Genomic DNA, 72089 nt, shown 5'->3' on the forward strand with positions numbered 1-72089 from the left:
GGTGTGTGAGAAATCTTGGCCTCTGTAACTCTGCAAATCAAATGAAAATGACATTTGGTAACTTTTTACTCATACAGTACATAGACATGGTGGTAACTCTACTGTTATTGTCTCTTTTGAAGCCAGCTCTCCATCGTGCCAAGAATGGATTCAGCTTTGAGTTTTAAAAGCTGCATTTGTGTTCCAGCTCTGACACTAATACTGTGTGTGGTCATGGACACCTCACTTGACTTCTCTGGACCTCCATTCTCTCAACTGCAAAGTGGGGGAATTGGACAGAATTCTCTCTGTGGGTCCCACAGCTCTCAAGCACCAGGTCGTCACGGGAACTTTGCTTCCTCTCTCTGAGCCACGGATTTCTCATGTGCCAAACGAGCTAATTAAGCCCTGGCCCCTTCACACAGTAATGATGAGGACTCACATAGGATGGTTTATGTGGCCACACAGGCAAACCTGGGAGATATTGCGGGTTCAGCTCCAGACCATAGCCGTAAAGCAGATATTGCAATAAAGTGAGTCGCACGAATGTTTTTGTTTCCCGGTGCACATAAAAGTTGTGTTTACACGATACTGCAGTCTATTAAGTGTGCAACAGCATTATATCTAAAATAATGCACATACCTTAATTAAAAAATACTTCAGGTAAAAAATGTCAACCAACACCTGAGCCTTCAGCTAGTTGTAATCTTTTTGCTAGTGGAGGGTTTGAAATATTTCGAGAATTACCACAATGTGACACAGAGACACGAAGTGAGCAAATGTTATCGGAAAAATGGCGCCGATAGACTTGCTCAATGCAGGGTTGACACAAACCTTCAATCTGTTAAAAATGCAGTATCTGCAAAGCACAATAAAACAAGGTATGCCTGTACTTTGTTAAAAGTAAAGTCCTATCAATTATGAAGTGTTACTGTAATGAGGACAAAGAATCTAAAAAACAAAAAAGCGGATATATGTATATGTATAACTGATTCACTTTGCTGTACACCTGAAACTAACACAGCTTTGTAAATCAACTCCAATAAAAATTATAAAATCAAATCTTCGAATTCTAAAAAACAAAAATCCTTGGCTGATCAGTGCGTGTCCTTTAAATGAAAGGGAGGGTTTTAGGGGCTTTTTTGAGAAGTACTCCTCACATCTCTACAGAGCCTTATCTAGACCATCTTTATGTTTGGGGGATTTTTTTTAAAAAATTGTGGTGAGAACATTTAACATAAGATCTACCCTTTTAAGAAAGTTTTAAGTGTATAATGCAATATTGGTAACTACAGGCATGAGGTTAAAGATAATATCTCTAGAATTTATTCATCTGGCATAACTGAAACTTCATGCCCCTTGAGTAGCAACTCTCCATTCCCATCTACCCCCAGCCCCTGGCAACCACCGTTCTACTTCTGCTTCTATAAGTTTGTTCTTTTAGATTACTCGATGTAAGGGGAATCATGCAGTACCTGTCTCTCTGCGACTGGCTTATTTCACTCAGCCTAATGTCCTCCAGATTCATCCATGTTGCCACAAACGGCAGGATTTACTTCCTTTTTAAAGCTGAATAATATTCTGTTGTATGTATACACCACATTTTCTTTGTCCATTCATCCACTGATGGACATTAGGTTGTAGCCACATCTTGGCGACTGTGAATAATACTGCCACGAACATGGGCGTGAGGAGATACTAGAGGGCTCACAAGGAAGCTGGAAGCCATAGATCTGGGAATGAGCAGGAAACATGAATCACAGAAATAGACCCAGAGCAGGTGAGTCCTCTTGGGCCGTCCCCACGGAGATGAATGAAATCTACCTCTCCTGCCCATGTTCTACTCATTCAAGATTCTAAGCCCCGGAGGACGGAGTCTAATTGACCAAACTGAGGATACCTGTGTGCCCCTGACTGTCCTGGCTCAAAGGATCTGGCCTCTTCTGCTTCCGTAAAGGGTTGGCAGGCTCCTGAATTCACTCTCCTGAGAGCACATCCAGCGGGGAGGCTCACGCTCTAAAAGGAAATCAGGATGTGTTAAGAAGGGGAATAAGATTCTGCACAGCCCCTAAATGTGAAATAACCACTGCCCAGAGACTACTTAAATGCTTAAGTAATCACAATGTGTCACTCTCAGATATGACTTCTTTGTTTTACTTTTTGCCATTAAACACGTTTCCCCACCTGATAGGAAACAGGTTATTCGGTGAGACAGACTGGTTTTGTTTCTTTCCTCCATCTCCTGTCTCTTTTCTCCCTCTCCTCCAGCTCACTTCTGTCAGGTAAGATGACAGGAGCAAAGTGAGTCTTAAAGGCTATTCAGAAGTCTCACGTGTCTCTCTGAAGGAGAGAAAAGACTGTGCTCCTCCTGCTGCAACATTCTGGTCAATTACACCCTCCCTCAATCTACCACCCACACACACCCGTACAGACACACACACATGCCCTCCCTCAATCTAACAACTACACACACATACACCCGTGTGTGCACACATACACATACACATATAGAGACATATACATGTGCAGGTACATCACACAGGCATGCGCACACATGCACACATATATAAATACCTGTGCATGTATACACGTGCATGTACATGTGCACAAATACACACACACACACACACACACACTCTCTCTCTCTCTCTCTCCCTCTCTCCTAACCCTCACCTCCCTTCCTCTCAAAGGCCCATTTCCTTCACCTCATCAACAGCTATTCTTTGCCTGCTGATGAAATTTACCCAGCAGTGACTTGGACTTTTTCTTCCCCCCCACTGGGCTGTAGGGGGAGAGAAGCATGCAATTGTGGAAATATTCTCTTCCTGCTCTGTGGCAGCCCCTGACCACTTGACAGGTCAATGACAAGCAACAAAAGACTTTATCCAAATTCTATGAGAATCCATGCGCCTCTCAAAGAACTTAGCCCATGGCTGTTACGAGCAGCGCTGAAATGAATCCTCAGCAGCTCACCAAGACGGCCTCAACCACAAGCCATGCCTACGGAGTAAAACCAACACAGCCCCAAAACGCAAGGAAAGCAAACAAGAGGCTGCAGACAAACTGGTAAGAGCTCTAGCAGAGCTGGCCAACGGCAGTAGAGAACCCGGAGCATCAGGGGAAAATGCCAGGTACCATTGTGACAGCTTAATAGCAGGGAAGGAAGGGTCTCCTGCAACATCTCTGAAGGCTGGATGTCTAAAGAGCTGCAACACCACCAGGAGCGGTTGGTTTCAACAATAGCTTGTAATAACCTGCTTGGCCAAGAGACCTTACACAAGATATTTTTTCCTATATTTTACTATTAGAATTTTCAAGGATACGTAAAAAGTGAAAGAGAGTGAAAACTCATATACCCATGACCTAGACTCTACTATTAATATCTCCTGCTTTAACACATATCTATCCTCCCTTCTCTCTAGTCACCAATCCATTTCATTTTTTGATGCATGCCACTCACAGTGACACACTTCACTTCAGAATTTCAGTATGCATGTCACTAACTAGAGTTCAGTGTTTGTTTATGGTTCATACACAAGATACTTTTGACATAAAAATAAAAGGGGGGGTTAGGGAAAGGGTGAGAGGAATAGGTGAAGCACAGAGAATTTTTAGGGCAGTGAAAATATTCTTTATGACGCTACAATGATGGCTAATGTCCTTATATATTTGTCCAGACCCATAGAATGTGCACCACCAAGAGTGAAGGCTAATGTAAAATATGAATTTTGAGTGATAATAATGTGTCATGTTCATCAGTTGTAACAAATGTGCCACTCTGACAAATGTGCCACTCTGACAAATGTGCCACTCTGACAAATGTGCCACTCTGGTGCGGGATGTTGATGATGGGGGAGGATCTACATGTGTGAGGGCAGAGGAGATATGGGAAATCTCCCTGCCTTACGCTCAATTTTGCTGTGACCTAAAACTGCTCTAAAATATAAGGTCTGGTTTTTAAATTAAATAAATCATTTTAAAATGAAACAAAACCTATGACTTAGCTATGACAGAGGACTAGCAAACTGGCATCCCACAGGCTGAATTCAGCTTGCAGATGTGCTGGTTTTACCTGCCCAGCATCTATCCCCATTTCTCCTGTTACAGAATTCCAAGTTTCCTTTGGATACATGGTCTACCTTATCTCACAGTCCATGTGGTTTGGGAAGAACTGACCCCTTCTTTTGGCTCCATCGCTGGACCCGTGAGCCCCACCCGGCCAATCAGTGCGTTTGGGTCTGTCTTCAGAAATCCAACCCAACTCGTGCGTTGGACTGAGATGGGCACATGAGAAGGGCTGGTCCGACAAGAGCGAAACTTCAATTTTAGCTCAGGTTACTAAGCTGTTAGGATACATCCAGGGATGCTGGAGTCCACCTTTTTATGATGTTGTAAGAGCCTGTATAAGAATGTAGCTAATCCAAAGCAAAGCAGAGCCCATTGGTGGAAAGGGACAAGTACTTTTTGCTCCTGGATCCAGCAAGTCCTAAAGTTCAGCAAACTTCTATATTTTTCAGTTATGAGTTGATACATTCCTTTTTACAATTTAAGCTGGTTTGAGCTTTGTTATATTGATTCCAATCAAAAGATTCCTGATGGATACACAGTAGTGAGCTGATATGGGATTCACGCCCAGGTCTAGGTTCAAGGACCCACTACACACCCCTCAGTGAATTCCTACATTAAGAATTCAAAAGGGAAGGAAACTGACCTTGCCCATGAGGCCATCTGAATCCAGGAACTGCAGGTAACGCCTGAGCGGCAGCAGGGGGTGGTGTTGTAGAGGAGGGGGGATCTGTGCAGGGAGCTACAGGGGGTGTGCAGACTAGGAAAGGCTTCAAGGGTGAGAAGTCTGTAAAAGGGAGGAGGGACCGGCGGACAAGTTACACTCTTATGGGAGGTGGGGGACTGGGCAGGTCCGCACCGTGGGCCTAGGGTGCTCCAAGCGCCCTTTCACCAGCCCTTCCATCCTGAATAATTTCAGTCATAATCACTGTGTGTGTCTCTCTCCCTATCAGTCTGTCTGTCTTTCTGTCTATTCATCTATTCCTTGCCTCCCTGTGTCTCTCTCCACTTCTTTGTCTCTCCCTCACTGTCTCTCTTTTTCTTTTCCTCTCTGTCTCTCCCTCTCTGTCCGGGTGTGTGCCCCTACCCCTCCCCTTCCTCCTCCCCCCACCCACACTCGCTCTCCTATAACTGCTGGGAGGCAGTCCACTCCATCACCATCACCACCAGAGTTCAACACAACATCAGTTCTCACATGTCCAACCTGACAGCCTCATGACTTGTCTTCCCACCCCCATTCTTGTCTCCCTTCCATCAGTCCTCCACCTCTCTGACAAAGCAAATGTTTTAAAATGCAAATCTAAACCTGGCACTCCCCTGCTGAAAACCAGAGGTGAAGACCAAACTCCTCACCACAGGCCACAAGGCCCTTCCCACTCTCCAACCGCAACCGGCTCCATGTACTCTCCAGCTCACTGCACCCCAGTCTCCCTGGTCTTCTGGTTCCTCAAAGAGTCCTTCTCACTCCCACCCCAGGACCTTTGCACTTGCTCTTTTTTCTCCCTGAGATGCTCTCCTCACTCCCAGCCCCGCATCCCTTCCTTAGTTAACTATTATTCATCTTTCACATCTTGTTTCAGGTCTAAGTATTGCTTCCTCAAAGAAGCCTTCCCTGATTGCCAAACCACATCGGATATCACTAGTATGTGGTTTCTCATTCCTATGACTTTTTCTGTAAAGCATTTATCTAAGTTTATAATTATGTGTGTGTGTGTGTGTGTGTGTGTGTGTCTGTCTGTCTGTCTGTGTGTTTATGGTATCAGATGGATTAATTCATGCCTGTCTTTTGCACTTAAGATCCAGGAAAGCAGAGACCAACTTTTTAGAACAACTGTATACCCTGAACTCAGTACAGTGGCTGGCAGACAATTCTAGTTTGTTATAGTCCCCACTTCTCCCTTTTGCCTTCCCAACACTGAATAAAGTGTTAGTTACAATTTATATTATATTTGTGCTACTGTTTTTCTTAAAGAATTATTACTTTATACCACTGTCTCTGTCAAAGGGCAGAGAAATGAAAGCTAGACCAAAAAGGCTAGGTGTCACCAGAAAAATGGGAAATAGCATATTTCCTTATGGAACTGAAGAATGAACAATGGTTCTGCCTCACTCATGTTTATTACCTGCCCAGGCTCATAGGTATTTGAGTTTGCAACCCCCGTCCCTAACATTCTCCATATATTTCTATTATATTTATTTACTCATTCATTTAAGATTTATCGCTGGACACCTACCTGGCACTGTTCTTAGCACTGGGATACGGCAGAGGACAAGACAGATGAAGTCCCAGCCCTAGTGTCACATGGAGCCCACCTTACATTGTGTAACAGTTTTCTGTTGGATACATGTCTCTCCACTAAACTAAGCTCCTCCCAGTGGTTATAGCACAGGCTCTGAAGCCAGACCACCTGGAACCTAATCCCAGCCAGGTGGCCTTGGCAAATTACTAAACTTCTCTGTGCCTTGGTTTTCTCACCTGTGAAATGGGGCTAATAATTGTACCTTCCTTCCAGTGTTATCATGAGGATAAAATGAGTGAAGACATACCTGTTTCATAAGTCCCCAATCAATGTTAACTCTTATTACCCACCTCTGTACCCTAAGCAGGGCCAGGTTCATGGGCGTGCTGTCACACAGGCCCCTCGCTTAGAAGGGCTCCATGTTTGGTTTAATGCTCTGCTGTTACCACTCTGAAATGCTTAATTTTTGAACAAGGGCCCCACAGTTTCATTTTTGCAACAGGCCCTGCAATTATGTAGCCAGTCCTGGTCAACACATGTCAAATGTCCAGTGAAAGTCTGTTGAAAATGAATAAGTATATGAATTTCACCAACCACAGTTGTCAGCTCACATACTCCATTGTCTTACAGAGCCAGTCAAGTGGGTCAGCGCTTGAGCAAAATTAAACAGACTTTGTTGTTGACTCATCATGTCCCTCCCCCAGGACCAAGAACACCCAAGGCCTGACCTTGGACCTTAAAGTTCTTCTCTTCCCACCCATCCATTTCCCAGGAAACCTGGACATTGACAAGCTGCCAAGGCTCTCAATAGAGCAGCAGAGAACCCAGTCAAATTCCCTGTTCTCCAGAACTGCAGTCTGCACTGTCTCTGCTACTCCACACCATTTCTCCGTGCTCAGCATCCCTAGAATGAGGCATACCTGGTTTCCTTCATCCCCATTTTACAGATGGGGAAATGGAGGCTCAGAAACAAGACGTGTTAAGATTCCCCATGCAGCCCAGTCCCTCTGCCCAGTCAAGTCTCTAGTTTTATAAAGAGTCTCTAACTAGAGCCCCAGAATCAAACCACACAAATTATTTTTAAAGTAGCAGCCATATATGATAATGACATGCTAAACCTAGGATTGTGCCCTACCCCAACCCTATCAGCATCCAATGTTCTGACACTCCACAAAGACAAAGATAAACTCATTTTCCCCTGCCTGGCACGCCCTAGGTCAGTTGTGCTGGGACCCTCTATTCTTTCAATGTTTGTTGAGAATCCACAAAATGCAAGCTCTGTGTAGAAGCACAGGCAAGAAACAAACTAAATAATTAAATTGTATATTGTATGTCCATGGTGCTAAGCGTATGGAAAAAAATCAAGCAGGGAAGGGGCAGAGGAAGTGAGCGTTTTGGACAGGGGTTGCGTGAAAATTTCCATTTTAAATAATATTGTCAGGGAAAGCTTCAATGAGAAGGAGACGTATAAGCAAAGACCTGCAGAAGCAGGTTAATTCAGCTTTATGGAGAAAGAGCACTTCAAGCTGAGGAAAGAGCCAGTGCAAAAGCCCTGAGGCATTATCCATGGTTCGCAAGGTAAGGAGATCTCTGGATAGACGGGGAGCTTTGTCAAATCACATACGCCTGCCCCTCCCCAACCCCAGTTTCACATCTCAGTCTAGTTGCCTGTAGACAAATCTAATCTATAGGTTCTTGAACAATTATTTGTCAAGGCTCTATGATGGCACTGTTTTATTTATCAATGCACTGGGGTTCTTTGTTTTGTTTTTGTTTGGGGCAGTCACATTTAAATGGGAGAGTGCACAACAAAATTTCGATATCTAACTTGGCTTGAGATATCAGACCTGGCCTCACTGGGCCCACATGACTGTGTAATAATCTAACAACGATATGTAATGATCTAACAATCCTAGCAGTGATGGGAACTGGACACAGGCCCCTTGTTGGGCAGAAGGGGCAAAGGTCCCCTCCATCTTGGGAGACCTGGAGAGGCTGGGGAAAGCCCACCCAGTCCCCTCCCCCCTGCAATAAATGTTACTGGGGGGCGCTGTCGGGGCGCAGAGTGGGGTCATAGTCTTTTCTGAGCCCATCACATGCTCCTGGGATGACAGCTGCTCAGCCCCACCTCTCCTTGGGATTTCTGCAGAATCTTTAACTCTCTCACATGCACTGCCTTGAGCCCCAGGCGTATCTCCCTTCCCAATTCTCTTGTGGCCCACAGAAGAGCTGCATGGGGAACTCTCCCTCTGGCTACCCTGAGGAGAAGGGGGTGCCCATTCACCCCAATTCTCCAAGATTGCCTAGATCCCACCTGCTTTACCTCTCTTATCCTTCACTCAACCCTCAAACACTAGACCACCCTCAGGTAGCTCCAACGTGAGTCTGAGTGTGTGTTTGGTGTGTCGCATGAGTGTGGTCATTGTGCACGTTGACAAAGATGCCTCTGTGTTCTCACGTGTCTGGATGTGGGATGAGAGGGCTTCCACATGCCCCCTGAGAGTGTGATTGTGTCCCCCTGACTGAGTATCGTGTCTGTGTGAGTGTGGATGAGTGTGTCTGAGTGGCTGCAACATCCCATCCCTGGCAGGAGGGCTCCATGTGGAGGGCTTCTGCAACCCTGCCCATGTCCCATTCAAAGGCACTCAGCTCAGGGACAGTCCACCTCTGGCCAACACACACACTCAGATGAACGCACACTTCCTTTTTTTTTTTTCTGTTTTTTTTCTTTTTTGTTTTCTTAACATCTTTATTGAGTATAATTGCTTTACAATGTTGTGTTTGTTTCTGCTGTATAACAAGCTGAATCAGCTATACATATACATATATCCCCATATCCTCTCCCTCTTGTGTCTCCCTCCCACCCTCCCTAACCCACCTCTCTAGGTGGACACAAAGCACCGCGCTGATCTCCCTGTGCTATGCGGCTGCTTCCCACTAGCTATCTCTTTTATATTCGGTAGTGTATATATGTCCATGCCACTCTCTCACTTCGTCCCAGCTTACCCTTCCCCCTCCCTGTGTCCTCAAGTCCATTCTCTACGTCTGCATCTTTATTCCTCCTGCCCCTAGGTTCATCAGAACCTTTTTTTTTTTTTTTTTTAGATTCCATATATGTGCGTTAGCATATGGTATTTGTTTTTCTCTTTCTGACCTACTTCACTCTGTATGACAGACTCTGGTCCATCCACTTCACCACAAATAACTCAATTTCGTTTCTTTTTATGGCTGAGTAATACTCCATTGTATATATGTGCCACATCTTCTTTATCTATTTATCTGTGGGTGGACACTTAGGTTGCTTCCATGTCCTGGCTATTGTAAATAGTGCCGCAATGAACATTGGGGTACATGATTTCTTGAATTACAGCTTTCTCAGGGTATATGCCCAGTAGTGGGATTGCTGGGTCATATGGTAGTTCTAAGCTCAGCTCCTCTGGTCCAGGAGAACGGACAACCCTAGAGCATCTTCGCTCCTACAGCCTCCTCTTCCCACCCCCTGCCCTGGGTGGAGAATCCTCAATATGGAGATGGACTCGAAGCAGGGGGTGGGGCGCGGGCGCTTGGGGGGAAAAGAAGTGGCTGGGGGGAAGGTTGAGAAAGGCAAACTGAGGACACGCTGGAGGAGTACGGAGCCTTTGCGGGAGAAGCAGGTCCCACCCACACCACGCCCCTCCCATGCGGGGGGGAGATGAGGGTAGTCTGTTCCCACCCAGACTTCCTCTGGTGTTCCCAGGTCTAACTCCATCTCTAATCCAGAAACCGAAGCCGAGAGAGGCAGCTGGGACCCCCTCCTCCCAAGCATCTCCCCCCTCCACCTCCACCGCGTCCAGGCATTGCTGATTGGCTGCGGGGAGCGGCGTCCCAGCCCCCCGGCTCCGAGGCGGGAGCCTAGAGGGTCGGAGGTGGGAGGTGCACAACCGGGCTCCGGGAGCCCCTCCCGAGTCCCTGCGCCCTGCGCCCTGCGCCCTGCGGGAGGGCTGAGCCGGGACTCCAGGCGAGCAGGTGCGGAGGGAGCAGAGGGGACCACGGCCGAGGGTAGAAGCAAGTCCTGCAGGGAGAGGCGCTGCTGCTCCAGCTGCTGCCTCGGCGGCAGCCACCACCGAGCCGGCGTCCAGAGCAGGGCTGGCAGGCCGGGCGCAGCGCTGAGGCGAGCGAGGGGCGCGCTCATGGAGCACACGCACGCCCACCTCGTAGCCAACAGCTCGCTGTCCTGGTCCCCCGGCTGGGCCTGCGGCTTGGGCTTCGTGCCCGTGGTCTACTACAGCCTCTTGTTGTGCCTCGGTTTACCAGGTGAGGGGCGTGGGGGACAGGGAGGGAAGACGGGAGCCCCGAGTGCGGGGTGACCCTGCCCGGGACCCCCAGGCCTAGCCACTCGGAGCGATCCCTGACGCCCCCCTCTGAAAAAGTTTACGCCTTAAGGGCAACTGCGGACATTTCCAGGCTGGGGGAAAGGAAGTTGCGGTGGCCTGGCGGGGACCGTGCGTGTGTGCGTCTCACGAGTGTACGCGGCAGGCGATGGGCAGGGTGTGAGTGGGGTCGGTGTGAGTGCGCGGGATTCGAGCGTGTCTGTGTGTATTTGTGTGCGCGACTGAAGCGGTCGGCGCCCGTGAGGGGGTCCAGAGCGGGCTGTGTGTGTGACCCGACTGCAAGTCCGGACAGATTGTTTCGCGGGGGCCTCCCCTCTCCCGTCGCCCCCAGACTAGGGGCACCTCTGCCCCGCGGCGTGTCGCCGCCTGACCCGAGATGAAGCAGGAACCCCTGATCCTGGACACTCTCTGGCCCCCGGGGGGCGCTGGGATGGAGCGAGGGATGAGCCCCCGCTGCCACCCTGAGGAACGCGTCTCCAGGCCGGCTAGAAAGAGTCGGGGCGGCTCCGGAGCCATGCCCTGGACAGGGCAAGGGTGCAGAGGTACACGCGGGCTGCCGAGGCCGCCACCTCAGGGGGTCACAGTCTCCTTGAGGACATGCCTCACCCCTGGGCTTTGCCTCCTGGTCCACCCACCCTAGGCAGCTCAGAGCTGCTGCACATGTCTGGCTGGTCCCACATCCTAGCCTCCTGTCCAAAGTATAGCCGAGACTTGTCCTGAGTTCCTGAAGAGAGCTGAGCTGTTGGGAGGGGGCTTACTGAGGGGGGAGGGGGGAGTTGGTGCTTGCCATGGTCGCCTGAGGCGGGGGCGGGCTTCCTGAGGCTCCAGCTTGAGAGGGACCTTTCTTCCAGCTAGTCCCTGAGACAGTCTCTGTGGCAGAAAGATTCCTAAAGGTCACTTCCATGCAGATGGGAGAGAGGGACAGAAAGAAAGGAAAAAAAAAAAAAAATCCAATCTATGTAAAGCCTAGAATCGTAGCATCATCAACCCCACTGTCTTTAGCATCCTGGGATCCTGGGAACTTGGGAGCTGGATTTCTGAGAGCCTTGTGAGATTTCCTTTCCAAAACATTCATCTTGGTAGTCATGGACCCTGCTAAGGTTGTTTAAATAAATCCTCCCTCCCAAATTTGGCAGGTTCGAGAAACCATAAGTTTGCTAAGGCTGAGCCTCTCCCCCAGTGAGTGATGGGAATTTTATCACTAACTAATCGCTCTGGCTGCCCTCGCAGAGAGGCTAGCCTGGTTCCCCCCGCTGGGGTGGTGGCATGTGTCCTGTAATTACCTAGAGCTGGAATTGATTTCGGCCCAGTTCCCACCTCCCCATGTTGGCCCCCCTGAGCCTCTCCAGAGCTCTCCTTTGGGGAGTGTTTTTGAGAAGGTTGGTTATTTGCTGAACCGGAGATGTGACAGGGCCCCTTTCTGACTCCTACCCTTCACCCCTCCATCTCCTCTTTGGACTCAAGAGTAACTACTCTCTCAGGCTTTTCTTCTGGAAACCCCTTAAGGGACAGAGCCATAAAGACGAGGAGAGGCTCTAAGGGTCCAGAGCAGGGAAATGAGGATGGGGAGAATGAGGGAAAGCTCAGACCTTCAAACACCTCAAGGTGGGAGTCAAGGTACCACACACCTTTACGGCTTAACTCCTATGCCAGCTAGGACCTTCCTGACCCATTGACATTGGCACCTATTATATGCCAGGCACATGCTCTTCAAGGCTGAGCTCAGGGCTTAGAGACTTAAAAGAGTGGGGGATTGTGATTAGAACTTGAAGGGCATTGATGTGTTCATACATTCAGAGTTATGACCACCTACTGTGTGCCAAGGGCTAAGGACGTGTAAAAAAGGGACTCAGAGACCCCTAAGATGCAGTCTCTGAGGTCAAGGAGCTCATACGTGGAGCTTGTGATGGATGCAGAAGGACCAAACACTCTGGAGAAAATCGATTAGAGAAGCCAGGCTTGCAGGAAGATCATGGGCTTTGTTAATGGCTTGCAAGGTGGTTCAAAAGTGAAATCCTTAAGTCATTCTCTCAAAACCGTAAGGGCAGACAAGTATGTCCTAGTGACTAAGAATGCAGACTGTAGAATGAAGCAGAGCTGGGTATTAATCTGTGAACCTTTCATGTCTCTGTGCCTCAGTTTCCACATCTGTAAAATGGGCATTATGCGAGTACCTACCCCTGAAATTGTGGTGAGAAGTAAAGATGTGGATGGAGGCGAGGGTGCAAGTGAAGCCCACAGCTCAGTGCCTGACACACCACACATTGATTGCTGCTGTGCTGCTGCAGTTGTGGTTATCATGAAGCTGCCTTGGTTATAAGGAGGAGGGGGGTTGCTCAGCCCTGCCTGAGCCAGAGAAGGGACTGGGAAGCATGCTGAGAAGAGCACTCAGCTCAGTGCGGTGCTTCTCTGTCTGAGCTTACTACAGTATTCCCGGCCCTGCCCCTAGCCCCAGCAATTCGCAAACCCTTGCTACCTGGCCTCCGACTGGGAGGCTCAGCTATGCTGGGTGTGAAGTAACAGACCACAGGGCTTGGTAATATTGTTGAAAACTGAGATTTTAATTGAGTCACTTTTCCTGGCAGTGGACTCACCCCAATTCCAAATTCTCGCCATGGCGGTTGGAGAGTGAAAGAGCGATGGGGAATGGCTGTTTGGCAACAGGGGAGCTAGTAACTAGGGGAAAGCCGGGCTGTTTCTTAGCACTTTCAGCCTCTAGATTGAAAGGAAGAGCTTGGGAAAGGCCATGTGGTCCAATCCCCTGCCTCTAGAAATTACCCCAGACAGTCCAATTTAACTGGTCTGGTGTGGGATCCAGAGGGTTCTAATGTGAAGTATAGGCAAAGCTCTGCCACTTAAGAATTCTTATTCTCTGTACCACAATCTTCCCTACCTATAAAATGGTGGTAACGGTAGCACACAGGCAGTGTATATTAAATAAGATAACCTATGTTAAAATGGCTTAGCACAGGGCCTGGACTGTGGACCACACTGGATCTTTCCCTGTATTAAATGCTTATATTATTGCAGTGGATCCCCACCACATCCCTGTGACCTGTACGTGCCCTGAATGCATTTTACAGAAGAGCAAACTGAGATTCAGAGAAGTGGAGGTCTCATCTACGGTCACACAGTCCAGCCAGCGTGCAAACATCTTTCCATTGCATCCTGTGCCTTCATTACTGCCTTCGTTACTACTAGTTCTTTTAACTAACTTCAGTTCTTCGTGCTGTGGGCTCACTGGAGAAAGTCGGTGTCCCAGCTGTTCCTAAAACTCCATCTCTTTCCTCCCCCATTTTAAATAAGCAAAATGTTTCCAACTTTTCAAAACACATACAATAAGCCAACAAAGTAGAGTTGGGGACACTGATTGGGCCACAGCTGGGACAAGACAGTGCAAAGCAAAAGGCAGTGCAAGAGGAAAAGATGAGCCTGAATGCCTGGGGGAAGAGAGTGGGAGGGAGGACGGCTGAGCCCCCCTGATAAGGAAGGAGTAGTGGAAAATTAAACTGAGATTTGAAAGACATTTTTAAAATTTTACCTTCTAAAAGGCACAATGGATGTTAAGGGAGACAAAGTGAAGAAGATGAAGCCTGAAACTGCATGCCACCCAGCAGAAGGGAGCATTTCTACAACTGCCTGCCTGCCTCTGAGGGCTGGTGCAAGATGAAACGAGATGATGAGTCTGTAGCCTGGCAGGTAGTAAGTGCTTTGACATGTGCTAGTTACTGTTGTTGTTAACCACAGGTGGAAGGATGGTGGCTGCTAAGCTGGGCTGAGCCCTCCAGATGTGTTCTCTTTTGCCTGTAAAATCTTTAGAGAAAATGTAGTAAACAGATTAAGAGTACAAAGTCTGGAGCTGGACTTCTGGAGTTTGAGTCTTGGCTTTACTACTTATAAGCTGTGTGACTTTAGGCAAGTGGCTTTAACTCCTCTGTGCCTCAGTTACCCCACCTTTAAAGTGGGGATGATGATAATAATGGTACATACTTCATAGAGTTTCTGTAAGTATTAAATAAGTTAAGCACGTAACACGATGCCTGGCACACAGGGAGCACTCTATAAGTCATTTTTTCACCATTTAAAAATTAGGGAAATCAAGGGAAAATTCCCTACTTGCTTTATGACATCAGCTTTACCCTAATATCAAAACCAGACAAAGACATTACAAGAGGGCTTCCCTGGTGGCGCAGTGGTTGAGAGTCCGCCTGCTCACAGGTTCGTGCCCTGGTCCGGGAAGATCCCACATGCCGCGGAGCAGCTGGGCCCGTGAGCCGTGGCCGCTAAGGCTGCGCGTCCGGAGCCTGTGCTCCGCAACGGGAGAGGCCACAACAGTGAGAGGCCCGCGTACCGCGAAAAAAAAAAAAAAAAAGACATTACAAGAAAACTACCAACCAATAGTTAGTCCTCATGAACATAGTCATAAAAGTCCTCAACAAAATATTAGCAAATCTAATCCAGCAATATATAAAAAGGATAATATGTAAGACCAAATTGGGTTTATCCCAGGAATGCAAGGCTAGTTCAACATTTAAAAATCATTCACCATAGTAACAATGTGATTCACCATATTAACTAAAAAGGAAAATCCATATAATCATTTTAACAGATGCAGAAAAATATTTGACAGAATTCAACATCCATCCATTTGATGAAACCTTATCAAACTAGGAACAGGGAGAGAACTTCTTTAACCTGATAAAGGACATCTATAAATAATCTACAGCTAGCATCACATTTAATGATGAAAGTTGGAATGCTTTCCCCTCAAGATCTGAAACAAGGCAAGGATGTTCTCATCACTCCTATTCAGCATCATACTGGAAGTTTTAGCCAATGCAATACGGCAAGAAAAAGGAAAAAAACCCAGGTATACAGGAAGGAAGAAATTAAATTGTTTCTATTCACAGATGATATAATTACCTTCATAGAAAATCACAAAGACTCCACAATAAAAGTTCCTACAAACAAACTGAGTTCAGCATGTTTGCACACTGTTAATATGCAAAAATTCTATTGTATTTGTACATATTAACAATGAACAATTTGAAATTAAAAATTGGGATTTAAAAAAAATAGATTTCCAGGTTCCCTTAAAAAATCAGAACTGAGGGCTTCCCTGGTGGCGCAGTGGTTAAGAGTCCGCCTGCTGATGCAAGGGACACGGGTTCGTGCCCTGGTCCGGGAAGATCCCACATGCCGCAGAGCGGCTGGGCCCGTGAGCCATGGCCGCTGAGCCTGCACGTCCGGAGCCTGTGCTCCGCAACGGGAGAGGCCACAACAGTGAGAGGCCCGCATACCGCCAAAAAAATAAAAAAAATTAAATAAAAAAAAAATTTAAAAAAAAAAAAAAAATCAGAACTGAAAACATTAAGCTCATGTTCCCAGAAAGTAGCAATTGACTAGAGCTGAGTAATAGGCTGCTTTTCCTATGCAGCTGTGTGTGTGTGTGTGTGTGTGTGTGTGTGTGTGTGTGTGTGGACATACACACACATTAAAAAGGTAATAACATTCATATTATTTGAAAACCTAAAAGTATAAAAAAGGCACACATTGCAAAGTCTCCCTCCCATTCCTTTCCCCTGCTCACCAGTTCCCAAATCCACCCCATCATCACCACCACCACACAAGTAACCACTGCATTAGTATCTTAGTTTCCTATTTATTCTTTCAGAGTTTTTAAGTATATATACAAGCAAATATGAATAGAGGATTTCAACTCTCCCTTTTTTTTACTCTCTCCAAAATGAGCACATTATTCACACCATCCTATATCTTGCTGTTTTTTCGCTTAATATATCACCCAGAACAGTATATACAATGCTTTTTTCATTCTTTAATGAAGCTGCATAGTATTCCATTGTATATTTGTACCATAATTTAGTGGTTGCCCCCTCAAAAGCACACATGCACCCCAGTTCGAAACATTCCCTACATGGTGCACCTAATTCTCCTCTAAAACCTGTCTGGCCCCTCTTAATGCACATTTGGCCTTAGGATCCTTGTTATAACAGTGGGAGAAAGACTACTACATGAGGAATCCTGAATTCCAGGATTGGTTCTGGTAATAAGTCACTGTGAGACATTGGACAAGTCATTCTTGATGGGTCTGTCAAAGGCCCAGGAAAGCTGGGCTCTGCTTGTGTTACTCAGTTGGAGACATGGCCCGTAGATGGGACATAAGTACAGACCAATGAAGTATCTATGCTGGAGGCTGCCTGGGCTGGCCTTGGGTTGGGGTTCAGAACAGTAGCTTTGTAATCCTTGTCTCTGACTAAGAGTTCAATAAATGTTATTAAACTTCTGTGCCCTGCATTGTTTTGTGGCAATTTGAAATAAAACATGCAAAGGCTTCTTTCGTTTTTTTAATTTTTATTTATTATTTATTTATTTATTTTTGGCTGCATCTGGGTCTTTGTTGCTGTGTGCGGGCTCCTCATTGCAGTGGCTTCTTTTATTGAGGAGCACAGGGTCTAGGTGTGCGGGCTTCAGTAGTTGTGGCACGCGGGCTCAGTAGTTGTGGCTCACAGGCTCTAGAGCACAGGCTCAGTAGTCGTGGCGCACAGGCTTAGTTGCTCCGCGGCACGTGGGATCTTCCTGGACCAGGGCTCAAACCCGTGTCTGCTGCATTGGCAGGCAGATTCTTAACCACTGCGCCACCAGGGAAGTGCACAAAGGTTTCTCATAGTCCCTCGCACATTGTAGAAGCTCAACAAATAGTAGTTCACATTGTTTTTATTGCCTAACATGTCAATGTGTTCAAGCCCTGAAGCCACACACTGCTTTATACATGGGTCTTTTCCATAAATGCACAATTCCACTCCAAGTGTACCCACCAGATATGAAGCTCCATGTCCTGGCAAACTAGGAGAGAATGATCCAGTGGATTAATGGATCAATGCCATCATAAGCCTAGGGAATTTGTACCCCTAAGAGAGCTGCCTGTGGTTCAGTGAAACCTCCAGAAATAATATCAGTTCGGAACACGAAATGGTCTTCAGCTAAAGCTAGTGCAGAGAATGACAAGCACCACCAGCAAGATCACCCTGTATGCTGCAGCCGGGATCGCGAACAGAAGTGGAGCAGGGAGGGGAACGCAGATCCTGCCACTGAACCTCCATGTAGATCTGAAATACGTGGACGATGTTTATAGGGGAAGCAGCCCTGCAATGCTAGGGGTTGGGGAGGGCAGGTGTCTTGAATTCAGATACCTGCATGGGGCAGTCAGAGAGTATAAATGAACAAAATGGGCCAGTTTTAAGAACTGCTTCACTTATCCATAGAATTGTGCTTCCTTGCTGTTTTTCCGAAAATAACGTGGCTCTCAGTGATAGAGACGTATGTACCAAAAACACTGCCCTTTCCTCTTAATAATTGCTAGCACTTATGTAGCACTCATTATGTGCTAGAGATTCTTCAAAGCACTTCACATACATTAGCGTATTTAATTCTCACCACAACCCTTTGAGGCATGGATAAATATTATGCCCATTTTCCAGATGAGAACATTGAGACACTTACCCAAGGTCGCATAGCTAGAAAATGACAGAGCAATATTCAGTACCGCTGTCCAGCTTTATTATAAGAAAATGGCAGCACACGTGTAATGACAGCTGACAACTGACAGTCAGGCTGGGTTGAGAGGTGGGGGTGATAGACAATAGGGAGGAGGGGGACCTGCGGGAGTCAGAAAGTGCTGCCACCACTCAGCTTTCCAGCCAGCGGTCCAGTGTTGCCAAATCGTTCCCAAAACTCTAGAAATCCAGATTTTTATTTGAAATGTACCAGTGTTTAAATGTTGGCAACTAACTCACAAATTTTAAAAACACTATGTGAGCCAGCATCACCTGAGCCAAATCAGACATGTCTGCAGGCTTGATACGGCCCACCAGGCTGCCAGTTCTCAAACTCCAGAGTGGGCACATCTTCTAGAAGCACCCAGAGACACCAAGGGGGTAACAGGGGGTGGAGAATAAAAGCAAGAAGCTAAAAGGAGGAGCAAGAAATAACAGAGATGGAGACCCAAAGAAAATGTGGGTAAATCAGAAAAGCCTGCCAACTCAGGAAACCAGGGATGTGGCATAAGCTGGAAGGAAAAGCTCCAAGAAATACCGCACATTTCATGTTGATTATGTTTTGAAACACAAACCTACCATTTGGGGGGATGGGAGTTGCCCTGAGAACCTGACAGCGTGGGCTCAGTGGTCCTCACGCCTGTATTCAGGTTCTAACTTTGTGGCTTCTATTGGTGGGGCTCTGGCAGGTTGCTCAAATCTGTCTGAGCCTCCACGTTTCCGCCTGCAGAAGGAGTGGAACAGTGCCTTTCTCACAGGGCTTATGCTGTGGACAAAATGAGACAGTTCGCGGCTAGCCAGGGCCCAGAGCCCGCCACTCCATGGCTGCTGGTATTTGGTGAGTCCAAACACTTCTGTTTCACAAAATGAGGAAACTGAGACCTCACCCAGAGTCACAGAGCTGGCAATGACAGAGTCTGAACCAGAACGTAGTTTTTCCAAGTCTCGCTTAGTTCACTTTTTGCAAGATCACATGCTAGTGGTCTCTGAAGAGGAAGCAAAGTGATAAGAGTAAAGGAGCAAAAGGCTACAGAATTTCAGAGTGCAGAGTGATCATCTAGATTTGGGTGGTCCGTTGATGTTTTATGCAGGATTATTTTAGGTGGTACAAGGCTGCAGCATTAAATTCCTTTTCAGTTTTCTTAATCCTTTTGATACCATCAAAAGGAGAGTCTCAGCTAGGTGCCAGTGTGTTTTTAACACCTTTACATATGTGCTAAATCTCCCTTTTTAACAGACACAGAGCAGACCTAGGGCTCGGCACCTCAGCAGGCAGCAGTATCTAGCTAGAATTTAATGTCACTCTTGTATTGTCATTGTATTTATTTTTAAGGCTACCTTCTGTTTACAACAGGGAGGTGGGTTTGTTATCCACGATTGTCATATGTCGATGCTGTCCACTGTAGTCACCACCAGCCACATGTGGCTGTTAAGCACTTGACATTTATTTATTTATTTATTTTTTAAATTATTTTTTTATCTATTTATTTATTTTCGGCTGCATTTGTTCTTTGTTACTGCACGCGGGCCTTCTCTAGTTGCGGCAAGCGGGGGCTACTCTTCGTTGCGGTGCGCGGGCTTCTCATTGCGGTGGCTTCTCTCGTTGCAGAGCACAGGCTCTAGGTGTGTGGCCTTCAGCAGTTGTGGCATGTGGGCTTCAGTAGTTGTGGCTCGCGGGCTCTAGAGCACAGGCTCAGTAGTTGTGGCACACGGGCTTAGTTGCTCCGTGACATGTGGGATCTTCCCAGACCAGGGCTCGAACCTGTGTCCCCCGCATTGGCAGGCGGATTCTTAACCACTGCGCCACCAGGGAAGTCCTGCAGTACAACCTGCAGAACTGAGTTTTTTATTTCATTTCATTTTAATTAATTTACAATTAAAATCTGATACTTGACTCACTTATTAGAAAATAACTGTGTGCTTGGAACAAGTTGAGTATGTGAGTCTATTCTTTCAACTGTACATTTTATGACATCTAAACAGAGATCAAGGATTTCCAGTGAAAATTTAGCATCCATAGAGAGATCTGCTGGAAGTGTAAAATACACAGCAGACTTTGGACATTTAGTATGAGAAAAAGTTAAATATCTGGGTAATTTATAGTGTTACATTTTTGGATGAACATGGTTAAATAAAATATATTGTTAAAATTAATGTCGGAACTTCCCTGGTGGTCCAGTGGTAAAGAATCTGCCTTCCAATGCAGGGGACGTGGGTTCAATCCCTGGTTGGGGAACTAAGATCCCACGTGCCGCGGGGCAACCACAACTACTGAGCCCGTGCACCACAACTACTGAGCCCTTGCACCTTAACTAGAGAGCCTGCGTGCTGCAAATTACACAGCCCACACACTCTGGAGCCTGCGTGCCACAACTAGAGAGAGAAAAACCCACATGACACAACTAGAGAGATGCCCACGCACCACAACAAAAAATAAATAAAAATAAAATTAATGTCACCTGGGGCTTCCCTGGTGGCGCAGTGGTTAAGAATCCGCCTGCCGATGCAGGGGACATGGGTTCGTGCCCCGGTCTGGGAAGATCCTACATGCCGCGGAGCGGCTGGGCCTGTGAGCCATGGCCGCTGGGCCTGTGCGTCCGGAGCCTGTGCTCCGCAACGGGAGAGGCCACAACAGTGAGAGGCCCGCGTACCACAAAAAAAAAAAAAAAAATTATTTCACCTGTTTCTTATTGTTTTAAATGAGGCTGCTATAAAATTGAAAGTGCATATGTAGTTCATATTACATTTATATTGGAGAGTAGTATTATATAAAATATAAATTCAAGAAAAAAATGGCAAGCCACTTTAAAACAAGATGTTAAGTAAGTAACAGTACAGGGGACATAAGAACATGGCAAAAGTCACAGCACTGGTGGGCCAGTTACTAAAATCTGGGGAACACTGACCTAGTACAATGCTCTTGATGAAAAAACTGAGGCCCAGAGAGGGCAAGGAAGTTCCCCCAAGGTTTCAGAGCTAATTAGGGGTGACCTTGACCCCAAACCTTCCAGATTCCAAATCAAGTGAGCTTTGGCCATTGCAGGGGGGATAATCCTGCCATCTCTACCCCCACCAAGGGAAACGTAAGGAAGGTAGGGTCAGGGTGTGGGGAGGAAGTGGCTACCCTGGGCCCCGGTGGGCTTCAAAGGGAGGGAACTTCTCTGTACGGACGACCCAGGAGCTTGGTCTTCCTATCAAGTGGAAGCAGAATGACTGGGGCTTCTCTTGAGGAAAGGCATGACCAGCTGAAGTACACTGAGGGGAAGCTAGGGCTTTTAACCCAAAGGTATGTTTTCATTTTGCCCCATGACGAAGAAGGATGAGATGAGAAACCAGAGAGCACAGAATTCAATCCAGAGAGCATCTGCATTCATTGATTCACTTATCCACCCATCCGTCCATCCATCCATCTGACCATGTGCCCGGCAGTGCCAAGTACCAGGCACTGTACTAGGCATATGGCAAACCAAAGAAGACCCCTGCCTTGCCTTTGTGCGCATGTGCACACAACACCACACACCACACACACACACACAAACACACACAACCACACACACAGATGGGGAAGACCAGCATGATCAGAAACCCGAATAAATGTAAACAGTCACCTGAGAAAAGATCGTGAAGGAGAGAGAGGCACATGGAGAGCTCTTTATGGGGGCCTGCCCAAATGGGGAGCCCAAGGATGGGGACCCTCGAAGGGAACAGCTGAAAACTGAGGCAGAGGAAGGGAAGGAAGGAAGGATGAGGGCGACGGGAGCGGGCTGTGCAGCCACCTGTGGCAGGAGGGGAGCTGGTGCCCGCACAGCGGGACAGAAGGGTCACCCGAGTCTGGGGGCCAAAAGGTGGCTGAGGTGGGGGAAGAACGTGGTGTGAGATGAGAGCCAAGGGGGACAGGAAGCCAGAGCTTCATAAAAACCACGCACGTTGACCCTGAGTTGGGACAACATGCTCTGCAGTGTGAGGACTGACGGGTCCACTAGCGACTTCTTTCCTTGCCCATCGTTTGCCATCGATAGAGCTCAGGGAATTGCTTTTCTGCCACAGACATTTCTTACCATTTTCAGCTAAGTGCAGAGCAAACTATCAGCCACATCACTTCAGCTGAGGGCCTCTGCACACGCACGCGCACACACACACAGAGATGCGCACACAGAGATGTGCACGCACAGACACGCACACAGAGATGCGCACACACACACAGAGATGCGCACACACAGACACACACAGAGATGTGCACACACAGACACGCACACAGAGATGCGCACACACACACAGAGATGCGCACACACACACACAGAGATGCGCACACACAGACACGCACACACACAGAGATGCGCACGCACACACACACAGAGATGCGCACACACAGACACACACACACACAGATGCGCACACACAGACACGCACACGCACACACACACAGAGATGCGCACACACACAGATGCGCACGCACAGACACGCACACGCGCACACACACACACACAGATGCGCACACACACACACACACACAGAGATGCGCACACACACACAGAGATGCGCACACACACACAGAGATGCGCATACACAGACACGCACACGCAAACACACAGAGACACGCACACAGATACCACACAGACACACACTCCACAATCAAAGTCATAGAATGGCCAGCGATTCCGTTCTGGCTGCAGCCCTTGCTTTTAGCATTCCTCGCCTCACCCCACGGTTCAGCTCCACAGAACCGCTGACAAGAACCACCATCTGCCTCTTGAAAGAAAAGCACCGGCTTCCCTGGAAGGTGGTAGAACAGAGCAGTGACTGCAGAGGAAACTCGAGCCAGTGGGGCCAGTTTTTGAGGAGGGTGGGGATGGATGTTCCTTAAAGGAATCACACGACCCACGCTCTTGACCTTCACAGAACGCGGTTCCTACACATGTCTGCCCTCCACACCAAGGACCCTTCCAGAACTCCACTGCTCCTGGCCAGAGGGATCAGGGAAGTAACATTGGTTTAGGAATTAAGTTCCACTTTGCTAGCTGTAAGGTCTTGAGCAGGTAATTTGCCCTCCTTCGAGCCTCAGTCTCCCACTGAGCATATGTATGTGGAGGCCCTTTCACGTGCCAGGAACCCTTGTTGTCACTGGAGGAAAAGCAGGGGGACGAGCAGTCAGCAAGTAAACCACGCGTCCACAGAGTCATGTTAGCTAGTGATGCACGCTACGGGGATAAGAAGACATGGTAGAGTGATGGGGGGCAGGCAAGGGCTCTCCAGAGAGCTGATGTCTGAGTGGAGATTGGAATGATGAGAAGGCGGGAGTGGCAGCGGGGAAGGAAGGGCGTGCGGGCAGAGGGACCAGGAGGGTGAAAGCCGGGAGTGGGGACTGCACGCTGCCTCGGGGCTGGGATGTGACGAGCGAGAGGTGGGGACGAGGGAGTCACCGGCTGGATGCTGCAGGCCCTTCGGTCCAGTGAGGAGCTTGGATTTTACTCTAAGTGTTGCAGGACACACTAAGCAGGTGACATGACGTAATGTGAGGTTTTCAAAGGCCTGTCTAGCTGCTGTGAGAAGAATCGAGGGAAGGCGGTACAAGGGGAACAGCGAGCAGCTGAGGAGGTGGCTGCCATGGGAAGGGATGTGAAGGGTTTGGGCGCCGGCACAGGGCACGCGGTGGGAGTGCGGGTCAAGGTCACGTTCACAGCCCTCACATCCCACTCCTGCCCTTTCCACCATCTCCGTCTCCAAGTAAAACAGAAGTGGCCAGAAGAAGTGAGCCAACTAACGATGTTCTGGGACATGTGCCCGCCCCGGGGCCGTGGGGGACGCCCGCGCTGGGAGGGCCATGGTCTCGGTCATGGTCATGGGCAAGTCCCTCTGATGACCCAGCTGTCAGCTGCAAGAGTCCTGATCAGAAAGGAAGCAAGTGCATAGGTGAGAAGAATAGGGTCACCTTCAGCTCTGTCACTTGCAAATGAACGGGAGCAAGCTGTGGCCAGTTGTGGCAGAGGGACATTGTCACTGTGACTGCATTCAGTTCTGAGGACCAGGGTCCAGCAAGAGGAAGGGAGTAATGTCCCCAAGACTGAGGTGGAGACACTGAGGACATCTTGACAATGGGCAGAGAGAGCTCGTGGAAGAGGGAAGAAAAGGCTGGTCGCCTCTTGGATTTTCTCAGAATAGACCTTCTGGCCAGAAGAGGTGGGCTCTGAGAAATGAGAGGGCTTTTTTTTTCTTAATCACTGTCAGCCATGAATGCTGATCAGATGCTTGCTGGTGAACACCCTTCTCAAGCCCCTCATTCACTTTCCAAGGAGGCCTGGACTGAGGGGTCACAGTCTCAGAACTTTCAGAATGAGAGAGAAGCCTGTTCAAGGTTTTCTTAAAATGCAGCACCTTCCCTATTAACATTCAGAGACAAGCTCATAACAATTCAGATTTCTCATGACTCTTGAGAAACTTTAAAGTCTGGCAAAACTGAGCTCTCCCTGACTGTCACCAAGTGCCCAGAACAAGGCAGCTCTGGTCACTTTACATGAAGCTGGTGCTGTCCAGTTCACCTCAGCCCCACCTCTCCCTACTCATACCCAGCACAAAGATTATTTTCTTCTACCTGGTCTGCTTCTTTCACTTATGTCTCCTGCCCTGCCCCTCTAGGATTTGGAATTTTCTGTGTTAATGCCTTTCCTCAAATTTAACTATGTGTACAATACACACACACGCCATATCCATTTACACCATCACACGTTTGGCCTCACAGCCACTTTCCTACCACTCTAAATGCTTTACTGCAAGAAAGGAAGCTGGTAAGACCTGGATTTGAGATCCACTGGACTTTCTAGGTGTGTGTAGTTAATTTCTCTGAGCCTCTATTTCCATATCTATAACATAAGGCTAAGAGTACCCACCTTGCTGAGAATACATGAGACGATATACATCACGGGCCTGGCATGTAGCAGGTGCTCGGGGCCAAAAAACCAAAACATAAACCAAAAGCAATGCAATATTGTAACAAATTCAATACAGACTTTTAAAAAGTGGTCCACATCAAAAAAAAAAAAAGGAGAGACTGACAAGGATTTCTCATCTGATCCCCACTTGTACTCTTACGGTGCATAAAGGATCAGGCTCCATTTCATGAGGCCCTGCTTTGTGCCGAAGGTTATAGGGGATAACGATGTGGGAAAAGACAAAGATGATGGTGAAATGGTCCCTTAAAGCACTCACACTCTATAGTTAGGTAGGAAGGCAAATCAATAATCATAATACAATGTGACACATTATATAACAGAAGTGAGGGTGAGGCATTTAAATTCCTGTAGGGACTCAAACTTATCTCTGTCTGGGAGCATCAAAAGGATATTGAGGGCTTCCCTGGTGGTGCAGTGGTTGAGAGTCCACCTGCTGATGCAGGGGACGCAGGTTCGTGCCCCGGTCTGGGAAGATCCCACGTGCCGCGGAGCGGCGGGGCCCGTGGGCCTTGTTATGTTTGTTATGTTTGGCCGCTAAGCCTGCGCGTCCGGAGCCTGTGCTCCGCAGCGGGAGAGGCCACAACAGTGAGAGGCCCGTGTACCGGGGGAAAAAAAAAAACATATTGAGTCAGGCGATGTGCCCTTAACAGTAGGCATAGTCATCTCTTTGACTCCAGTGCCCTCTGGCATTGGCGCATGGCACGTGGTAAGAGGCTTGTTAAGTAGTGGATGGGTGGATGGGTGGATAAGCAGATGACTGCCTTCTTAATTCCATAAGTGTAATTTCCTTACTAATCTTGAAGAGACTGAAGAAAACATCTTGACTATAACCACCATCATCATCGTCGTCGTCGTCGTCGTCATCACCACCACTACCATTTATTGAGCACTTACTCTGAGACAAACACTAAATCGAACATTTTCTCCACGATGCCTCATTTAATCCTCACAGCAGTGGCTGTGAGCTTGGAAATTCTATGCTCACTTGGCAGATGGGGAAAGCGAGGCTCTGAGAAGTAAAGTGAGTTGCCCAAGAGAATTCAGCCACTGAGCGGCAGAGCGGAGCTGTGACAAGCCTGTGCACCCCTGCTGGTACCTGTGCTGCCGCTGGCCCTGCAGTGGACATTGGTATTCAGAGCACTGGAGAAGACAAATGCTGTGTCTACAGACCTCTGCCTCGGTTCACCCTTCCAGCCTGGTCTTTGCAGGCATCTTGAGGGACTATGTCTTCCTTCGTGATCGAAGACTCTCCCGGCGTCCGCATTGCCCTTTCCCCAAGCAGATGGTTTAATTACTTGAAATTATTTTTAAGCAAGGACAGGAAGGTGAATTCCCTCTCCACTCCACACCTAACCTACAAAAAGGAAATTGAGTTGCTTCTTTTCTTTTCAAGTGTCACATTGTGATGAAACAACTCCCTGGAAAACTCTGCCGTCTTCCAGAGCCTTCCAAGGTCTCCTTTATCAGTCAGAAGTGGACTCAATTCAATCAAGTGCTCAGAATTCCAAATCTAGTCCATGGGGTAAATGTTTATTGACCACCTATTATGTGCCAGGCTCTGTTTCTAATGCTTAAAAAGAGTCATCAGTAATAGCTATTAATGTCAATATAGTGTTGGCCAATATGCAAAGTGAATTGAAATTTACAAAGGGCTTTCTCATCCATTATGAAACTGAAGTTAGGAGGAGTCAAATAGCTTTCCCAAGTTACTCCTAGTAAGCAGGCCTGAAAAACCAAAGCTACATCCTTGGACCTCAAACCAAGGGTTCCTTGTTTCACTAAATATACAAAGCTGTTAAAGATAGGAATGAGTCCGCACAAAGGGAGCCACCCCACTGAACCCTGCTAGGACTTACCAGTATTCATTCATTTGAGAACTGAGTGCTTCCTACAGGTGCCACAAATAGATCTGGGACCCTGTGCTCAGGGAGAGCACAGTCTAGTTGGAGAGATGAAAAAGCAGATACCTCAATGTGAAGCTTGAAGTGTGATATACTAGAAGGGAGCCTGGGTACCATGGGACAGAGAGGAAAGCATCAGCTCCCATCCTGGGGTAGGGGCAGTGCTGGGGATGGGGTGCGGCTATCGGGGCAGATATTTGCCCCTGCTCTCTGGAACTCCCCTTCCTCCCTTCTGGGATGGACCACAAGTCTTTTCTTCATCACACACACGCGCTGAGCACCTCCTTCAGCATCAGAACCATTGCCAAGGACTGGGGACCAGAAAGAGGAATGAACTTTGCCCAGGCTTTCAAGACATACACAGTCCAGTAGGCAAAACAAGTAAATTGAAAATGATCAGGTCACTTTTTGGCCACTTTTTGCCTTTTAAAATGTCCATTTTGTATGGTTCAACCTATTACCCTATAAATGTAATAACTTGCTGTTCTGAAGAAAAACTCAGGATGATGTGAAAGCCCCACATCCTCAGCCAAATAAGGCACACTTCCTGCTCCGCCACCCCCCTGCGGCAGTATCCATGGCTGAAGCTTAGAGAGCACGACTGCTGAAGTCTTGATGGTAGAATCCTAATGGACATTAATCGAGTGCCTGCTACCTATTGGGCACTGTTTCAAGCACTTTCCATGAATTAACTAATTGAATCCTGATAAGCCCACAAAGTAAATTCTATTATTACCCCCATTTTACAGGTAAGGGAACTGAGGCACATGGTAAGTTGTTAAGTGGCTCAAGGTCACGCAGTTAATGCTATGGCAAAGACAGGTTTCTGACCCAGACACTGGGAGCCAGAGCCTGTGCACTCCTTGTTAGCTGCAGCAAGGGATGGAGATTTCCATAGCGCTTTCCATCAGTTTTGTGAGAGACTTAGGGAGATTTCAGGCACAAGCAGGGCTGCTTCGGGACCCAGGAGACAAAGTACAACCCAGAGTCGTCGCAAAGGAGGCCACCCTCCCCACCTGTGGGCACTTAGAATGCTGTGAATGGAATCTTCTTCCCATTCCATTTTCTGATCAGCCATTGCTGTTATGTTTGGGCTTTGATACTCTTGAGGTCTCACTTGCTGGTTCCAATAAAGTTTTGACTACTTGTCTTGAGTTCTCTAAGCATACTATTATATAATCAGCAAATAAGAATAATAATAATTATGCTTTCTTGAATAGTTTCACCTCTTTGTTTAGTTTCCTACCTTAGTGTTTTGGTTAAACTGTAGATTTGGACTCTTCATTAGTAGCATTAATATGTAACATTAGTTAAGTTAGTTTTACGAATAGTATTTTATTAGACTGAGGAAAATGGATTGAGGTTTTGAGCAAATGCAGACAAATGGCTTCGGGAACAGAGGGGCAGGGGCCAGGGTGGAGCTAAGGAGTCCCTGCAGTAACTCACGTATAGTATGATACCATTCAGACTTGGATGCTGCACTAAACAAATATTTATCAAGTGCCTACTATCTGTCAGACACTGTGCTAGTGACTAAGAATATGTCCCAAAATGAAGGAGACATAGACCTGTCCCCCACCCCAGTGTCAGAGGAAAGAGAAGAGACAGGGTGCATCTAAGAAGTATTTGGATAAAGAATTAGCTGGATGTGGCCTTATGGGTGGGCAACAAAAATTCCTACAAGTCTCAAAACCTGCTAGTGTAATTGATAATGACCAGGAAATTGACTGAATTTTTATTAGAGTCCAAAATCTATTACGATTTACTAACCTGAAAAACAGATGAGAGCAATGAAATGAGAATTTTTCATTTATGAATTCTTTGGAGAATGTGGATTCAAGAGAAGTTAGCAGGTATTTTAATTTTCTGCTCTCTCTTTCCCGATACCAATGAGGTTCCTCCAAAATATCTTGTGATAATTAACATTTGCCTAACGTTTTTCCAGTTTGCAAAGCCGCTTCCGTGCAGTGTCTCCTTTGGTCCCCACGACAACCCTGGGAGTTTGCAAAGCAATTTCACTGAGGTTATCACACTGGAGACTTGAATTCTCAAACCTCATTTCCCTGCGGTCCACATGCCAGCCAAGCCTGTCACTTTACAGTTCTGCAAACACAACATGGTTTCACATTGGCTTGATTTTGTACTTGTAGTTCCCTCTGCCAAGAAAGTAGCCCATCCCTTCCCTGTACAACCAAGGAGTGCCCTCTTCATTCTGGAAAACCCTGGGCAGGCAGGGAAAGGCCTTTTTCCCTGGGATACCCTGGAGTCAGGAGCACCCAAGGATGGGGCCCATGTAAGAGGCAGACCAGCAGGCCAATGAGCACAGGGCCTGTCCTGCAGCTGGTCTGGGTGTCATTAGAAGCAATGGTCCCAAGGCCTTCTGACTTCTTAAAGAGTGTAGCAGTTAACAATTTGAAGTTGGACAGATCCAAGTTCAAATCCTGGCTTTGTGACTTACTAGCTGTGTAAACTTGGGCAAGCCTCTAAACCCAGTCCTGAACTCCCTCCTTTATAGAAAGAATCTGATAATACCCACCTTTAAAGTGAGGGGAGCAGCAGTGACTTTTTTTTTTTTTTTGTGGTACGCGGGCCTCTCACTGTTGTGGCCTCTCCCGTTGCGGAGCACAGGCTCCGGACACGCAGGCTCAGCGGCCATGGCTCACAGGCTCAGCTGCTCCGTGGCGTGTGGGATCCTCCCGGACCAGGGCACGAACCCGCGTCCCCTGCATCGGCAGGCGGACTCTCAACCACTGCGCCACCAGGGAAGCCCAGCAGTGACTATTAAGTGTAAAACGCTTATCACAGTTTTTAGCATATAATAGATTGCTAAGTGGAAGCTATTCTTTTTATTATTAAGACCACTTCTGTCTGCATCTTTGTTCCTGTCCTACCCCCAGGTTCTTCAGAACCTTTTTTTTTTTTTTAGATTCCATATATATGTGTTAGCATATCGTATTTGTTTTTCTCTTTCTGACTTACTTCACTCTGTATGACAGTCTCTAGGTCCATCCACCTCACTACAAATAACTCAATTTCGTTTCTTTTTACGGCTGAGTAATATTCCATTGTATATATGTGCCACATCTTCTTTATCCATTCATCTGTCGATGGACACTTAGGTTCCTTCCATGTCCTGGCTATTGTAAATAAAGCAATTATACTCCAATAAAGATGTTAAAAAAAAAAAAACACTTCCAGGAATTCCCTGGCGGTCCAGTGGTGAAGACTCCACACTTTCACTGCTGAGGGCCCAGCTTCAATCCCTGGCTGGGGAACTAAGATCCCACAAGCCGTGCAATGCAGACAGAAAAACAAAACAAAACAAAACAAAAAAACAGCCTGGAGAGCTGGGTTGAATTTTTTAAAATAGTAATATTATTAAAAAAAAAAAACAAACACTTCCCTCATGGCAGAAAAAGGTATAGAATCACTCATCATTGTCACCGTTACTACCACTACTGCTGTTATTATTTACATTTTCTCTTATTTCTAAAGGGAGAAAAAAAAACCCACTTGCTTTTCTACTGACACTTTCCCTGTCCTCTCTTGGAAATGATGTTTCTGCTCAGAAAAAAAAAGGAGGCAGATTGTTTTGTCATAAGCAGGGCTACAGCAAAGCATGGCGGGCATCAATCCAGGGGGCTGGACAAGCTGACTCCTGAAGGGTCAAGCACAAGCGTCAACCAGATAAAGTGGATGAAGAGTGTTCTAGGAAGACACAACTGCATAAGCAAAGACTCAGAGCTGGAGACAGTGAGGCTTGTTTGGGGAGCTGCACGTGCTTTGGTTCCTCTCCGCTGGGACAGAGGGAAGGCAGGAGCGGTGAGTGAAATGGGATGGAGAAGGGAGCCGAGGCCACATTTCCAGGGGTGTCAACTCTGCAGCCCCAACTTTTGTAAGCACTTTCTATGCATTGACTTATTTAGTCCTCACAATAGGCTTCATTTCTCAGCTGAGCACATGGAAGCACAGAGATGTTAGGTAACTTTCCCCAGGGTCACACAGCCAGTAGGAGTCACACCTGGATCCAGTGCCCATGCTCATCACTACAGCACTAGGAAGGGCACTGCTTCTTTTCTTCTGTGACATTCAGGTGTGTGTCCCCAAGCTAGAAAAGAAAGAGACCCCCTCAAAATCACAAGGAAGCAAGCCGACTTTCACCTGCTGAACCCAGCTTGGGCAGAATGGAAGCTACACTCTCTCTCTGCCATCTCCCAGCGTGCAGAGGTGGGTCTTTAGAAGTTCCCAAACATAAATCCATTTCCATATAATTACACCTCCTTGACCTACAGGTCATTCGGCCGTGTGGCACAAAAATCAATTTCTCCAACCAGAGAAAATTGCTTCCTGAGGCCCCCAGGTAATTAGACATTGTCTTCTGGGCATGGCCTGTTCCCTGTCCGTCCATGTCCTCTGGCACAGGTGCTGCCATTTCAACCCCGCATCTGCTGGGAGAATGCAGGTCCCGTCGTGGAACACAACAACCACCAGGACACTGGCCTTGGAGAAAGTGCAGCCAGGTGGTGTACATCAGAGAATTTTCCAATGTTCTTGGACATCCAGATCCCATGGAACTTCCCCCTGCCAGCCTAAGAGGGGAAGGGGACACGTTTTGCAGGAAGATGGTACCTCTCAGCATTTCTGCTGCTCCTGTCAAATTTTATATAGGAGGAAGCTACAATACCAACCCATGTTTGAAAGTTTCAATGAGTTATAAAAAGGACCCTCTGTTTTCCACCCCCCCCCCAACTACCTTCAAGGACGTCTAAATAACAAGCATCTTACTTAGTAAAACCCTTTAATGCTTAAAGCCCTTCAATGAATCTCCATCACCTCAGGACAAATTCAACTCAAACCCAGTTTGAATCATTAGAATCAAGTGCTGTTACTTCTCTACCTCTTCTCCCGCCAGGCCTCCCTCCAATTCCCTCCCCGGCTCTGGGCAAGGGCAGGCAGATGGCAGAAATGAGTGCTGCCCGTGGGGACTTGTTGAGCTGCAGGGTAGCCCCAAGTGGAAATGTGGGCCCAGTGTGGCCTCTCCTTCTGATTTTCAAAAGAAGTTCAAACCCTCAATTGGACATGAAATACTCCAATTTGTAAACATGGCAACTGATTCAAAAATCTTAAAGACACATCTGCAGCCTGGAATCAGCGCCTCAAGCCCCCAGTCTGTGGCCTCCATTCCATGCTGAGCTTAGGAGCTGAGCTGCTGCAAAGGCCATCCTCTTTCTCTCGCCTCTTGGCCTTCGCACATTCTGTTCCCTCTTGTTGACACACTTTGCTCCCCAGTCATTCGACTGGCTCCCATTCCTCCATGTCACTGCACACGTGCCACTTCCTCTAGGAAGTCTTCCGTGATCCTCTAGGCTAGACTCGTTACCCCTTCCTAAGTGCTCCCATAGCACGATGCCTCCTGCTGTCATGGAGCTTCTCTCTGGTGATCTATCTGGCTTCTGCCAGGATAGGAGCCACAGAAAGGAAGAAACCATTTCCACGGGTTTACTATGACGTCCACAGCTGTAGCAAGGTGGCTGAATCCAGCAGGGAGTCAATATCTATAATAGAAGGAAGGGTCTGGAAGTCGGCCTGAGTAGTCTTGGTGAATATGCAAAATCCTCCTCAGCCCCGAGTCTCTTGGGTTGGGTTGGTGAGCGACAAAATTAACACTTACTGAGCACTCACTATGTGCCAAATACTCTTCTAAGCCCTTGATTTAATTCCCACAAGAACCCTAAGAGACAGGTATAATTATCCCCATTTTACAGATGAGGAACTTTAAGGCACAGAGTTATTTAAGTAACTTAGCCAGGGTCACAAAGCTAGGAAATGACAAACTTGGGATTCAAGCCCACGAAGTCTGGTTTCAGAATCGGTGCTCCCCACTTTCCAACAAGGGAAAGAGTCAGTGCTCTAAGAAAGAAACTATCACACCCAATACAGAAATGAATAATACTTTTGAGTACATACTAAATGCTAGGCATACTAATAATGTTTTTATATATGAAGTTAGTCTTCTCAATAAGCCCTTTGGGGAAATGGTATTTTCCCCCTTGCACAGGTGAGGAAACTGAGTTAAATCATGCCGGACAAGTAAATGGGGAATTTGAGCCCAGATCCATCAGCCATCATAAGAGGAAACAGGAAAATGTTCCCGAGAGGCTACCTAGAGAGACTGGGTTTAGAGAGAAGACAGAGGGAAGGGATAAGATCAAGTCGTCATGGATATAATGGAGTACCACAGAAGTGACAGCCAGCAGATAAACACTACACAGAGAGTGCCTTGGGTAACCCATTCATCCACCCATCCATCCATCCGTCACACTTTTATTCCTCTATCATTGACAGAGTGCATACTCTTTGACTGCCCTGTGATAGGCCCTCAAGGTTCAGAGAAAAAAGATACAGTCTCTGCCTTCCAGAGAACGGGTGATAAAGATTTTGAAGGAGATCAGTACCAAAATGTTCTGAATACTCTACCCAGTGAGGTGCTTACCTCAGTGCACTGAGATCAGGAAAGGCTTTAAAACTAAAAAGTCTGCCAGGCAAAGTGCTGTAGGCAGGGAAGGCCTCCCAGGCAGAAGAAATAGCCCATACAATGCTACAAAGCCGAGAAAGAGCACTGCACATTTAGGCAACAGCTCGTAAAGTGAAGAGCATTTGCATGGGATGCAGAAGGGCGCTGATGGTGTGGGAGGTATCTGGTCAGCTGTGCAAAGACACTGGATTTTGCTACAGAGCAGAGGTCTCAAACCCATGGGCCACCCTCTGTGTGTGTGTGTGTGTGTCTGTGTGTGTGTGTGTGTGTGTGTGTGTGTGTGTGTGTTGCTTGCAAGCCTCTCTTGAAACATTGGATGACCTGGCCACAGTTGGCTGTCATTCCCTCCTGGGAAACCACCAAGTGGAACTAAACAGTGGCTGCCCTCTTGAAAGGGGGTATAAGCTGGGCAGCTCGCTAAAGGCCCCCGCAGGCTCACCTCACACATTGATGTCACCTAACTGGTCCCTTGTGCCATTTGAGTTTATAAGCCCTGGCGTAGAGCCATTGAAAGTAGCAGGGAGTTTGAATGACTCCTCATGCTGCCTTGGGATGACTTATTCAGTAAGATCTCAGCACCCTGAGTGCAGGGTCTTGTACTCCTTGAGAGTCTGATCCAGGCTTGGCTACATAGTTGAGCATCACTAAATTTATGTGGAGCTGAAATTGGATTCACGTGGAAGATTCTGGCACAAAACCCCTTCTGGAGAAGCTGATAGTCTCTAAAAGATCTCACACATGAACACTAAATTAATTTCCAATTAATTTCCAGTTACCCTTGATCACACCACCTGACTCATTTCCTGCAGTAAACACTTAGCAGTCTTCCAGTCTATTCAAAACTATGATGAAGCCCTTCTGCATGTCTAAAATGCCACGTTAATCTACGTTCATAGTCATTCATTCATTCAAGAGATATTTAGAGCACCTACCATATGTCCAGAACTGTGTGAGAGGTTGGCAATGTATCAATAATAGTAAGAAAAGCAAACACACTTCCTGCTCGTCTGGATTTCTAACCTAATAGTTATGATGGTAAAATTACATAGCCTGTATGGTACCAGGCACTGTGCTCGGTACTTTCCATATATTAATTCATTTAATGCTCACAAAAGCCTATGATAAGTGCCGTATCATCCTTTCCATAGATGAGCAAACTGAGGCATAGAGAGGTTAAGTAGATTGTCCAAGGTCACACAGCTAGAGTGGCACAGGCAGGTTTGAACCCTAGCAGCATGGCTCCGGAATCTGTACTCTTTGCCTCTTACCATTCTGGGATGACACTGGGAGTCCCTGAAGTGCCTCCCAAATCATCAAAGTGATGGTTGTGATAGTTGTGGTCAGCACTGGTGGTGTCTATAGCAATGGAACCCTGGGTAAGGAGATTAACCATAACAACATGTTCTGGGACCTTTGTATATAATAGTGAGTGGTTTCTTTTTTTTTCCTGACATCACATGGTATTGCTTTTCCTTCTTTTAAGTTGGAGACACTTGATGCAGACCTAATACTAGAAAGCAGCTGGAGGTGCGAAGTGACAGCTGATTGCTGCAGTTTATACGTGGCCTTGGCTGCAGGGCAGCCAGCTGTCCCTCGGAAGTGGCCCCTGGGAAGAGAAGCCTTCAGGCTAGAAAGACAGCTTGGGTCATTAGCTGAAGAATTATTTGTTTAGTTTATCTATTATGTTCCTAGTTCTTGACTGTGTTGCCCACTGTCCTGCTTCCTTTGCCCATGTGGCTCCTGGATCCCACCAGCCCCTCCTTCACGCTTCCGTGCAACTTTCCCAGGCCCCGAGGTCAGAACTCATTGCCATTTTCTCCCATGGGCCTGAGAAAATGCCTGGGCCACCTGGGTCATGCTCGCTGCTTGGTCGTGCAACCTCTTTCCCTTTCTACCTCGCTTGCTAGTGTGGAGAGACTTGTCTCTCCACACCAGCAACCTCAGTGCTGTGAATGGCACATAGTATATGCCCAGCACGTGCTTTTTGAATGAAAAAAGGTCCAGAGAAATGTGTGACTCACCAAAAGCCTCAGAGTTAGCAGGCAGCAGAGCAGACCTCAACTCTGTCAAAACAGATCGTAAGCCCCATGTGGACTCACGCCACCTGTGCGTTTGCACATTGCTGCATCCACAGTGCCTGGCCCAGTGCCTGGTTCACGGTGGGCAGCTCAGTAAATGTTTGTGGAATGAGCAAATGAGTGCCAACCTCCTTTAATTCTTCTGTTGTCCTTGCCTGCGTGGAAGAAGACAGGCAACAGGAATGAAGGCTTTGTGTTGGCTGCGTTTTGCATGCACAGCTGATAAGCTATTTGCCCACAGCTAAAAATACCTACCCCCGACAGCCAGTGGGAGACGGATGGTGCTTAGTGCAAGACATTTAATCAAACAGCAACAACCCGAGCAGAGCCACAAAAGCCTCTGACACCCCAGTGAACTCCAGATGAAGAGCCCAGAAGCCTCTGACTTCCTGTTGGTCCCCTGACACCCAGTGACCATCACTCTGGGTCCACAAAACAGCAAAACAAATGAGCATTCTGTGCACATGGCAGCCACCAGCTGCAAGTCTGGGGACGGCCATGTGGGCGGAAACCGTGCACCTGGGGTGAATCCCAGGGAGAATTAGCCCACGCGAGCACCATTCCATATCGGGAGGCGCCATGGAGAGGGTCTCGGTGGTAAGCCCTGGACTTGGAGGAAGCGATTAGACCCTCAGAGGCAGAGATGAACCCCCTGTCTCTTTACCCTCGCTTATTCCCAGGGACTGGGAGTGGCCGGTGTTCTTGAAGAATCTACAACTCCTCTGAAGGGAATTCTTCCCTCAGCTACCTCCTGCCACCATACATGCAGGCTGATACACACTGTTAAAAAAGAAAAAGAAACAAAGAAAATACTGACCCATTTCTACTTAATGGTCAGTTCCCTCAAGCTAACGATGGAAGCATCTGGATGAGCAGGTGCATTGAATGGGCTTTAGAGTCTAATAAATTGTTTTTGAATCCTGGGTCCAGCATACATTTGATGTCTGATCTGGGCCAGTCTCTTAACCCACTGAGCCTCAGTGTTCTCATCTCTATAATGGGGATATTAATAGCATCTATCCCTTTATGTCATATGAGGATTAAATTTGATGCCAGTAAAACCTATAGCAAGTGAATCACACATAGCAAGTGCCTAATAAAGGGAATTGTTGTTAATAAATGTACCAGTTATTATTGCATGTGCTCAGCCCTTGTATTACAGGTCTGCGTGAATGGAAGAACTGGAAGAGGCATTTGACACTTGCATCCAACCTCAGTCAACTTCTTCACCCTCTGAGCCTCAGTCTTTCTCATCTATAATAGGGGATGAAAATAGTACCTACTTTATTAGCAAGGATTACATACTGGATATTTAATGTTAGATATTATAATATTAGATAATGTCTGATATCGTAGACATGAAATATGCTTCATGTATATGAAGCAGTGAGTTCAGGGCCTGACAAACAGCAAACAGTTAGCTGCCCTGAGGACCTTCCTCTTTCCTGCCTTTGCACATGCTATTCACTCTCCCTGGGAGCCTCTCCTTGTCTTGTGTGCCTGTTTAACCCCTGCCCACCTTTACCAAATGGGAGCTATGATACTAATTTTTAAATTATTTCTTTATTATTAACCGGCTCACTTTGCAGATATGGAAACTGAGGCTCTGAGAAGGGAAGGGGCTTGTCCAGGAGCACACAAGCGTCTATGTGAGAACTCAGTCTAACCCGAGGGGCCTCCTAACAAAAATGGAAAGGCTAAAGATGCTTTCTTTTTTCTTTCACAGTTTTATTGAGATATGATTGACTTACATCACTGTGTAAGCTTAACATATACAGCATGATGATTTGACTTACATATATTGTGAAATGATCACCGCAATAGGTTTAGTTGGCGTCCGTCATCTCACAGAGATACAAGAAAAAGCAGAAAAGGAAACAAAAATGTTTTCTTTGTGATGCGAACCCTTAGGGTTTACTCTCTTAACGTGCGTCTGTAACATACAGCAGCATGAAGGACACTTTCACTGACTGAGCGTGAGAAACAAGTTAGAGGTCTTTTCTACAGCCAGTTCTCCCATCCTCAAGAACTACACCAGAAGAAGCCCCACCTAGCTTTGCGGGCGCTGCTTCGCCTGCACCAGGTCTTCGCCTGGTTCAGTTTGTCACCTTCACAGGACTGGTCATCACACTCGTAGACAATAACTGTGACCACTTATACTGCACACTCTCCCTGGGCCAGGCGCCGTGCTAAGAGCTTTGTGTGTGTGTGAGATTCCCTCTAACCCTCACAACAGCCCTCTGAACTGGACAGCATTGTTACTCCCATTTTATTGATTGTTCCTTGTGTTTACTTGCCCAAGAGTGCCAGCAAGAAATGTGCACATCTGGGGTGCTAACCCAGCTCCTCCAGACATCAAAATTCATGACTCTCTAAGGAGCCTGTCCTTTCTGATAACTCTTCTGTTCTGTGTTTGCTGGAGAGCCACCTCAAGCCCTGCCCCCATCTGTCTCTGTGACAAACCCCCAGAGCTGAAAAAACACAGTCGCATCCATCACTTAGCACAAAAGTTGACCCAGAATGGCACCATCAAGTGCTTTCAGAATGCTTCTTTGACTTACCAGCTGTGCCGTCTTGGACAGGTGGCTAAACCTTTCTGAATATTAGATTTTCCTCATTTGTAAAATGGAGATGAGAGCCTACATTCTGCTTGCACTGTCATCTCCTTAAATATTTCTTTGTCAGTTCACTTTTTGGATAAATTTATTTTATAAACAGGCTTTTATCACTACCCTAAATGGAAAAATAACATTCCTCTAATACCACTTAAACTAAATGTATAACTTTGAAAGTAAAAATGTTCATCGGCAAATCCCATAAAATCATCTCATCTATACAGAGCCACCCAGCACACAGTAGGTGCTCAGTGTATGGTAGTCATAAGAAAATGAAGCTTGGCATTGAGAAGTATGGTTTGGAAACTTTTGAGTCTGTTGGCCAACTTGAATGTGGTTTCCCAGTTGAGAACCTAGTTGTTGTCATGCTTACCCAAAGAAGCTGTGCCTAGTCAAAAAGCCAGAAGCAATTTTACTGTCAAGAGAAGGCCAACTGATTGGCCTGTAGCCTGGAGGATGACTCACTTCTCCCCATCGCCCTGAGTCAGACTGCCCTGGGGTGGCAGCCATCTTAGCTCTTGCTGACTACTCAACCACAAGGGCAGGCTTGCTAGGTCTCAACTAGTCCTGGTCTATACCGGAAAACACTACTTTATTAAGTTCTGGGAAAAAGGAAAACTGCACCATGTATCCAGGTCCCAAGACTTCCTTGTGGCAAATCCACAACATTTCTTCCACCAAGGCAGGCATCACCAATTCATTGCAGCACTGCTAAACCCAGGCGTGGTTTTGGAATAAGTTTCAACATGGCACCCAGCAGCCTCTACCAGTCAATTGAAGAGTAAACATTTTTGTCATCCCTGCCTCAGGCTATGCTATCACCCTGGGCAGGAGATCCTAGAAAGGGAGATTCAAAGGAGGAAACACAGATCCTAGCTTTGAAAAGGATCCACTCAAGTGCTAAATGTGGTGACAAGCAGGGTCTCCACAAAAAAATAACAGTGAAGGGCATGATAGTAAAGCTACAAAGAAAATTAAAGAGCTGTCAAATAAGAACTAAAATTTTAAAAGAACAGAAGCTGTTTCAGAGAATGCAAGAAACAACTGAGTTATCATATAGTAATGGCTCTTAAGAGTATAGTTCCATAGATAAAGACCAATGTTTTTCTCCATCAAGCAGAGAAAAATAAAGGGGGGGGGTTGTTGGTGGGACACAGCTGCAGCTAGAGGAATTGGGAATGAAGAATTTCCAGGGCTTCCCTGGTGGCGCAGTGGTTGAGAGTCTGCCTGCCGATGCAGGGGACACGGGTTCGTGCCCCGGTCCGGGAAGATCCCACATGCCGCAGAGTGGCTGGGCCCGTGAGCCATGGCCGCTGAGCCTGCGCGTCTGGAGCCTGTGCTCCGCAACGGGAGAGGCCACAACAGTGATAGGCCCACGTACCACACACACACACAAAAAAAAGAATTTCCAGATAAGGTGACAGGACTATAGTGCCTGGAATGATCCATGGAGGTAAACGAGAATCTTCCATGGATTCCTTGAGAGCTCAGACTCTCTCCTATTCAGCTCTGCTTCCAGCAAAGAGTCTGGCCTCTAGCTCAATAATTGTCTGCTGAACTGGCCAGGTGTGAAAAGTAACAAAACTAACATTTACAGAGTGCTCACCATGTGCTAGGGGCTGAACTAAGCATTTTACACATGTTATTTCCTCTATTTTTCTAACAACTTATGAGGGTGCTATTTATATTGATGCCGATTTCACAGATGTAGGAATTGAGGTTCAGGGAGATTAATCACTACACTTCACAACCTCTTCCAGCTATGATAGGTTCCTTTTTTCTATTTTTCTTTTTAAGTGAGAATTTTAAAAATTATTTATTTTTTGGCTGTGTTGGGTCTTCATTGCTGCGCGGGGGCTTTCTCTAGTTGCGGCGAGTGGGGGCTACTCTTCGCTGCGGTGCACAGGCTCCTCATTGCGGTGGCTTCTCTTGTGGAGCACAGGCTCTAGGCGTGTGGGCTCAGTAGTTGTGGCTCGCGGGCTCTAGAGCGCAGGCTCAGTAGTTGTGGCGCACGGGCCTAGTTGCTCCGCAGCATGTGGGATCTTCCCGGGCCGGGGCTTGAACCTGAGTCCCCTGCATTGGCAGGAGGATTCTTAACCACTCCGCCACCAGGGAAGTCCTATGATAGGTTCTTATGTACTTGGATATGTGGGGTGAAGTTCAGCCTGCAAAGAGGAAAAAGAACAAATGGCCCTTCAGAGCCCTTGCAGGAACCTGGAAGCTATCCCTCAGGGATTGCCTTCCCATGAGCTGGGGCCCCACTGCCTGACCTCCACCCCACTAGTCGACAGTCAGTTTCGTGCCCCTAATAGCCAACTTCAGGAAGTACGTTCCACATTCCCTGGCTTCTGCCCTGGAGCAAGTGGAACAATGGGAAACAAGGTTGGCCACTGGCCAGCAGGCAGTGCCTGGGGTTGGGACCACATGGACGGACAGCTGCCCTTGGGAAACCCTTCCCTGCTCCTCTCCTAGAAGCCCTCAGGGCACAACCGCCTGAAGACCTCCTGGCACCATCCACAGAGGTCAAAAAGACTGAACACCAAGTCTCATCAGCATCATCTCCCCCCATCCCCCACTGGAGACACGAGATTTTAATAATGCTGATGGGGTAGGAAAGGCCCGGGGGCATCGGGGGCTGAGTCAGTCAGCAAATGCATAAGACTTGGGCATGTGGGAGTAGGTTAGGGCATATTCATCATCCTTGGGTTCTGTGGCTCCTTCTTTGGGGAAGGGAGAGAGCATCTAGAGGGGAACCAAAGAGCAGTGAGGGAGCTGTTAGGGACTGGACAGCTGAGAGCTCCTAACCTGAGAGGATGCAGCACAGAGGCACCAACGTCTGTGTGAGGAAATGGGGAGGGGCAAGGGTTGGCTTCTTGGGAAGGGAGCCAACCTTGGCCTGGGTGAGCTCTCGAGAATACCTGGTGTTCCCAACCAGAGTGGGGCAGGACCCAAGGCTCCCTTCCTGTGGGCCTCCTTAAGGAGAAAAAGGCATTCAGGGAGCACCCCCCCTCCAAGGGGTGCTAGAATTGTCCTTCAGGCTCAGCTGGGGACAGACAAGGCACCAAGGCACCAGTTGTCCAGGGTGGGGCAGGGGCAGCCTCCAAGCTGGGCGCCGTCCTGCCGCCAGGTCAAGCCCTCCAGGTAGCACAACGTGGATCTGCTCGGCCAGCACCTGGCCCTGCCCTTGAGGCACCGCAGGTGTCAGGCTGAGCTTTCAGGTCCTTCCTGGTGCCCAGCAGGAGGATGTACACCTCAGGGCAGTGGTGACACACTTCTGGATGCCACTTGTGCGGCACGTTCTCTGGCAGTGGAGACACAGATGACAAAGACGTTGGGCTGAGGGTGGGAGAGTGTGCGAGATGGTCCTGCTCCTGGCCCCGCGTCCCACAGGTTCGGGCTCACCGTGCGCCAGTCAGGTGCACTTCGGGCACTGTAATCGTCGAACGCCGCAGGGGTGGACTCCTCGGGGAAGGCATCAGCTGTGTAGCAGAGGAGCCCCATCACCTACCACCACTCGCTTGATGCTGTGCATGGTGGGTGCAGCTGCCGCGTCGAGGCCACGCCTCCCTCCCCTTCTGGCCCCTCTGGACGCAGCGACCTGGTGCCCTGCCCACCACAGGGGAGCTGGGGCAGCAGCAGCGGCTTGGTTCAGGGTTCCAGAGCCAGCACCAGCATCTTATTTCCCCTTTCCCCTTTATCTCCCCTTGCTCCAAGATCCCTCCGAGACCTGTAGTGGAGCAGGTAACAGTAAGGGAGATGACAGCCCTCAAGAGCAATGCCCCATCACCCAATTTAGTCCCCACTCCCCAGCTGATCTAAACAAGGGCAGTGCTGACTTCTTGCCTGCGAGGCTTAGAAATTGCTTTTCCTAAAAACCTGTCCTTGAGGCACCTTCCAGCAACCATATAAATAGCACCACTGGAATGGCTCACAGTGTCAGGGGTCATCATGTGTCTGTGGGACATGAGGGCTGACTCTTCTAGTACAAAAGATAGGCACCTTGAAGGAGGGAGGGATGCATTTAAGTCACAGGGGATGGTGGCTGAAAGGGGTGAATTACTCTCTTTTTGGAAATTCACGAAAATATAATTTAGGATGCAGAGAAAGAGGATTTGCAGAAGGTAACGCCAGGAATTTAATCAGCCCAGATACACAACTCTTTGTTCTTTTCAGAAGACCTGCGTGGACCAAACAGCTGTGGTGTCAGTGGCCTGCTCTCGTTCACATAACTACCACTGTAGTTAGAAAGTGCTTCTTGGTGTCTAAACTAAATCTTTTTGTAGCTTCACCTTGAGCTCTTTCCCTTCTTACAAATTCTATTAGCTGCCTTTAAGAAGAAAGGAGGGAGAGAGGGAGGGAGGGAGAGAGGGGGGAGAGAGGGAGGAAGGGAAAAAATGTGTGTTACCCTTTAAGCCAGCATTTCTACTTTTGAGAATTTATTCTACAGAAATATGCAAAGATGTTTAATGAAGCTCTGTGGTGCCCAAAATAATAAAATAAAACAAAATAAGTAATGTCCAGCCATAAGTGAATATTTCATGAATATAATTGACATAGGAAAAAATCCACGATTTATTTCTAATTGATTAAAAAACCAACTTGGGGCTTCCCACATGCCGCGGAGCAACTAAGCCCGTGTGCCATAACTACTGAGCCTGCGCTCTAGAGCCCACGAGCCACAACTACAGAAGCCCACACGCCTAGAGCCCGAGCTCTGCAACAAGAGAAGCCACCGCAACGAGAAGCCTGCACACCGCAACGAAGACCCAATGAAGCCAAAAATAAATTAATTAATTAAAGTTTTGAAAAAAGAGAGAGAAAAAAGATAATAAAAAACCAACTTGCACAACAGTATTAGTGTATGATCTCATTTTGTGGTGACAATCATATTACTAATTATATTTATAGTTATAGGCATATAAACATCCTAGAGATACAAACACCAAATGGTTAATAAACCTCTGTTCTGGTTGCAGCATTGCAAACCACCCTAAAACTTAGAGGCTTAATACAGCCATTTAGGATTATTTGTCCTGGTTCTTAGGCTGACTGGGCTCAGCCAGATGGCTCTTTCTCAGGGTCTCTCACAGTGGCAGCCGCAGGGCACTGGGACTGCAGTTATTTGGGGGTTCCATGGAGCTGGACATCCAAGAGCGCTCACTCACATGACAGACACATGACACAGACACATGACAGACAGTTGATGTTGGTTGTCGGCTACGAGCTCACCTGGGGCTTTCAACCAGAGTCCCTACACACAACATCTCCATGTGGCTTGGCCTTCTCACAGCTGGGCTCCAAGATGGAGCGTCCCAAAGCAGGTATTCAAAAGGCCCACGTACAACCTGGTCATGCAGTGTCACTCCCACAATAGTCTATTGGTTGAAAGTGAATCACAGGGACTTCCCTGGTGATGCAGTGGTTAAGAACCTGCCTGCTAATGTAGGGGACACGGGTTTGAGCCCTGGTCCAGCCTTGGATGGGGGAAGATCCCACATGCCGCAGAGCAACTAAGCCCGTGTACCACAACTACCAAGCCCGCATACCACAGCTACTGAAGCCCGCATGCCTAGAGCCCATGCTCTGCAACAAGAGAAGCCACCAGAGAAGTCACCACAATGAGAAGCCCGCGCACCGCAACGAAGAGTAGCCCCCACTTGCTGTAACTAGAGAAAGCCCATGCGCAGCAACAGAGACCCAACGCAGCCAAAAGTAAATAAATAATTTTTAAAAAAAAAAGTGAATCACAGGACAAGCTCCAATTCAAGGGGAGGAGACTACACAAAGGCATGAACACCAGGAGGTATGGTTCACTGGGGACCGTCTAAGAGACTAGATACCATAATATCTCTAGAAAATGCGATTCGGACAGACTTTCACTTTCCAGTGTCTAATGTAATAGTTACATGTACAAACTCAGGAGACAAAAAGCCTGGCTTAATGTCTGGGCTCACCACTTGCTTGCTCTGTGACCACAAACAAGTTACTTATAACCTCTCTAAGGCTCGATGCTCTCAGATAATTGTTCCAACCTCATAGGGTGGTTGTAAAACTTAAATGAAATTAAATGTGTGTAAGATGCTTAGAAGTAAATGCTCAATAAAAGTGAGCTAATAATATTATTATACACTGATATAATGTTTAATTTTTACAGGTATATTTTACTTTTGTAATTGAAAAAAATAATTTTCAAAGACCAAAAAAAAAAAAACCAAAAACCAAGAAATGTAGCAGAATTAAGAGATATAAACTCAGAACTCCCAGTCAGGGCTCTTCCAAGGAATCTCCAGGAACTTCTTAGTCCTCACAGACACAGAAAATATCTCTGGAAGACCTTGACCCTTTCCCTCTGCACCAGTCAGCCGTCCAGTGGTGGGGTCTGACAGCCCAACCTGTGTTGATCTTTTAGCGCTCCCTAAATCCTCTCAAGTTTGAGCATGGTAAGCTGCAAAGTATAGGAAATGAATTCCCCCAAGAATATAACCAAGAAGCTTTGCAATCACAAAACATGGGCTTTATATTACCCACCTGTCCAAAGACACCATTGACAGAAAAGATTTGCTTTTTAGAAGCATTGACTTTTTTTTTTTTTTTTTTTTTTGGTGGTACGCGGACCTCTCACTGTTGCGGCCTCTCCCGCTGCAGAGCACAGGCTCCGGACGCGCAGGCTCAGCGACCATGGCTCACGGGCCCAGCCGCTCCACGGCATGTGGGATCCTACCGGACCGGGGCACGAACCCATGTCCCCTGTATCGGCAGGTGGACTCTCAATCACTGCGCCACCAGGGAAGCCCAGAAGCATTGACATTTTGATCATGAAGTTCACGGGGACTTGCTTGGATGGGATTGGTTGGTTTTCCACACAACAGATCCTTGGACCTGTTAGTTTGAGAAAAAAGCTGAGAAATGTAATTTCAGGTGGTGATGACTTGGGTTTCTTTCGCTTATTCACCCTTTATAAATACACACAGACCCTGTCAACACCACTCCTTTTCTTTGGGGAAAAAACTATCACAGTGGAAATGAAAGGATTTTTCAATGTGGGGAGTTACAGCAAATGCCAACCTTGGGAGTTGAAAATTCTACCTTCTCATTTCTTTTTCAGAAAATCAATACACAGGCATTGTTCCATTCCCCTCTGGGTCTCTGTGGCTCACACATCTCTCTCATCCCAAGGATGTTCTAAGTGTTCTTGATATTGCCTTGGGAGCAAATCGACCTGCACGAAAGAAATGGAAAACTCAATGTCTGCGGGTTAGTTTCTTGAGAGACACAATTACTAGAAACTTAAGGAAATGTCAAATATGAATAGCTGGAAATTTAATTTGGAGTTGATGACTTGCCTGAATTAAAGCATTAATTAGATGGAGATGGAATATTTTTGAAGAGTTTGGATATGGAAAATTTTTAGCACCACATTACAAACAGGGTTCGATGAGGAAGTAAGAGATGGTGTTGAAAAGTGACTCTCCGCAGAATATATACAGTCAGCCCTCTGTATCCGTGGATGCGGAACCCACGGAGACAGAAAGCCATCTGTACTCTACAATTTTATTTAAGGGACTTGAGCATCTGCAGATTTTGGTATCACAGGAGGGTCTTGGAACCAATACCCTGCAGATACTAAAGGATGACTGTATAACATTTTTTTCTAGGGAGACCCCAGCATTTATTCATTCCTACCCCCCTTATAAGCTGGGAAGCAGAGCAGGGACATGAGAGGGTGTGTGGGCATTGTTTAATGAATGGAAAAAAGAGGTTCTGAGAAATGATGGCACTTTTCTAAGTCAGGGACAACTGAGAGAACAGGAATCACTTTCCTCCGGCTGGAAACAAAGAGGAACTTGATATGCCATAAAGTCAGCGAGAGCTGGAGTCAACTCCAGGCTCTCCCACTTACTCAGTTTGTGGCTATGGAGAGATAACCTAAATATCCAAGCCTCAGTTTCCTCCCCTGTAAAATAGGGATGATAATAGGACGGATGAGAGTCCTTCTTTCAGTCCCATAAATACCAAGTTCTTTCCTACCTCAGAGCCTTTGCACTTGCCATTCCCCCTGCTTAGAGTTCTCTTCTCACGGATCTTTTTACGGCAGATCCCCTCTCCTCATCCTTAATTGAACTCAAATGTCCAATCTAAAAAACAACACCCCCCAACAATTTGTCTCATCCCTTGGTTTTATTCTGTATAGCATCGCTCTCTGAAATTCTGTTGTACATTTTTGTATTTATGTGTTGTCTCTCTCACCCACTATGCTATAAGTCCCATGATAAAAGGGAACTTGTCCATTTTGTTAATTCCTGCATCTCCAGCACCTCATACAGCGCCTGACACATAGTAAATGCTCCGTTAATAATTGCTGAATGAGTGGATTCTCAGTCAAGAACTAACATTCACTGAGAACTTACCACATGCCAGATACTGCTCTAACCACTTCATAAAACTTATCTCACTCAATCCTCAGAATAACCCTATTAAACCTATTTTATAAAAAAGGAAACTAAGGCACAGCGGGATTGAATAAATTTGCCCAAAGCCAAAGAGTCAATAAATAATAGAGCCAGGACTGCACCCCAGGCAGCCTGGCCCCAAACTCCACATTCTAAATCGCTGTGCTCTGATGCTCCTGGCTTGATGGGAAAGCATCAGACCTGGTTTTGGGGTTGTTTTTTTTTTACATCTTTATTGGAATATAGTTGCTTTACAGTGGTGTGTTAGTTTCTGCTATACAACAAAGTGAATCAGTTATACACATACATATGTTCCCATATCTCTTCCCTCTTGCGTCTCCCTCCCTCCCACCCTCCCTATACCCCCGCCCCAGGTGGTCACAAAGCACCAAGCTGATCTCCCTGTGCTATGTGGCTGGTTTTACAGCTTGAGTTCCATGAAACTCTGACTGTCAGGTTGGAGTAGCCTAAATTTTGACCCATAACCTCCTCCAAAGCCTTTGCCCTTCATTCTGTATCTATGCACCTGTGGCTCATGTATCACTGTGTGTATTCTTGTTTGTCTCTTTAATATTCAGCCCCTTGCATGCTGTTTCTACACTCTCTGAGTGGAGACTCTGAATGTCTACAATACTAATTTGTATCCATCTTGGGCCCATGTACACAGAAGGAAGATGCTAGATGTTTTCTGAAAGGATGTCTAAATGAATAAGACATTTTCGAACACTTTTCAACAGGCTGTTTAATAAAAGAGAGCTATGAAGTGCAAAAATGTATACAAAGCAAGTAGAAATCCATATGAGTATTCCTTGCCTTAATAAACTCAACTCTTCATGCTTTCCCCACCTCAGGGCCTTTGCACATGCTGTTTCCTTTGCTTGAAACACTTTCTCCAACCACCTTTTTTGCCTATTTACCTCCTACTGGGTCTCCAAATTTCAGCTTGGACATCACTTCCTCAGTAAAAATTCTTCTGATCACTAATAGCACTTACTAGAGCTTCCAGTTACACATTTTCTTCTGTGATTCTTCGGTTGATGCTTTTCTTACATAGTAAACTCTAAGCTCCATGAAGTTAAGATGGACCATGTCTATTTTGTTCAATATCTCCTTCCAGGGCATAGCTCATAGTAATTATGGAAAAACACTGTTGAATGCATAAGTAAACTTTTGAAATTCCAGGATTAAGAATATAAAGAATTTTGCTTTAATGGATCTCTTTTCTTAGATATTGACTTAAAGTAAAATTTACTCATAATTTTTCTTTATTGTCCAGGGTGTAACATACTCACATGGTGCCCTCACCCCCGCTCAGAAGTACTGATATTGCCGAGTGGTTTAAAGCATGGGTATTGAATGCTCTAAACCACTGGGATTGAATACTGGATAATTAATATAATTGGTACCTTAACTCTCCACCACTTCAAAATGTTATTTCAGAGTGCTTTGAGCAAGAACAAGGACAGCACACACTTAAACAAACAAACAAACAAACAAAAAAACCTGACAGTGCCGAGTAATGAGAGGTTAGGGAGCAACTGGAACTCTCATACCCTACCGTTGGGAGTGCAGATTAGTAAAACCACTTTACAGAGCAATTCAGCAATATCTGGTAAAGATGAAGATGCACATGTTCTAAAACATAATAAACACCCTTCTACATATGTATATACTACCTGAGAGAAACGCTGACACGTAGCTACTTCTCATGGAGAGTCGTATCAAGGTATTAACTATAGCAGTTTATAACAGCAAAATCCTGAAACCAATTTAAATGTGTATGTATATATATATACACACACATATATACATATACAAAGACACATAGATGTCTATATATAGTATATGTGTATATATATACACATATAGACAGCTAGATGTATATGTCTACATAATATGTGTATATATACATATACAGACACGTGTGTATATGTATAAATATGTCTATGTATATATGAATAAATAAATTGCAATAAGGTTATTAATGGAATTGCTCTATAGTTGTTAAGATGAGTGAAATAGATCTACGTGTATCAAAAAAAAAGAGGTCTCAAAAGCAACTTGTTGTGTGAAAAAAAGCAGCATGTAGAGTGGCAGGTTCTGTATAAAAGAAAGTTAAGAGCATGCAAACGTGGCCCTGAAGACCGCAGCACTGTGGCTGCCTCTGGTGGGGAAAGGGGGAAGGGAAATGATGGGCTGGAACAATTTCAAAGAAGACTTCAACTGCATCTATAGTGTCGTTTCTTTATTTAAAAAGAACTAAAGCATATGTGGCAAAGTGTTAAAATTTGTTTAACCTGAGTGATCAATACACCAGAGTGTGCATATTAAAGACATTTTCACATGTGAACTATTGTGAAATAATTATAAAGGCACATGCGAGAAAGAGAGCCCTGGATTCCAGCTCTGCCACTGCACTTCAGACAGGGGACATAAATTCTCTCAGACCCTTGTTTGCAAAGTAGGATTAACAATGTTCAAATTTCAGGTTTGGTTGTGACTTAATGAGAATAAATGTGTAGAATGACTTCCAGATGTTATCCATTGGGATATCATTTTAGAGCGAGTCCCTAATGACTTTCCAGATGTATCTTATTCAGAGAGACATTTGTTTTTTTAAAAACTGATCAGAATTATGTGGATGCATTCCAAAACAATTCTGACCCCCAGAAAAATAATCTATTGCTACTATATTTGCAAAACCTATATACACACATATTATACAGACATGCATAAGCACAGATTATTTATTAACTATGATTGCCCTGAGGGAGGGGTATTTGGGTGGTTGCAGAATAAGAGTGGAAGGAAATTTTACTTTTCTATTAACTTTAATTATGTACCATGTGTACCTACTCTAAAAATAAATATAATTTATTTTTAAATTAATCTAAAGGTCATGATCTTCTCCATTCCTTCAATTCTGAACCCACTTAAAAAAGAAAGGTCTTAAAATCCAAGTTCTAAAGGTTCTTAAGAGGTTGTATAGTCCAATGTCCTACTTGAGCACGGGAAACAGGAAATGCCATCCCAACCCCATATTCTCCATGCAGTCAGACAAAAGAAAGAGCACAGGATTGGGGATTAGAGGATCTGGGTTTGGTCCCTGTCACCATGAATGACTAACTCTGTGGCTCTAAGTGAGTTCCTTAAGTTCTCTGAGACCCAGTCTCATTTCTGAAGTGAGGACAACGGCAGCACCACTGTCATGACTGTGTGAGGGACAAATTAAGTACCATGTGAACAGGAAACTTTGTCAAAATCGTATCCAGATGTTTGTACGAGGTGCAATTGCAGTGCAGAGATTGTCCCTCAAGAGCATGGGTTCAGTCCCTTTGATTTCCGTGGGAGTGCCTGATACACTACGCCTAGGGGCCCCTAGTAGGCAATAAAGTCATCTTGCTTCAGATGTAAGCCAGATTCTCTTCTCTCCACAGCAAATATCCTAACCGTGATCATCCTCTCTCAGCTGGTGGCTAGGAGACAGAAGTCCTCCTACAACTATCTCTTGGCACTTGCCGCTGCTGACATCTTGGTCCTCTTTTTCATTGTGTTCGTGGACTTCCTGTTGGAAGATTTCATCTTGAACATGCAGATGCCTCAGGTTCCCGACAAGATCATAGAAGTGCTGGAATTCTCATCCATCCACACCTCAATTTGGATTACTGTTCCATTAACCATTGACCGGTATATTGCGGTCTGCCACCCGCTCAAGTACCACATGGTCTCCTACCCAGCCCGCACCCGGAAAGTCATTGTAAGTGTTTATGTCACCTGCTTCCTGACCAGCATCCCCTACTACTGGTGGCCCAACATCTGGACTGAAGACTACATCAGCACCTCCGTGCACCATGTCCTTATCTGGATTCACTGCTTCACTGTGTACTTGGTGCCCTGTTCCATCTTCTTCATATTGAACTCAATCATTGTATACAAGCTCAGGCGGAAGAGCAATTTTCGCCTCCGTGGCTACTCCACAGGGAAAACCACTGCCATCTTGTTTACCATTACCTCCATCTTTGCCACACTCTGGGCCCCACGGATCATCATGATCCTCTACCACCTGTATGGGGCACCCATCCAGAACCGCTGGCTGATGCACGTTATGTCCGACATTGCCAACATGCTGGCCCTCCTGAACACGGCCATCAACTTCTTCCTCTACTGCTTCATCAGCAAGCGGTTCCGCAAAATGGCGGCCGCTACCCTCAAGGCCTTCTTCAAGTGCCAGAAGCAACCAATACAGTTCTACACCAACCATAACTTTTCCATAACAAGTAGCCCTTGGATCTCGCCGGCCAACTCACACTGTATCAAGATGCTGGTGTACCAGTACGACAAAAATGGAAAACCTATAAAGGTATCCCCGTGACCTCATAGGTCTGGCACCTAGTGTCTCTGCATAATCCATTTCCAGATGGGAATGTGGCCCATCCTATGGCTGAACAGCTCTCCTTAAGAGTGCTAACCTGATTTCCTGTCTCCATAGATTGAGCAACTCTCAGACTGGTAGATGAGGAAAGATGGAGGAGAAGAAAGAAAAGCATGAATCTTGTTTTCATTTATGCATTCATTTCTACCAAGTCATGCTGACAGCAAAAGTTCCTACCAGTTTGAAGATGTCATTGGAGGTTGTGTTATTATCCTGTGGCCTGTAAGGACACATAGTAGAGAAATAGTCTATGACTTAGCCTTGGCCCCATCCACAGTCACTGGAAACCGCTCATTTATGTGACACATCAAGCCACAGTAGCACATAGCTGAGCCCACACTCTTCTTCCAAGAGCTGAGGTCATCCATCATTTCCCTGTGCTGTTACCAGCAGCTAACGATGCTGACCAATTCGAGAATTTTCCAAGGTGCCCTTTGTCCTAGTGAGGGTTTTGGTCTTGAAGTGGCCCTGGCACCCCAATCTGTAGAATGAGATTCTGGGGGCAGGGGAGGATTGGATCTTACTCAAACTCTGGTCAGAGCTTCTGTGAAAAGGCTCCTGACCAACATAACCACGACACTCAGACCTGGGGTCTAAGATGCAGTCTTTCTATTTGCCATTATGTATAGATTTTAACTAGTTCCTCCAAAACAAAGACCCTGCCTGGTGTGTGGGGATATAGGAGGAGTTCTTGAGCCCAGAAAAACAAAAAAATAAGCCCACTCTTGCCATTGTGTCAATCCATCCTTGTGTCAGCTGTGTATGGTCTCCTTACTCAAAAAGCTTCTTGTTGCGGTGCCACTCAAGCTTCCTGGAGAAGCCTTTATGTGTAGAGTTGCCAACCCTGCCTCCCTGCTTGCTGAAGCCGTCACCAAACTGTATTATTTGAAGTGACTTTGGAACTGGGTTTAGTTTTTGAGGGTCAGGAACTGTAGCTCTGCAGGTGTAAAGGGAGACATTCTCAGCTCTGCCCCACTGTCCAGCTGGCATTGCCATTCAGCCGCAAATGGCAGTGGAAAGGTATGCATGTTGTCTGCATGTCTGCGCTTTGATGCACATGGCTCAAAAGGGTGGTGCCAGTTTTTGGTGATGCTATTTAACCCAGATCCTTTGCAAAATAATAAAATATGAATTTATTTATTCTGCTCTTGTCTGTCCAAGGCAAGAACAGTTCTAGGGTGTAATTAATAGAGGCTTCCCTGGGAACTACAACTCATGTGTGCACACACACAGACTTGATTACATTAGGTTCCTATGTACCCCATGATGTGTTTTGAAAGAAAAATCCATGCTGGAGTTTTTCTCAGTTACATTTTTTTAAAAACTTCTCTCCCAGATTCCCAGTATTTGAACTTATCCCTGTTCTAGAAGAAGTCTTCCAAAATGATTTTGGAATTGTATGATATTTTTGGTGACCCAACAAAAAGCAGACAGTCCACCTGGAACACTTGGTTCCTCAGGCTGAATTTTTACTGCACTTTTGTCCCTAAATTGGAAGACATGTCTACCCTCTTAAAGGGAACTTGCAATAAATGAGCAGGGTAGAAAAGGCTCCGATGCCACACAATCCCTAAACTTCAACCAATGTCCTCAACACTAATTCAATACAACTTTAGGTCACATTCATCCTGATGATCCGAATTCCTACTCCTTTTTTTTTTTTGCAGTGCGCGGGCCTCTCCCGTTGTGGAGCACAGGCTCCGGACGCGCAGGCTGAGCGGCCATGGCTCACGGGCCGAGCTGCTCCGCGGCATGTGGGATCTTCCCGGACCAGGGCACGAACCCGTGTCCCCTGCATCGGCAGGCGGACTCTCAACCACTGCACCACCAGGGAAGCCCCCTACTCCTTTTAAATAATTGCAGTAGAGTCTCATCAAAAAATCTGGCAGAGCCAAAGTTATTTCTGCAAAGTTCTCAGGAAGGAGCCATGTTGGAGACCATATTCTACCCCTTAAAAACTTAGCTAAGTTTTTTTCCAGCATTGGAGCAGTTTGCTGTTTCTTCTGTTGAAGACAAGACGGAGTTGGCTTGCATTTAGGGACCATATGGTATGACTCTCATGTACCCAAGAACATTAGGATCACACTGGTGCAGCAAGATGCTCCCACTAGAAGAGGTTCACGTTAGTTGCTTGACTGAGGGACAAGCAGATTCGTTATCTCCCAGGTCACACTCTCCCCAGGGCATGTGCACATCTAGTGGAAGAGTGGCCAGATTTCCCCACAGATTTCCCCTTAAGTTGCATTTCCCTCTGTTTCTTTCTTGCCAAGCATGTGTAGTCAGGCACCTGTTCATTAAATGTGTGTATGATGCGACTCCACCACACCCCCTTGTGAATGAACATTGACCAAAGGCTACCTACACCTAATATATATACATATTTATTTAATTATTTATTTTTAAACACATAGCTCTGAAAAATGCTAGTTTGAACTATACATGAATGAATCACAGTGCAATATCTACAAAGGTTAAGCAATTCCTTTTTGAGAATGTATGCAAGATGAAAAATATGTATGTGGATCTCAGTGCCCTCTGCTCCACGTTTTTAGTTGTATGTAACAATTATTTATTGATGTTTAAAAAGTAAAAACTGGGTGTGCATTTGGAATGTTTTCCTCATACACTCGTTTATTACTTCTCTTAACAACAGAGGCTGTACCAACTAGTATTGTGATCACTCTTCCTTCTGACTGTATTTTATATTTTGATACAGTAATGTTTAAAAGAGGTCTGATTTTTGAAGGCAGCCCAGAGGTGTTGTCTTCTGGTTAAAATGCATACAAACGCCTGTTGGCTTAGGTTGATACATATCTCCTAAAGTTTATTTCAGATAATCTAAGGACTTTTAATTTATTCTTATTTATAGTAATAATTGTGGACAAAAATTAAAAGTTTTTTTAAAGAAAAAAACAAACTTTTAAGCCTTTTCTTTCAGGCCAGTTTTAGAAATAAAGCCTTGAATTTTGAAGCCTGTCACGTAAACAGCTGCTGTTGATGGCACTCAAGCAATTGCCTTATATCAGGATTTTGTGATGTCTCCTTCAAAGACTGTTAACTAGCATTCCTCTTGTATGATTTGTGTCCTTGGTTGGACATGCAGTGATGCTACACATGTACACACTGTATCTTTTTTATTGAACAACTCAAGGACTGAACTGTCTAATAGGAAGGAAATAAGGAGGATGAGAGACAAACCATAAAAAACAGACCATGAGAAGGCATGAAGTTTCATTTTGCAAACACTCTGCAATTAGAAAAGGTTACTTTGCACAGTTGGTGCCTACTGGTCCAAAATGGGGGCCTATCTGAAGTGAATAAGAGACTCTAGTGTTGGCTATTCCAGTTGAAAGAATGGAATAAAATGTTACCATAGAAAAATAGTAGATGTTCATATTTTCTTAATTAGATGTATTGTGTTTGGACTTGTTTGTATTATAATAAATTCTAATATGGTGCACACTTGGTGTTTGGTAGATGCATATATGCTCAAGCAACGGCAGAACTCTGATTAAAATTTTTAAATAAGTATCTCCCTTATGCTTTGTGCTGGTGCTAGAATGTGACCTGAGTCCCACCTGCCCCTGCCACTGAGCTCTGCTTCCTATAATCCTAAATTAAGTAGCTTACTGGCTATAAATCTGAATTCTTTTCTGACTACATCGTCTATGCATCTTCGAGACTGTGGTGGCTGTTATCATAGTGGAAATCTAGCATAATGGCTGAGAGCTTGGGCTTTGAAGTCAGACAATCACAAATTCATGTCCTAGCTCCACAATGTACTAGACGTTTGACCTTGAACAAGTCCTTGAAGATCTCTGAAAGATTGTCCTCATGTAGAAAGTGGTGTAAAAGTCAACTTTTCCCAGGTGCCTGAAAGGTAAGTAGACACTCTCAAGGTCAGGACACCAAAGTTTGGAGTAAGTTATTGTCAGCTATAACTTTGCAGGCTCTGCCACTTTCTAGCTGTGTGGCCTTGGGCAATGTTTTCAATCTTTCTGAGTCTCCTCTCCATAACATCGGGCTAACAGTAATTCCAGCACGTACTTCATGGGGTGGTGATTATTAATAGTAGAGCTAAAAAGAGCCTCCAATTGTACATCCTCTTACAGGTGAGGATGCTAGGCCCAAAGACTTAAATGATTTTGTCCAGAGTAGAACCCAAGTCACCTAACACTTCATCCTTTCCACTCTACCTCATTGCGTCTCTGCAAGATTCTGATTCATCCTTCCAAAAGTTCACATTATTTTTGTGCCCTTTTTAGAGTTGGTTATATTACATAGTTTTCCAACTCTTCAAACCCAGGTCATCCAAGCGTGAGATATAGTATCACAGCATCATAATTAAAACACTTGATTTGACCTTTCCCTGTGAGGTGTAATTTTTGTTTTTAATTGGCTCTATCAGGAATTCTAACCACAGCTCTCAAACTAGCTATGCATTTCCCACACAAACCACTGTCAATTCTGACAGCCACCCACAAACTATTGCCATAATCTATCTTTGCATCAACTTGGAGCATGAAAGTAACTTACAAGTTGAGAGGGAAGTACAGAAAAGCAAAGATTTTGATAAGAAGGTTGCAAACAGAAGCTGGTAAGCATGACCACACTGTTCTCATTAATTTTGTTCACCAACTCAGGGAAGCAGGATAAAAGTGAGTTGATGGAAGTTGAACTGTTAAATAATAATCCTTTTATTACATTTATTGGCTAAATGTGATGGCTCAGCCTCTGTGAGGGTGTGCAATTAGTCTGAGTACTTGCCAGACACAAGGGGGATGAGAGGTTTGTGTCTATGGGATAAATAGACACAGTGGATTTCCTGGGTTTTTTGAAAGAATGTGTCACTGCCATGACAGAAAAAGAAAAAGAAAACTTTTCTGATTAAAAAGGAGCAAAACAGGGCTACGGGGAAGAGAGATGCCGTCTCACCAACTCTGCATGAGGAGTTACCATGTCTGCGGAACTTTGTTACCTAGTGAATGGCGGTAACATGATATTTCTCTCCACTGGAGATAAAACAAGAAGGAATGAGACCTAAACTGCAGTATAAGGGATTCAGATCAAACCAAAGAAGAAATCTTCACAGTGATGTCTATTAACTCCACAAATGGTTTTCCATGGGAGTCCTTAGAATCTGCTTCTCTGTATATATTTCCAAATGGATTGCATATCAATCAGAGTCTTGGAGGGAAGCAAATCTCACTCAGATGATTTCAATAAAAAGACTTTAACCAAGAGACTATTCAATAATGATCTGAGCAAGAATAAGAGCTATCGAGGCACCCGGGAACTAGAAACAATAGGAAGCCTCACCTCCCTATGCCTGATGGGGCAACGGGAGGACATAGCTGTTACTGCAGCTCAGAGTAGGATGTGCTTTGGAGAAGGGGCCTTCCAGCAAGCAGGTGCCACACCGCTGCCAGAGACATGATGCCAGAGAGGAAGGAAGGGGACCCCAACCTCTCTCTTCCTTCCCTCTGATATCATGCTGATGCCTCCACTGGCCGAGCTCGAAGAGAAGTCAGCGAGGAAGGGAGTGCAGGCGATGCAGTCCATAGTGGCCAGATGGCAAGGCACAAAACAGTGAAAAATCAAGGGCGAAGTGAGATAGGAAGTGATTACAGAATAACCAGCAAAGGGTAGATTCTTATTTTACTATCATAGGATGCTGGAGAGAATCTTAGAGATTATTTCACCCGAATATCAAAAAGAAAGAAAGCTAAGGCCCAAGAGATCCCTTTGCCCAAGATTATAAAACCTAGATGTTGGTAGGTCCAATTTCCAATGATTTCCTAGCACATTACGGGAAATATATGTTATAGACCTTTACAAGCTTGCTTTCTAACCTTCATCATTAGAAATTTCTTTTATTCATCTTCAGCATCTCCAATGACTAGACTATCAACTTGAATATGTCTAGGAATGGAAATAAAGAGCGCCAAGAGAGTGGGCACTCATTTAACAACCATGTGTCCCAGCACTCCCACGGTCATTGACTTATTTGACTAATATGTATTTAAATACACTATGTGGCAAGATCCATTCTAGGCATAGTGATTCAAGGCAGATTCAGTGAACAAGACAGATAGGGCCCCTGCCCGAGTAGGAGAGACAATACACAAGGAAGCCAATAAAATCATTTCAGGTAGTGATAATTTCTAGGAAATAAATGATAGTAAGTGACTAAGGTCAGGAGGAGAGAAGAGCAGACAAGTTAGTCAGGGAAGGCCTTTTTGAGAAGGTAACGGAACTGGAATCCAAATTAAAAGGAAACAGTCATATAAAGAACATTCCAGGCTGAGGGGAAAAAAGGACAGAGGCCTTGAAATGGGAATAATTTTGAGTACTCAAGGAAAAAACAGAAGACTAGGACTTCTGAAGCACAGTGACCCAGCAGAGAATGGTATTGGACAAGGCAAGGGGGGGGGTGGGCAGGAACAAAATCGTGTAGAGCTCTGTGGGCCCTGGTGAGGAATTTGGTGGTAAAAGGCAATGGAGAATTTTAAGTAAGAAATTGATGTGATCTTCTTACTTCATTTAATCATCATAACTCTTAAAATGCTGTCACCTCCTTTTTTCAGATGAGAAAACTGTCTCGTGGGAATTAAATTAAGCTTGTTCAAGGTCACAGTGAGTAACTTATGAATTGTTATTTAAGCCCAGTCCCGTCTGGTTCCATGAGCCACTTCATCAGGCCACTTTGACACATTTTCCTTGACATCCCAACACTCTCCTGAATTAGCAGCTTGTTCCCATTCACCTTTTCAGTATCCAAGGTTGATATGTAGGCTAAAGTCATCCTCTAATTCCAGTAATGAGGATTCAGAGATCATCAGGTCATAATATTAAATGGTTCTATTTCATGATCCAATTCATGTGTCTAATGAAATCAGGCAAAGTAGAGTATCAGCCCCACAAGATTGTAGATGAAATAATATAGACTCTACTAGCAGGTAGGGCATTAAAAATGTATATACTTTTTAAAACTTTCCCACACAACCCGCAGTAATATATTCGATATCATTGTTTTGCAGATGCTTTTGTATGCAGATTTCAAATCTTGGTCCTTCCCTAGTTTAGGCACTAGTCTTTCAAAAAAAAAAAAATTGGACTTCCGGGAAGATGGCAGAAGAGTAAGACGCGGAGATCACCTTTCGCCCCACAGATACACCAGAAATACATGTACACGTGGAACAACTCCTACAGAACACCTACTGAACGCTGGCAGAAGACCTCAGACCTCCCAAAAGGCAAGAAACCCCCCACGTAACTGGGTAGGGCAAAAGAAAAAAGAATAAACAGAGACAAAAGAATAGGGACAGTACCTGCACCAGCGGGAGGGAGCTCTGAAGGAGGAAAAGTGTCCACACACTAGGAAGCCCCTTCGCGGGCGGAGACTGCGGGTGGCGGAGCGGGGGAGCTTCGGCGCCGCGGAGAGAGCACAGCAACAGGGGTGCGGAGAGATTCCAGCACAGAGGATCAGGGCCGACCGGCACTCACCAGCCGAGAGGCTTGTCTGCTCACCCGCCGGGGCGGGCGGGGCTGGGAGCTGAGGCTCGGGCTTCGGTCGGAGCGTAGGGAGAGGACTGGGGTTGGCGGCGTGAACACAGCCTGCAGGGCGTTAGTGCGCTGCGGCTAGCCGGGAAGGAGTCCGGGGAAAAGTCTGGACCTGCTGAAGAGGCAAGAGACTCTTTCTTCCCTCTTTATTTCCTGGTGCGCGAGGAGAGGGGATTAAGAGCGCTGCTTAGAGGAGCTCCAGAGACGGGCGCGAGCCGCGGCTAAAAGCGCGGACCCCAGAGACGAGCATGAGACGCTAAGGCCGCTGCTGCCGCCACCAAGAAGCCTGTGTGCGAACACAGGTCACTCTCCACACCCCCTTCCGGCGAGCCTGTGCAGCCCGCCATTGCCAGAGTCCCGGGATCCAGGGACAACTCCCCCGGGAGAGCGCACGGCGCGCCTCAGGCTGGCGCAACGTCACGCCGGCCTCTGCCGCCGCAGGCCCGCCCCGCACTCCGTGCCCCTCCCTCCCCTCGGCCTGAGTGAGCCAGAGCCTTCGAATCAGCGGCTCCTTTAACCCCGTCCTGTCTGAGCAAAGAACAGACGCCCTCCGGCAACCTACGCGCAGAGGCGGGTCCGAATCCAAAGCTGAGCCCCTGGGAGCTGTCAGAACGAAGAAGAGAAAGGGAAATCTCTCCCAGCAGCCTCAGGAGCAGCAGATTAAATCTCCACAATCAACTTGATGTACCCTGCATCTGTGGAATACATGAATAGACAACGAATCATCCCAAATTAAGGAGCCGTGTGGATGAAAGTCTCTTGGTGCTGCAGCCAGGAGTTAGTGCTGTGCCTCTGAGGTGGGAGAGCCAACTTCAGGACACTGGTCCACAGGAGGCCTCCCAGCTGCACATAATATCAAACGGCGAAAATCTCCCAGAGATCTCCATCTCAATGCCAGCGCCCGGCTTCACTCAATGACCAGCAAGCTACAGTGCTGGACATCCTATGCCAAACAACTAGCAAGACAGGAACACAACCCCACCCATTAGCAGAGAGGCTGCCCAAAATCATAATAAGTCTACAGACACCCCAAAACACACCACCAGACGTGGACCTGCCCACCAGAAAGACAAGATCCTGCCTCATCCACCAGAACACAGGCACTAGTCCCCTCCACCAGGAAGCCTACAGAACCCACTGAACCAACCCTAGCCACTGGGGACAGACACCAAAAACAACGTGAACTACGAACCTGCAGCCTGCAAAAAGGAGACCCCAAACACAGTAAGATAAGCAAAATGAGAAGACATTAAAACATACAGCAGATGAAGGAGCAAGATAAAAACCCACCAGACCTAACAAATGAAGAGGAAATAGGCAGTCTACCTGAAAAAGAATTCAGAATAATGATAGTAAAGATGATCCAAAATCTTGGAAATAGAATAGACAAAATGCAAGAAACATTTAACAAGGACCTAGAAGAACTAAAGATGAAACAAACAATGATGAACAACACAATAAATGAAATGAAAAATACTCTAGATGGGATCAATAGCAGAATAACTGAGGCAGAAGAACGGATAAGTGACCTGGAAGATAAAATAGTGGAAATAACTACTGCAGAGCAGAATAAAGAAAAAAGAATGAAAAGAACTGAGGACAGTCTCAGAGACCTCTGGGACAACATTAAACGCACCAACATTCGAATTATAGGGGTTCCAGAAGATGAAGAGAAAAAGAAAGGGACTGAGAAAATATTTGAAGAGATTATACTTGAAAACTTCCCTAATATGGGAAAGGAAATAGTTAATCAAGTCCAGGAAGCACAGAGAGTCCCATACAGGATAAATCCAAGGAGAAATACGCCAAGACACATTTAAGCAAACTGTCAAAAATTAAATACAAAGAAAACATATTAAAAGCAGCAAGGGAAAAACAACAAATAACATACAAGGGAATCCCCATAAGGTTAACAGCTGATCTTTCAGCAGAAACTCTGCAAGCCAAAAGGGAGTGGCAGGACATATTTAAAGTGATGAAGGAGAAAAACCTGCAACCAAGATTACTCTACCCAGCAAGGAGCTCATTCAGATTTGATGGAGAAATTAAAACCTTTACAGACAAGCAAAAGCTGAGAGAGTTCAGCACCACCAAACCAGCTCTACAACAACTGCTAAAGGAACTTCTCTAGGCAAGAAACACAAGAGAAGGAAAAGACCTACAATAACGAACCCAAAACAATTAAGAAAATGGGAATGGGAACATACATATCGATAATTACCTTAAATGTAAATGGACTAAATGCTCCCACCAAAAGACACAGATTGGCTGAATGGATACAAAAACAAGACGCATATATTTGCTGTCTACAAGAGACCCACTTCAGACCTAGAGACACATACAGACTGAAAGTAAGGGGATGGAAAAAGGTATTTCATGCAAATGGAAAACAAAAGAAAGCTGGAGTAGCAATTCTCGTATCAGACAAAATAGACTTTAAAATAAAGACTATTAGAAGAGACAAAGAAGGACACTACATAATGATCAAGGGATCGATCCAAGAAGAAGATATAACAATTGTAAATATTTATGCACCCAACATAGGAGCACCTCAATACATAAGGCAAATACTAACAGCCATAAAAGGGGAAATCGACAGTAACACATTCATAGTAGGGGACTTTAACACCCCACTTTCACCAATGGACGGATCATCCAAAATGAAAATAAATAAGGAAACACAAGCTTTAAATGATACATTAAACAAGATGGACTTAATTGATATTTATAGGACATTCCATCCAAAAACAACAGAATACACATTTTTCTCAAGTGCTCATGGAACATTCTCCAGGATAGATCATATCTTGGGTCACAAATCAAGCCTTGGTAAATTTAAGAAAATTGAAATTGTATCAAGTATCTTTTCTGACCACAACGCTATGAGACTAGATATCAATTACAGGAAAAGATCTGTAAAAAATACAAACACATGGAGGCTAAACAATACACTACTTAATAACAAAGTGATCACTGAAGAAATCAAAGAGGAAATCAAAAAATACCTAGAGGGGGCTTCCCTGGTGGCGCAGTGGTTGAGAGTTTGCCTGCTGATGCAGGGGACACGGGTTCGTGCCCCGGTCCGGGAAGATCCCACATGCCACGAAGCGGCTGGGCCTGTGAGCCATGGCCGCTGAGCCTGCGCGTCCGGAGCCTGTGCTCCGCAACGGCAGAGGCCACAATAGTGAGGCCCGCGTACAGCAAAGAAAAAAAAAAATACCTAGAAACAAATGACAATGGAGACACGACGACTCAAAATCTACGGGATGCAGCAAAAGCAGTTCTAAGAGGGAAGTTTATAGCAATACAATCCTACCTTAAGAAACAGGAAACATCTCGAATAAACAACCTAACCTTACACCTAAAGCAATTAGAGAAAGAAGAACAAAAAAACCCCAAAGTTAGCAGAAGGAAAGAAATCATAAAAATCAGATCAGAAATAAATGAAAAAGAAATGAAAGAAATGATAGCAAAGATCAATAAAACTAAAAGCTGGTTCTTTGAAAGGATAAACAAAATTGATAAACCATTAGCCAGACTCATCAAGAAAAAAAGGGAGGAGACAAATCAATAGAATTAGAAATGAAAAAGGAGAAGTAACAACTGACACTGCAGAAATACAAAAGATCATGAGAGACTACTACAAGCAACTCTATGCCAATAAAATGGACAACCTGGAAGAAATAGACAAATTCTTAGAAATGCACAACCTGCCAAGACTGAATCAGGAAGAAATAGAAAATATGAACAGACCAATCACAAGCACTGAAATTGAAACTGTGATTAAAAATCTTCCAACAAACAAAAGCCCAGGACCAGATGGCTTCACAGGCGAATTCTATCAAACATTTAGAGAAGAGCTATCACCTATCCTTCTCAAACTCTTCCAAAATATAGCAGAGGGAGGAACACTCCCCAACTCATTCTACGAGGCCACCATCACCCTGATACCAAAACCAGACAAGGATGTCACAAAGAAAGAAAACTACAGGCCAATATCACTGATGAACATAGATGCAAAAATCCTCAACAAAATACTAGCAAACAGAATCCAACAGCACATTAAACGGATCATACACCATGATCAAGTGGGGTTTATTCCAGGAATGCAAGGATTCTTCAATATACGCAAATCAATCAACGTGATACACCATATTAACAAATTGAAGGAGAAAAACCATATGATCATCTCAATAGATGCAGAGAAAGCTTTTGACAAAATTCAACACCCATTTATGATAAAAACCCTGCAGAAAGTAGGCATAGAGGGAACTTTCCTCAACATAATAAAGGCCATATATGACAAACCCACAGCCAACATCGTCCTCAATGGTGAAAAACTGAAAGCATTTCCACTAAGATCAGGAACAAGACAAGGTTGCCCACTCTCACCACTCTTATTCAACATAGTTTTGGAAGTTTTAGCCACAGCAATCAGAGAAGAAAAGGAAATAAAAGGAATCCAAATCGGAAAAGAAGAAGTAAATCTGTCACTATTTGCAGATGACATGATACTATACATAGAGAATCCTAAAGATGCTACCAGAAAACTACTAGAGCTAATCAATGAATTTGGTAAAGTAGCAGGATACAAAATCAATGTACAGAAATCTCTGACATTCCTATACACTAAGGATGAAAAATCTGAAAGTGAAATCAAGAAAACACTCCCATTTACCATTGCAACAAAAAGAATAAAATATCTAGGAATAAACCTACCTAAGGAGACAAAAGACCTGTATGCAGAAAATTATAAGACACTGATAAAAGAAATTAAAGATGATACAAATAGATGGAGAGATATACCATGTTCTTGGATTGGAAGAATCAACATTTTGAAAATGACTCTACTACCCAAAGCAATCTACAGATTCAATGCAATCCCTATCAAACTACCACTGGCATTTTTCACAGAACTAGAACAAAAAATTTCACAATTTGTATGGAAACACAAAAGACCCCGAATAGCCAAAGCAATCTTGAGAACGAAAAACGGAGCTGGAGGAATCAGGCTTCCTGACTTCAGACTATACTACAAAGCTACAGTAATCAAGACAGTATGGTACTGACACAAAAACAGAAATATCGATCAATGGAACAGGATAGAAAGCCCAGAGATAAACCCACACACATATGGTCACCTTATCTTTGATAAAGGAGGCAGGAATGTACAGTGGAGAAAGGACAGCCTCTTCAATAAGTGGTGCTGGGAAAACTGGACAGCTACATGTAAACGTATGAGATTGGATCACTCCCTAACACCATGCACAAAGATAAGCTCAAGGTGGATTAAAGACCTAAATATAAGGCCAGAAACTATCAAACTCTTAGAGGAAAACATAGGCAGGACACTCTATGACATAAATCACAGCAAGGTCCTTTTTGACCCACCTCCTAGAGAAATGGAAGTAAAAACAAAAATAAACAAATGGGACCTAATGAAACTTAAAAGCTTTTGCGCAGCAAAGGAAACCATAAATAAGACCAAAAGACAACCCTCAGAATGGGAGAAAATATTTGCAAATGAAGCAACTGATAAAGGATTAATCTCCAAAATTTATAAGCAGCTCATGTAGCTTAATAACAAAAAAACAAACAACCCAATCCATAAATGGGCAGAAGACCTAAATAGACATTTCTCCAAAGAAGATATACAGACTGCCAACAAGCACATGAAAGAATGCTCAACATCACTAATCATTAGAGAAATGCAAATCAAAACTATAATGAGATATCATCTCACACCAGTCAGAATGGCCATCATCAAAAAATCTACAAACAATAAATGCTGGAGAGGGTGTGGAGAAAAGGGAACCCTCTTACACTGTTGGTGGGGATGTAAATTGATACAGCCACTGTGGAGAACAGTATGGAGGTTCCTTAAAAAACTACAAATAGAACTACCATATGACCCAGCAATCCCACTACTGGGCATATACCCTGAGAAAACCATAATTCAAAAAGAGTCATGTACCAAAATGTTCATTGCAGGTCTATTTACAATAGCCCAGAGATGGAAACAACCTAATTGCCCATCATTGGATGAATGGATAAAGAAGATGTGGCACATATAGACAATGGAATATTACTCAGCCATAAAAAGAAACGAAATTGAGCTATTTGTAATGAGGTGGATAGACCTAGAGTCTGTCATACAGAGTGAAGTAAGTCAGAAAGAGAGAGACAAATACCGTATGCTAACACATATATATGGAATTTAAGGGGAAAAAAATATCATGAAGAACCTAGGGGTGAAACAGGAATAAAGACACAGACTTACTAGAGAATGGACTTGAGGATATGGGGAGGGGGAAGGGTAAACTGTGACAAAGCGGGAGAGAGGCATGGACATATATATACTACCAAACGTAAGGTAGATAGCTAGTGGGAAGCAGCCGTATAGCACAGGGAGATCAGCTCGGTGCTTTGTGACCGCCTGGAGGGGTGGGATAGGGAGGGTGGGAGGGAGGGAGACGGAAGCGGGAAGAGATATGGGAACATATGTATATATATAACTGATTCATTTTGTTGTGAAGCTGAAACTAACATACCATTGTAAAGCAATTATACTCCAATAAAGATGTTAAAAAAAAAAAAAAACAATTGCCTGTGCTTCTGTCCAAGGTGCTGAAGCCATTTGGCCACGAATTTGACTTGAGCAAGAAATGTAATATCTGTTAAAATTTTATGTATGAAGATTCAGATTTTGCTCCCCCTTTTCATTAAAAAAAGGAATTGGGGCAGCATTATTTACTTTATGAAACCATTTAAGATACGATTTCTTACAGAAACAAAATTCACTGTCCTTGCTTCTCCACCTAACAGGAGCACTGCATGGGCATCCCCTGGGAGTTTGTAAGAAATGTGGAATCACAGACCCCATCCAGCCCGCTGAACCAGCATCTGAATTTTAATAAGATCCCCAGGTGATTCATACACATATTAAAGTTTGGGAAGCACTGCACTGCTGCACTTTAAAACAGTGGTTTTACACCCTTGGCAAGCTTTTGAAAATCGCAATCCCAAGATGAAATCCAGATAGCAGTATTTTTTAAAGCTCCTCAGATGATTCTAGTGTTCACCCAAGATGGAGACGCTTCTTTTTTTAGTGAAGTACAGTTGATGTGAAATATTATTTAAGTTACAGGTGTAAAATATAGTCATTCACAATTTTTAAAGGTTATACTCAATTTATTGCTATTATAAAGTATTGGCTATATTCCTTGTGTTGTAGTCATATTGTGTTGTATTCTTGTAGCTTATTTTATACATAATAGTTTGTACCTCTTATTTCCCTACGCCTATATCACCCCTCCCCTCTTCCCTCTCCCCACTGGTAGCCACTAGTTTGTTCTCTATATCTGTGAGTCTGCTTCTTTCTTGTTATATTCATTAGTTTGTTTTATATTTTAGATTCCACATATGAGTGATACCATAAGTATTTGTCTTTCTCTGTCTGGCATATTTCACTTAGCATAATACCCTCCAAGTTCATCCATGTTGCTGCAAATGGCAGATTTTCATTCTTTTTTGTGGCTGAGTAATGTTCCAGTGTGTGTGTGTGCATATATATATATATATATTCATACATATCTTCCTTATCCATTCATCTGTTGATGGACACTCCCATATCTTGGCAATTATAAATAATGCTGCTGTGAACATTGGGGCGCACGTGTCTTTCTGGGTGCGTGTATCTTTTTGAATCGGCATTTTGGGGGTTTTTGGATGTATACTCAGGAGCGGAACTGCTGGGTTGTTTGGTAGTTCTATTTTTAGTTTTTTTGAGAAACCTCTGTAGTGTTTGCAACAGTGGCTGCACAAATTTCCATTCCCACCAACAGCGTTTGAGGGTTTCCTTTTCTTAGCGATTCTTTTCAAAGGAAACTTTATATCACTACCATAAGCGAAAACCAGTATCACCTGCCATAAATAGACAGACATCATTAAAGAAAAAGATCAAAGACTGTCAATAATTCTTACCTTACATAATTGTCAGAAACTGACATCTACTCTCTTTTTGTTAAAAAAACAAAAGATAGGTGTTAAGAGCCTACTACCACCATATTGAGACTTTTCTTTAACCTAATCGGAAGAATTAATAGCAAAATAGAAAGGGAGAAATTTTTTTCACTGTGTGCTTCATTGTTACTGCTATCTCAGCCTACTCACACACCTCTTGTGTTATAAATACTGTACTTTGTGGAACACTGATCTATTAAATAAGGAGGTTTTAGCAGCTTCTTTATTTTAGTGATCCCCAGCCTTAGCTGCACTTTAGACTCACCTAATGTTTTTAAGCCTATGTCTAGACTCTACCCCCAGATGCATTAAATCAGAACATCTGGGAATGGGCCCAAGGCATCAGAATAGTCTAAAACATTTCCAGGTGATTCTTATATACAGCCAGGATTGAGAACCTGCTTGTCTCCGTGGTAACACATGGTTGGCTGTAAGAACTGAGAAATTACAACATAACTTTCCCAAATAATCTGTCATCAGGCCAGTTCCCTAATTCAAACTCTCCACAATTGGTTGAGGTTTCCATTGCACGTGCAGTTCCACTGTTGAAGATTAAGGGGGCTGACAAATCATACCCATCTACCCCCTCACTCTCAGTGCACAACAAATTGAGAAATAGATTCAAGAAATAGACTAGTGGCGATCAATTATCAGCTCTATTATTGGAAGGGTAGGTTGGAAAACTTCAGTTGAATCCAGGGCCAATGGACTTCCTCCCCAACCAGTTTAGATCTCGGCTCAGACACCCCTGAGGGAGTCTGGAACTGCATAAAAGACAGTTACCCAGATGATTACAAGCAGACTTTCTGTCCCCCCAAGTAGAGTCATATTAGTGAGGACAGTTAGAGATGGACATCTAGACCCTACTCTGGAAGCTAAGCCTGGATCACAAACCAGTTACGGTTCCTGTATGTAAGATGGGTGCATAGAAAGAATCCCTCCCTTCTAGAAACCTGAGAAATAAAGAGTGAAGGAGGCTTTCTCACATATGCTGTGTTCCTTCCTCCAATCCTACAAATCAGTCAAGGCTTTCCTTCCCCATCAATGATGGAATGAAAGAGAAGGGTTGAGAGAAATTACGTTCCAAATATATTCATTCCCCATCAATGATGGAATGAAAGAGAAGGGTTGAGAGAAATTATATTCCAAACGTCTGACAGTAAGATCAAGAATTCCTAAATTATGGACTAAAATAGAATTATTAGAGAAAACGGTTCCCCCTATACTCACCTCCTCATGACCTAGGGAATTTTACAAATGTGACTCAGGGGGTTTCACAACCCTCAAGGAGATAGACAGGTGTGCTGTACTGTTAAAATACTTAGAGAAAAGGCAAGAGAAGATCCTCCTGGGGCTTCATTGTCCTCAAATTAAGGCTATTGGGTACTTCCAAAGGCATAATTCTATCTTCAGGGTCTGAGATTCTAGGCCCTGGTATATCCGTCTCTCATGGCTGGCACTCAGGTACCTAAAAGTTCTGAAATCAAAAATAATTTTAATTGACTTTGATTAAAATAAGGATGCCAAATAACACTTTTAGGAGTGAACAAAGGTGGTGCTAAAATCAGACACATTCATAGCATTGCAACCCCCAAAGGCAGGTTTCTGGTTTGCAAGGATGTGGGTTGTGCAGATCTGGGTTCAAATTCTGATTCCACCACTTTCTAGCTGAGTGACACTGGACAAGTTATTCCCAGTCTCTGAGCTACTGTTGCCTGATATGTAAAATGAGAATAACCATAGTACTGACTTCAAAAGGAGGTAGTGAGAATTATTTGTAATATGATTAAGTGTATAGAACATACTTGTATTATTCATAAACAGTATTATTATTATTTAGTTCCCTGTGATAGGGACAGAGAACATGGCATATTCCAGGACTTCTCTGGGAAACTTGGTCACCTTTGCAATGAAGAGGACGCTCCCAGGAAGAAAGGGTTTAGCTGCATCATTTTCCAGCTCTTTCTCTTTTCTAGTGTAGAGAAAGCATGTCATGCATTTCAGTTATCCAATGACAGTCCCTGAAAAAGCTATAGCATCAAAGATTTGGAAGACGAGAGGCAGGCCATCAGTCACTCCATACTCAATTTCAATTTTCAATGAAATGTGGCCTCTGGTTTTACCCTAATTCTTTCTCTCAGTCAGTTTGCACCCACTGTCAATCTCTGGAGCAAAACTTTAGCCTTTGGGATGATATGATGGCAGCTGCATAAAGGCCAACTCGCCTGTCTTGTTAGAATTGCTATCACTTGGTTCCAATGATGAGAAAAAAGGAAATAGTCCTTCCTGCTGGTGGGTGGAGGTTGATACAGGTGACCTGTACGTCCCCACTATGTCAAGAATGTCTCTAGGGCTCTGAAAGAGGATACAAACATTCCTCAGCTGGAGACAAGGGCTTCTTGTTATTGTAAATTAATCTTGTAAATATCTGATTTCTAAGAAGCTGTAAGGAAATGACTCCCTACTGCTATATGTGTGTGCCTCTTATCTGATTGCTGGGGCATGGTGATGTGTTCTGACATTGCTGTCCCAGTGAGGTCTGCAAGGGAAAGGCCACAACCATGAGGGGAAAGGACAGGGCCTTTTCCACAGATGAGGTCGTCATAGCATCAGTCATCCAGGGAAGAAGCAGGTCATCAGACAGGTGAAAAAGGCAATGTGCCTGGGAAGGTAGGAGAAAGGGCTCAGATTCTCTGTCTTACCTTGGACAGTCTAGATATCAGCAGTAGTTTTCCTGGGGCAGAGATGTTAAAGATAGGGCTTGAATCCAGAAGAAAAAGGACTGGGATGGGCCATTTTTCCTGAGGCCCCATTAATGAGAAAGGTATACCTGGAGAAGCAGCTCTACTTCAAGCTTGACCAGATCCTTAAGATTCTGTTTGTTAGTTTCCTGCTATAATCCCAGGACTTTAGCAAAGCCCTGTTTAAATATTCCATCTTGTCTCACTTGAACTGACATGTTAAACAAGAGTGTACCCCCAGTCAAGGCCAGCACAACTGTAGAACCTCCCTCCCAAACAGAAAGTGAGACAGGATCAGATCTTATGATAAGAGATCTCCTGCCTGGGGAAGCAGCAGTATCTTTGAGAGATTAACTTTTCCCTTTGGTTTACACCTATGCTGCTAGGGTTATAAAAGGATTGAACTGACGACATATTATCCACAGCCCAGAAAAGGGTAAACTGTTTAGTAATCCAAATATGCCCCTGTCTTACAGACACACAAAGAACTACATCGAGATGTTCCATTAATCGAATTGTTTATGTCTTGCCTCCCTGTGTTCACCCAGGTCCCTCCTTCAGTATTTCTGGGAGTCTCTGCAGTCACTTCACATGTTCTCAGTCTGTCAGCTATTGTGTCCATGTGGGGTCCCACCGCCCCCTATTCCTCTCCTCTTGTCCCGGGTCCTCCTTGTTGATGTCTCCCAATCACGAAGAACTTCAGGGACCTCATTGCTGCCACTGCTGACAGAGGCCACATGAAAAGGACACCAAGGAGCTAGAGTAGGGCCCCTTCCTAGCAGAGGTGGGAAACTGTCCCTCTTCCTGGTCAAGTCACCTTGGCACACATTTGGGGAAAAAAATGGATGAAAGTTCTGACTATGAATAGGCAGTTCATAAAAGAGAAACCTGGATGGCTAATAAAAATAAAAAGCTTGCCTTAGTTCACTAAAAATCAGAAATGTGAACATTAAGATGTCAACAATGTCCACAGCTATCAGATTGACAATAATTAAAAGAAACAGACAACCTCAAGTGTTGGGTGGAAAAATGGAAAAGACAAGGACCCCTGGTGAGAGTGAAAGCGGATACAATCACTTTGAAGAGAAACTGGGCAACCTACAGAAAAATTGATGATGTATTACCTTACGACCAAATGATTCTATTTCCAGGTGTATGCTGGAGGGAAAAAAACCTCACAGGTGCTCAGAGAGGTAGACACGGCAATGTTTATTGCACGTTGTTGTGTTAGCAACAACTTGGAAGCAACCTATATGCCCATCAAGAGGAGAATGGATAAAGAAATAGAATACTATACCACAAAGCAAATGGATGAACTAAGGCTACATGTGTCAACAAGGATAGGCCTCAAAAAGGGAATGTTGAAAGTTGACACCTATGTACAGTATGATTCCATTTACGTGAAGTTTCTCTGCATACATACATACCTTTGTAGAAACAGTATAAAAAACATGAACAGAGATGCGAAATTCCAAATTTCCGAGAGTACTTCTTGGACAAGAGAAAGAAGTTAAGAAGGGGACAGACATAGCAGGAGCTGAAACTCTATCTGATATGTTTCGTGACTTTAAAAAACTCTGAAACGAACAAGGCAAAATATTTAAGATATTATATAGAAGGGTGTCCTTTCTGTTATTTCCTATGACTTTCTGTGCATTTACCATATTTTATAATAATGTGACAGATATATCCTAACGTAAACTTCAATGAGTCAAGTCCTTACATAATTCACTCCCTATGAGTGCAGGCAGAACCTGTGACTTGATTCTAACCAATAGAATACAGTAAAGGGGATGGATTGTCATTCTCATCATTAGGTTATGTCTTATGGCAAAGGTGGTAGGCTGTCACTGTCATGATTTCATTACATTATATAAGACTCTGCCTTAGAAAACTAGAGTGAGTTACTCTTGCTGGCTTTGACAAAGAAGCTGCCATGTTGTGGGAGAGCAACATGGCAGGGAACTGTGGGTGGCCCTCTAGGACCTAAGAGCTGCCCCCAGCCGGCACCCTGCAAGAAGCACGGACCCTCAGTGATATAGTCACAAGGAAATGAATTCTGGCAGCAACTTGACTCACCTCGGGTCTGAATTTTTCCCCAGCCAAGACTCCAGATGAGAATACAACCCAGCCAGTCTCTTGATTCCAGCATGCTTGGATCCAAGCAGAGGACCCAGGTAAGCCGTATCTGCACTCTCGACCCACAGAAACTGAGACCATGAAGGTGCGTTGTTTTAAACCTAAATTACTAAACTACTAAATTTGCAGTAACTTGTTACACAGTGGTAAAAAGCTAATACAAATAAAATTTTCATGAAAAGAAACAGAAGTTTAGAGGAAAACCATAAAATCGTGATGTCGTAATGCTCAAGTTTCAAGAAGGAAGCAATTAGCTAAACAAAAGCTCTCAGGCTAAGGTAGGGGGTGACCAAGACATCTCCTTGGCATTAGCAGTTTCAAAGTGGTGGATGGGTCGGAGGCTGGGTGCCAGTGGCTTGAGAAGTGAGTAGGAGATGAGGAACTGGGGACAGCTGGCCAACAAGTGTCAGGAAGGAAGGTTGAGAGGGATGGAGCTGC

General features: G+C 45.2%; 1 protein-coding gene across 1 annotated transcript; it reads left to right on the plus strand.

Annotated features, from left to right (window-relative positions):
* Positions 1–10397: 10397 nt before the first annotated feature.
* GPR139 (G protein-coupled receptor 139) lies at positions 10398–51126 on the plus strand. Its single transcript, XM_022552297.2, has 2 exons — positions 10398–10577; positions 50192–51126. Exons 1-2 carry the CDS (start codon positions 10454–10456, stop codon positions 51124–51126), a joined length of 1059 nt encoding a protein of 352 aa, XP_022408005.1. The 5' UTR covers positions 10398–10453.
* The last annotated feature ends 20963 nt before the right edge of the window (positions 51127–72089 follow it).

The sequence above is a fragment of the Delphinapterus leucas genome, chromosome 15 (genome assembly GCF_059928025.1).
Source record: "Delphinapterus leucas isolate spDelLeu-1000000601 "Yukka" chromosome 15, BTC_Dleu_Yukka2, whole genome shotgun sequence".
Taxonomy (NCBI): Eukaryota; Metazoa; Chordata; class Mammalia; order Artiodactyla; family Monodontidae; genus Delphinapterus; species Delphinapterus leucas.

What these genes read in the sequence shown, in the direction of transcription:
- GPR139 (XM_022552297.2), top strand. Translation starts at nt 10,454, where the DNA reads ATGGAGCACACGCACGCCCACCTCGTAGCCAACAGCTCGCTGTCCTGG. An exon ending in GTTGTGCCTCGGTTTACCAG is followed by an intron (nt 10,578 to 50,191) that starts GTGAGGGGCGTG and finishes TTCTCTCCACAG; the next exon opens with CAAATATCCTAACCGTGATC.